The sequence below is a fragment of the Neoarius graeffei genome, chromosome 1 (genome assembly GCF_027579695.1).
Source record: "Neoarius graeffei isolate fNeoGra1 chromosome 1, fNeoGra1.pri, whole genome shotgun sequence".
Classification (NCBI taxonomy): Eukaryota; Metazoa; Chordata; class Actinopteri; order Siluriformes; family Ariidae; genus Neoarius; species Neoarius graeffei.
The window spans coordinates 21,098,942-21,171,030 of NC_083569.1; the positions used below are offsets into that span (position 1 = coordinate 21,098,942).

At 42.6% G+C, this 72,089-nt stretch overlaps 2 protein-coding genes across 2 annotated transcripts; one reads left to right on the plus strand and one right to left on the minus strand.

Annotated features, from left to right (window-relative positions):
- Positions 1–9,493: 9,493 nt before the first annotated feature.
- Positions 9,494–55,244, minus strand: LOC132886902 (ribonuclease inhibitor-like; the record flags this gene model as incomplete). Its single annotated transcript, XM_060922115.1, has 6 exons — positions 9,494–10,063; positions 13,971–14,144; positions 50,376–50,549; positions 51,017–51,190; positions 51,658–51,831; positions 55,123–55,244. Coding segments are annotated over 6 exons (828 nt in total), but the record flags the coding sequence as incomplete, so codon positions are not given.
- Positions 32,366–33,555, plus strand: LOC132886895 (uncharacterized; the record flags this gene model as incomplete). The annotated part of the gene is made up of 1 exon (XM_060922101.1): positions 32,366–33,555. A coding segment is annotated over exon 1 (888 nt), but the record flags the coding sequence as incomplete, so codon positions are not given.
- Positions 55,245–72,089: the final 16,845 nt, after the last annotated feature.

Here is a 72,089-nt window from a genome sequence, read left to right on the forward strand (position 1 = left end):
TTCAATTCTCAAAAAAACTTCCAATTCTGATTTTCAAGCCCTATGGGTTGAAATTATGATTACTAATCAAAAAAATATCATCTGTGGTATAATTTACAGACAACATAGTTCTCCAGTTAACTTTTTGAAGGATCTGGAAAACACTTTAGATCTATACACCCTTGTCAAAATGTTTTTTAGAATTCTATAGAAACTCTATAGAAAATCCTATAGAAACCCCTCTTTCTATACAATCTCTATAGAACTAATACTCTATAGAAAATAGTTTCTATAGAAGTTGTATAGAAATAGTATAAATTCTATAGAAGTTGTACTCTATAGAAAACAGCTTCTATAGAATCTCAACAGAATTATATATAAATAGTAGTCTATAGAAAACGATTTCTATAGAATTGATACAGAGTTCTATTGAAGCTCTACTTTATTAGGGCCAACAGAATTTTATAAATTTCATAATGGTTATTTCCATAAAAACACAACTTGGTGGATTTTAAAGACCCTACAGAAATTCCAGTCTGAGACAAAAGGCCTTGCATCCAAAGAACAACTTTAGTACTTATCTCCAATAAAAATGTTCTTTATTTCATTTACTTTATCTCACATAATAACACTTCTGATCAACAACTCAATTGATCCAAATGTAAATTACAGTTTAAGACATAATTTAATAAATGTACTTCCAAAATAAACACTGATATATGCTATACATTAATTTTCAGTCAATGCTCAATGGCATTTGGAAGAAGTGAAACAAACGTCTTTCTTTGTATTTTCATGTAAATATACTTATTTGCTATATCAGATAAATTACATGCTATCAATTCATTAGTGATTTCAACCTCTCTAATTTGATGCCCCTTAACTTTATATATACCTGTATTTAATTGAAACATTATTCGAGTAGATGTTAAACATCGAAATATACAGTACAATTCTTTTTTACAGTTACATATATCATCTTCACATTCATTTTTACGGGCGGCACGGTGGTGTAGTGGTTAGTGCTGTCGCCTCACAGCAAGAAGGTCCTGGGTTCGAGCCCCGGGGCCGGCGAGGGCCTTTCTGTGTGGAGTTTGCATGTTCTCCCTGTGTCCGGTGCCCCCCCACAGTCCAAAGACATGCAGGTTAGGTTAACTGGTGGCTCTAAATTGACCGTAGGTGTGAATGGTTGTCTATGTGTCAGCCCTGTGATGACCTGGCGACTTGTCCAGGGTGTACCCCACCGTTCGTCCGTAGTCAGCTGGGATAGGCTCCAGCTTGCCTGCGACCCTGTAGAAGGATAAAGCGGCTAGAGATAATGAGATGCGATTCATTTTTATACACTGCAACCACTAACTGCAGGGTCCCAATCTGACCATCTCTTAAGTGAAAGCAGGAATTATTTCTTTCTTGTTTCTTATGCTTTAAATGTTCAGATATGAAATATAAACCATTCTCAAGAACCAATCGTTCTGTTGACTTTCTATAGGAATTCTATAAGATTTCTATGTATAATCTCTAACATTTCTATTAAAACTCTATAAAATTTCTATTAAAACTATAAAGTTTCTATTAAAACTCTATAAAGTTTCTACAAAAAGTCTATAAAAATCTATAAAATTTCTAAATGAAATTTTATAGAATTTTTATAGATTTTTTTTCTATAGAAATCTATAGAAAATTTTACCAAGGGCAATAAGAAGGAAAGATCAATTTTCCTACTTGGAGATTTCAACATCGACCTATTAAAATTAGAAACTTGTAATCACAGTTATAACTTTCTGACTACGTTGCAGAGTAATTATCTGCTACCAACTGTTGTTAAGCCTACTAGGGTCTATAATACCTCCGCCACCCTTATCGATAATATCTTTATGAACATGACGGAAAAACTGACTTCGAGTGGAAATATAATTTCTGACATTTCTGACAATTCTGTATAATTTCATCAACCAAACTCAAAATACAAACTAGCAAACATAAAACACGATTTATTTCTAATAACATTATCAATAATTTCGTAAATGAACTTTCCAAATCTGAATTTACCAAATACCCCACAGCGTCATTTTTTGGTAATGGTTATACAGACTTCCTTTTCCGTATTTTATAAAAAGATAAACAATTTAGTGAATAAACATGCTCCAATGAAATTTCCTTCCAACCGGAGACTAAAACAAATGCAAAAACCATGGATAACGCAGGGTATACAAAGATCAATTAAAAGTAAAAAATCAGCTTTTTTGCTCTGGCGATACTGACAAATATAAATACTATAGAAATAAAATATCTAGCCTAATACATATCTCTAAAAAACTTTACTACAACTACTTTTTTGAACTTAATATAAAAAACATGAAACGAACATGGAAAGGTATTAATACGCTTATTAATAACAATAAAAAAAAAAGATCGAAAACCATTTCCCATCTTAAAGACCCGTTAAATAATGAAAAACTGGAATTCAATACTCGAAATTTGTCCAATATTATGAACATGCATTTTGCTTCGATCGGGCCTAAACTAGCTAGCAATATTCCTTTGACTAATAAACATTTTTCTGATTATTTAAAGAATTTGGATCTAAAAGAGTCTTTCTTCTTCTCACCAGTTTTAAGACAAGAAATTGAAAATGAAATCCTAGCCTTGCCCCAAAATAAGTCTTATGGTCTATACTCTTGTCCCGTTGACCTACTTAAAGCCTCATGTCACCTTATTCGTGATCACTTAGCCTATCTAATAAACTCTTTGATTAACACTGGATCATATCCCTCTAAACTAAAATTCTCTAAAATTATTCCTGTATTCAAATCAGAGGATGACTCTGATCCAAGTAACTATAGACCAATTGCATTACTTTCAGTCTTTAATAGAGTCTTTGAGAAATTGATTTATAATCGTTTAACTGCATTTATTGATAAAAATGACCATGGTTCATAACTCCCACTTTCTTCCATTTCCTCACACTCACTTCCTGAGACATCACTTCCCTTTGCAAACTCCTGACCATTTCCAGTCCAGTTGTCACCAACCGCCTTTATGACCCTTCCTCCACTCGTCTCAGCCAGCTCCAAGCTCCTTCACCAGCACCCTCTTTTTTCGTAGTCAAACGACAACACTTTCCTCGCGCACCAAGCCGCTCCCCGTTTCGCTCTTCCGCATCCATCTTTCCCTCCAGCGGATACCCCAACAAAACATTTCACAGGAAGTGACATACATAAATGCATCATGGGAGATTTCCCATGATGCATTTATCCCATGATGCATTTATGTATGTCACTGCCTGTGAAATGTTTTGTTGGGGTATCCGCTGGAGGGAAAGATGGATGCGGAAGAGCGAAACGGGGAGCGGCTTGGTGCGCGAGGAAAGTGTTGTCGTTTGACTACGAAACATGGTCACTGGTGTCATGGTGGCGGCCCGCGGGCCGGATCCGGCCCGAATGAACATCTAATCCGGCCCCCTTGCTGATGGCCCTCTAATCGTTCGGCCGGCAGAGAGCCATCAATGTCTGCCGCACCCCATCGAACAATTATTACAGAACAATTACCTGTCTTTCACTGCCGATCGCATTGACGTCAGAGGCGGAGATTTGCCTGATGGCCCTGCCATTTGCATCGGTCCAATTCGCGCCACAGACTGTTTAAATTTTAAATTATATTGCCACTGTCAATTTTATCAGAGCGAGAGGGCTCAACCACCGGCAATTCGATGCATTTTTATCTGAAAATGACATCCACCAGGGCCTTCCCTATCACACCGATATGCGTTGGTTGAGCCAAGGCGCAGTGCTCAAACGGTTCTACAAATTGCGCAAAGAGATAGCCGAGTTCATGCAGGCTAAAGGGAAGCCTGTGGAGGAATTGGACGACACCGAATGGACCAGGGACCTTGCCTTTTTAGTGGACATTACCGAACACCTGAACTTATTGAATGTTAATATTGCAAGGTCGCAACAAACTCGTTACCGAGTATTACGACGGTGTCCGTGCGTTTCAACGTAAACTTGCGTTATGGAAGGCACAGCTCTGTCAGCGCAATGCAGCCCACTTCCCCTGTTTGAAATCTCTGTCTGTCAGTCATCAGAGCATGGACAAGTATGCAAACTTGCTTTCCGGTCTCATGCACGAGTTTGCCAATCGATTCACGGTTTTCACTGAACTGGAAAAGGACTTTGCGTTTTTTGGCTCTCCATTCACCACGGATGCTTCCGAGGTCCCCGAGGCGATGCAAATGGAACTGATAGACTTGCAATGCTGCACGCGGTTGAAGGACATGTACAAATCTGTTGGTATTGAATCATTCTACCAATCGTTGCCACCTGAGTACCCGACTATCACTGCATTTGCAGGTAAAATATTCTGTATGTTTGGGACAACATATTTATGTGAGCAGGCATTTTCAGTTATGAATATTAATAAATCGAAAATGCGCAATCGTATGACACATGGACATCTCAATGATGTCATGAAAATAGCCACGGCCCAGAGCCTGTCCCCCAATGTGGACAAGCTGGTGAAAAATAAAAGGCTTCTGGCTTCGACATGTAAAATGTAGCTGGCTTGTCTGCCCATGTAACATAGTGCTGTGAAGTAATGATTGGGAGGGTATGTTTGTGGGAGTGGGAGTTTGTGGGAGTTGTTTAAGTTAATGTACCATCTGTTATTTATGTCTTTTTATTATTAAGTTCTAGTGAATATTTAGTCACTTGGCCTGTTGGTGGAGTACTTAACCTTGGCACATCTTTTGACTTCTTTAGGGCTACTTAGGGCCATCTTTTTTAATTGGCCTAATTAGGCCTGTGTATTGACATGGTTTTATGTGCAAGTTGTCAATAAATCTGATCAAAGTAATTTACAGTTTAGTTGTGTTTTTATGTGTCCTTGTCCATTTTGTTGTTTTTTTATTATTTAAAAAAACAAACATTTATAAATAATATTTATATTCATAAATGATATCAAATAGTATGTCTATTTGTTTAGTGTTTGGTCTTGTCACGCCGGTAATGCGGCCCCCTGAGGTCCCACTTGAAAACAATCTGGCCCCCTGACCAATTTCACCCTGGCACCCCTGCATTACAATGTTCATCTTTACAATGTTTCTCTTTTAAATAAAGTCCATTACATTTTTAATACAATCATAATTAATATCAAATATGTGCAATATTTTAATATGTAAAAACAAAAAGAAGAACATAAAGGGTAGCCATTACTTTCTATGGCTGCCTTCACACTTACAATAAATCAGAAATTACACAAATACTGAAAATGAAAGTTTCGCGATTTGATTTTGATGGAAATCCATTTTTCCGTCCGAGTACTAACACCCAAGCGTTGCGCATAAATTTATTTTCAATAACTGTTGGCTTTTTTTGCTAAAAAAAAAAGTTTAAATACAGAAACCAATTTTATACAACAGAAAATAAATCACGCGGTATTTATATACAGGGATGAGAATGAAAAATATTTTAGAAGTCTGAAAAAACCGGGGCGGGGCCCATGGGGCTAATTATTTTTTGGCTATTTTTTTTTTTTTTTACCACAAAACTATTAATTTTATCAGCAAAAATTTGCAATTTAGTTGGAAATAAATTCCCCTTCTTGGTGGACTCCCAGGTGAAAATGATTAATATGGTACAAGAGACTTTTTTTAATCAATTCACATTTGACGATTTCAAAAAAATCAATGCACCTTTTAATATAAACGAGCGACAGTATTATATTTCTGCATTTTTGTGATTCATCTTTGAATACTCCAATCCTTTAAAATGAAGTGCAAACCAGAAAACAGTTCTATCATATAATTCTCTTTAGCTTTCTTCTGATGTTATCGTGGTAGCAGGAGGTCTTGCATATTAAGCAGGCAACATTCAACATCACTCATCACTTCCCTTTCAACTGCTGTGTGGACTAACTAGGTTTTATCTGGACAGGATGTTGTGTAATGTAATACAGATACCATATGGTCAATTTGAAGATCGAGATGGTGATTTTGAATTAAAGAACAGGCATGTACAATGGGCATTACATATTGGAAAATTTTTTTAAATCAAAAACTATAAGTTCATCTCGGCCTAAAAAATGTGGGCAGACGCTCCCGCGCGGCACATGCCAGCAATTCCCCCTATGAAATGAGCAATAAGTAGGAGAGTTATACATGCTATCATACCTAAAATTTTATCAGAAATATAGATATGATACTATGATTCTCCCCAACATGCTACATTAGATAAGCTAACCTCATTTATAAAAGATACACACTTATATATGACGTGTAATTGATATATATTTTTTGGGGCGCGCGCGCTCTCTCTGCCATGCCGATCCTGTAGGCTGCACTGACTCAAACTCGGGTCCTCGAGAAAAGAGATAAAAGCCCGCCCACACTGAAAGCTCATTGGCTTATTTTGCTGAGTAACCCAATCAAGATGCTCTTTGTCTGGCATGCGCTACATGAACAGGCACACAGGCAGTGTTGCCAGATTGGGTGCTTTTAAGTGCATTTTGGCGGGGTTTTGAACATATTTTGAGCTGGAAAACGTCAGCAGTATCTGGCAACACTGCATAAAGTCTCCCTCGTGCACCCCCTCGCGCGCACACTCTAAGATGCGTGATGCAGACCTTAAATGTTGCGCGCGCACGCTCTTGCTCGCTTCTATCAATATGCAGGAGACTCCCGGAACTTCCGGGAGACTTGGGATGTCTGCGTTATAAGGTGACCACAGATCGTTAATCATACCCCCCCCCCCCAAAAAAAAAAAAAAAAAATTCTCAACGGATTTACATCGATCTCAAAAACGATCATTTTGGTCTGAAAAAGTCGGAAATCCGCCAATTGGCGGAAAATTCTCATCCCTGTATATAATTTCTTTAAAATCTAGAGGAAACAAGTTTAGAAGAGAACAAAAATGAACAGCTTTGGTCTGACCCTGTAACAAAAAGATCTAATCTACAGTCACAGAGCACATTATTAGGAACACTAATTCATGCTGTTGGTGCCAAATTCTGACGCCACCATCTGTGACCTCAGCAGAAATCGAGGTTCATCAGACCAGGCTACGTTTTTTCACTCTTCACCTGTCCAGTTGTGGTGATCCTGTGCCCACTGCAGCCTCAGCTTTCTGTTCTTGGCTGACAGAAGTGGAACCCAACGTGGTCATCCACCTCAGTGTTCAGTGTGTTGTGCATTTTGAGATGCTTTTCTGCTCACCACAATTGTCTGGCTCGTAGCCAGGGGGGATCGGAGGGTTCGTTCGATCCCCCCCCCCGCGACACACACGCCCCTCAAGATTACTCAAGATTTATTCATTTGTTCATGTCCGATGAATATACATTGATTCACATTTAAATTTACAATATCAAATCCAGACTAATCAAAAAAGAAAAGCAGACTAAGTGAGGACGAGTTAGAAAAACGGGTTCATTTCTCCTATGTTTATGTTTACACGTTTTGTTCAGACTGCTTTACACCCCAATCCAGTGGGTGGCGGTAATGCCCCCATTAGACCCCTTTCACTGACGTCACCCGAAACCGGAAGTAAACAAACCCTGCGCCATATTGGAAGACCAACAAACTCGTGATTAGGGGGAAATAACGGCAGCGCGTGGTATGTGAACCCACGAGGCACTTGGTTCATCAAAAACCTACAATGGTAAACTTTTGTGCTGTGTTAGGGTTCCAACAAAGCTGATGGGAAAGGTGAAAAGAAGTCTTTCTACAGAATACCAGCTGTGATTGAGACACAAGGGGAGCAAACCAAGGAGCTTTCTGCCGGGAGACAGAGAGAGGATTTAGCTGCTTTATGCAGAGCGGATCTGAATACTTCAAGTCTATTTTGTTACTGGTAAGTCACTAGGCTAGAGTGTTGTAGAACATTTTTTTAAATGTTTACTGAATAGAAACATCCTTAATTTTATCAAATATTCTCTACTCTATATTTCATTTCTTTTGTTTTAATTTTCCTCCCTCCATCCCTCTTTGGATTTTAAATATAGTTTTCCCCCCATGTCCAAATAATTCAAATATATATAAATAAAAACAGATAAGTAGTAAATTAAAAATAAATTATGAAATAAAAAAATCCACTCTCCCTTGCCCCGAGTCTTATCATATGGGTCAAACCCATCAATCACAGCCAGTTTCTCCACATACCGTGCCCTTTCTGCAGCTGGTAATGTACTCACATAACCAGAATTATCAGCCATCGTGTCACTTTACTCTCGCTCGTACTTTGTTTTATATTGAGAGTATGTATGTATGCATGTACTTGGTCTTCCAGTATGGCGCCCTAGCACAATCTCGCGGTACGGTGACGTCACGCGTCCTCTATAAAAGAAGATAAAGACAGAAAGCGCAAGAAATCTGCTGCTACTTTGTCCCAAAATATTGGCGCCATGTTCCAAAAAAGGGCCAAAATGGGTAAGGTGCTGAGTGCAGGACTTTGTTTTTCTTTTGTTTACAACAGTAGTGGTAGATCGATCTGTCAGAGTGATCAGTGGGGGTGGGGGGTAGCGTCAGCCCGTCCGTCAGTCTATGTGTGTCAGTGACACGCGCACACAGAGATGAGTTAGGTGGCTCGATGGCTAGGTACTAGTAGCGTCGGACCTGGGGCTGCTTTTTTTTTTTTTTTTTTCAGCTTGGGAAATCTGTGGTGTGGTGTGAAGACAGTAAAATGCGAGACTTTAAGAGCACGTGTTTTTCAGTAGTCATGGTAACATGGCATCATGGTAACATGACGCCCTGTCATAGTAACATGACGTCCTGTCAGTGGTTTGGCATTTGGATCAGAGTGAAAAGAAACGTGTACACTAGCTGAAAAATGAAAATTTTCAGACCAGTGTGTGTGAAAACACCCACTGTTGCTGCATTTGGGCATTTTTAAATCAATTGTCCTTATAGGGCTGTGCGATATTATTTCAATCTCAGGATTACTTGAAACATTTATCTCAATTAGAAATGATTGTTGTTTTTTATGCTAAAGCATGGGCAGATCAGGAGTGTTCTGATGCCATAAACAACAACTGAAGTGAGCAACAGAGACAGACAACAACAGACAGACAATGAAGGAGAGCAGCAACAGACAGACAATGAAGGAGAGCAACAACAGAGACAGACAATGAAGGAGAGCAACAACAGAGACAGACAATGAAGGAGAGCAACAACAGAGACAGACAATGAAGGAGAGCAACAACAGAGACAGACAATGAAGGAGAGCAACAACAGAGACAGACAATGAAGGAGAGCAACAACAGAGACAGACAATGAAGGAGAGCAACAACAGACAACTGAGGTGAGCAACAGAGACAGACAATGAAGTCACAGCACAGTTGTAGGAAGATAACAATAATAAGTTAGACAACAGAGAACTTATAACGAATAAAAAAATGTCTAAATTAGAAGATTTGAAGTGTGCTCGTGTATTTGGGGGGTACAGGAGTAGGGGGCCAGATGAAGTCCACTTTTGGGGAAAAAGATCCCCCCCCCTCCACAATGCTGGCTACGGGCCTGATTGTACAGAGTGGTTATCTGAGTTACTGTAGCCTTTCTGTCAGCTTAAACCAGTCTGGCCGTTCTCCGGTGAACCCTCTCATCAACAAGGCGGTTCCATCCAGGTGTTCCTAATAAAGTGCTCAGTGAGTATATTAAATACCAACCAAAGGACAAAGTGATAAATGTGCCTTGTAGTGAGTCTCCTCGGGGTTTCCTCAGATTAACTTCCCAAATGCCGATCCTGTCAGGTGAGAATCCCACCAATGTCCTGAAACTGTTCCTGTCCATTTCAGCTCCATCTTCCACTGACTGGGTTCAGCTCGAGTCCCTGTGCTTTTTCACCTGCTCTTTCAGGGTTTTTAAGGGACTGAGGTCCAGGCAGTTTCATGCAGATCACAAGTTGTTCCACATTCAGTGTAGAATTGTGTGCAGTCTGATTCACTGTGCACCATGAACACACACTGACCACGTCTCCAAGTCTCTTTCATTTGTTAGAACTAAACGACTGACGTGTTTATGAATGGTGTTGTCTGTTCCCCAACATGGAAATGCAGGAACACCAGAGTCTTCATCTCACACACAGATGTTCACCACACCCTGAAAATAAAATAAAAACATCTGGATTAATCCCCCCACACTGGACTGTGGTACTTCATGACCTCATCTCATCCATGACTTCATCTCTGCTCCAAGAGAAACATTATTCATCTCATCTCATTATCTCTAGCCGCTTTATCCTTCTACAGGGTCGCAGGCAAGCTGGAGCCTATCCCAGCTGACTACAGGCGAAAGGCGGGGTACACCCTGGACAAGTCGCCAGGTCATCACAGGGCTGACACATAGACACAGACAACCATTCACACTCACACCTACGGTCAATTTAGAGTCACCAGTTAACCTAACCTGCATGTCTTTGGACTGTGGGGGAAACCGGAGCACCCGGAGGAAACCCACGCGGACACGGGGAGAACATGCAAACTCCACACAGAAAGGCCCTCGCCGGCCCCGGGGCTCGAACCCAGGACCTTCTTGCTGTGAGGCGACAGCGCTAACCACTACACCACCATGCCGCCCCAGAAACATTATTATCTCCTGTTTATAATTTAATTCAACATTTATTCAGTCTGGGTGGCACGGTGGTGTAGTGGTTAGCGCTGTCGCCTCACAGCAAGCAGGTCTGGGTTCGAGCCCCGTGGCCGGCGAGGGCCTTTTTGTGTGGAGTTTGCATGTTCTCTCCGTGTCCGCATGGGTTTCCTCCAGGTGCTCCGGTTTCCCCCACAGTCCAAAGACATGCAGGTTAGGTTAACTGGTGACTCTAAATTGACCGTAGGTGTGAATGTGAGTGTGAATGGTTGTCTGTGTCTATGTGTCAGCCCTGTGATGACCTGGCAACTTGTCCAGGGTGTACCCCGCCTTTCGCCCGTAGTCAGCTAGGATAGGCTCCAGCTTGCCTGCGACCCTGTATAACAGGATAAAGTGGCTACAGATAATGAGAAATGAGATATTTAAACCACCCTGTGATGACCTGGCGACTTGTCCAGGGTGTACCCCGCCTTTCACCCGTAGTCAGCTGGGATAGGCTCCAGCTTGCCTGCCTGCGACCCTGTAGAACAGGATAAAGCGGCTAGAGATAATGACATGAGATTTATTCAGTCTTATATAACATCTGTGTTCTAACATTGAGCTCCAACAAATGAGAACTTCCACAAGATCTCACAGGAAAGTGAGCAGACGTTTCCCATCACATCACTGCTCTTATCCAATCACAGGCTTTGGAGCTTTTTAAACAGTAACTAACACTGCAGTGGGTTTGATCTTTTGTTCTACATGTAGATTTAAGTGCAGACTTTAAGAAGAAGCCGAGGTGAATTTTACAGGAAAGACAGAAGACACGGTGTGGAAGTGGAGAGAAGGAAGGAGCGTCAGAGTGAGTAAAGTGGCTCCTTAAATCACATATTTGTGGCAGTGTGGCATTAAAGATGATCATTTTACTGAGTTTTGAGGAGAGTTGAGAAGTGTGCTGCTGATCAGAAACAGGGAAAAGCCGAGATCATCTTATTCAGACAAAAGCAGCAGGATGGAGTCAGAGACAGCAGGGTGTCACAAGGAGACGAGGTGTTCATTTACAATCACTCTCATGCACTCAGACGGGACATTTTGGAGACTCTGACTGACTCCATCTTCTGCTTTCAGATGAATTTTAAATCAATTTTACTGAACAACAAACAGCATTAAAGACAACTGGGAGGAAAAAGTTGATTAAATAGAACACAGTGAAAATTTCTAAAACTGGTTTCATTTCATGGCCTGGTCATGTGACATTTACTGAAATTAAAGAAAAATTATAATTAAAGCCGCAAGCGGCCTCGACGGGCCCTCGCGCCAGCGGCCAAGGGGGGCGGGGGCATGCGTCCCCGCGAAAAACCTTCCACAGCTTCTTCGGCAAGAGACATTACCACAAGGTAGTGGAGTGAAGGAAAAGCATTATGGAATTATTTACCAAAAACCCATGTTGGAGCAATTGCGTCGGCCAAAAACAGTGCCCCCCATGGACGAAAATTCCCAAAATGTGGTATACATGACATGGGAGGTAGTAAGAGGGTGGCCGTGAAGTTTGACCAAATTTGAGGAAAGATTGGATTTTTTGCCCAAAAATAGCACCCCCAGTGGCGAAATATCACAGAAATTGGGTAACATGTCAGAAGCCCAATGAGTGATTTGCGTGAGACGTATGAGCAGTTTTGAGCAATTAGAAGATTTGTTATGAATTTTTAAGCATGTAAAATTTTGCAGTGAAAAATGATTGACGTATAACTTCTGAACGGTTTAAGCTACGTGAAACGTATTTAGAAACTTTTGTCAGCCATGTCTGTAGATCATGTGTATCAATTTTGGTGACATTCCTATGAACGGTCTAGGAGGAGTTGCGCCGTGTTCGTGGCCATGCATTTCGCACAAAAGTGAAATTACCTCACTTCCTGTTGGGCGTGGCTAATGCATTGGCATTACATTTTTGTCCGGCTTAGTGAGATACATATGCGTACCAAATGGCATGCCACTACTACAAACAACATGGCAAGCAGGCACCTTAATGCGGGAGGCCAAAATCACAACGAGTTAGGGGGCGCTATAGAGGCCCTGAGGCCCGCCTGGATCTGGGCTTCTGGTTCTCAGTAGCGGTGGGAGTCTAAGAAAAAGGAGCCAAATTTCGTGCGTTGTCGACCATGGCAAGCGCCCCAATAAGGGTCCTGTAAAGAGTTTGCTTGGCAAGTTTGACAGATCAGAAGCTGCAATATCATTTTTGCCATAACCAGCACCCCCAGGGGCAAAAGTGCACAAAATTTGGTGTAGATGTCAGGTGAGCTATGAAGAGTTTGCGTATGAAGTTTGATGACAATTGAGTAAATGGAAGATGAGATATAGATTTTTGAAGAATAAGTTTTTTGGTTTTTCCCATGTCAGGAGGTGGCGCTATGCTGTACATGAGCGATTATGAGTTGGAAAAATAAGTGTCTACAACAGCAACGTACTATCACAAGGTAGTGGTGTGAAGGAAAAGCATTATGGAATTATTTACCAAAAACCCGTTTTGGAGCAATTGCGTCGGCCAAAAACAGCGCCCCCCATGGACGAAAATTTCCAAAATGTGGTATACATGACATGGGAGGTAGTAAGAGGGTGGCCGTGAAGTTTGACCAAATTTGAGGAAAGATTGGAATTTTTGCCCAATAATAGCGCCCCCAGTGGCGAAATATCACAGAAATTGGGTAACATGTCAGAAGCCCAATGAGTGATTTGCGTGTGAAGTATGAGCAGTTTTGAGCAATCAGAAGATTTGTTATGAATTTTTAAGCATGTAAAATTTTGCATCGAAAATTGATTGACGTATAACTTCTGAACGGTTTATCCTACGTGAAACCTATTTAGTAACTTTTGTCAGCCATGTCTCTAGATGACGTGTATCAATTTTGGTGACATTCCTATGAACGGTCTAGGAGGAGTTGCGCCGTCTTCGTGGCCATGCATTTCGCACAAAAGTGAAATTACCTCACATCCTGTTGGGCGTGGCTAATGCATTGGCATTACATTTTTGTCCGGCTCAGTGAGATACATATGCGTACCAAATGGCATGCCACTCCTACAAACTACATGGCACCCAGGCACCTTAATGCGGGAGGCCAAAATCACAACGACTTAGGGGGCGCTATAGAGGCCCGGAGCCCCGGCCAAGTTTGGGCTTCTGGTTCTGAGTAGCGGTGGCAATTCTCGGAACTGGTGCCAAATTTCGTGCGTTTTCGCCCATGGCAAGCGCCCCGAAAATGGCCCAACAGCGGAGAAAAATAAAGAAGAAGAAGAAGACGGAAGAAGAAGAAGAAGAAGACGGAAGAATAATAATAATAGTGAACTCTTACAAGAACAATAGGGCCTTCGCCCATAGGGCTCGGGCCCTAATGAGATTAAATTCTTTTTTTTCCAACAGTCACCTAAAAATTTTATTACTTACCAGAGTGTCTGTAGTTTGTAATGTTTATCATCCTGAAGAGCAGAGAGCAGCTTCTTTCCTGAGTCTCCTATTTTATTCCCAATCAGATTCAGGTCTCTCAGGTGTGAGGGATTTGATCTCAGAGCTGAAGCGAGAGCAGCACAGCCTTCATCTGAGACACCACAACGCCACAACCTACAGAGACACAATGATACACACTTCACTGCCTCAGTTTATGAACATCAAGATTTGCTTTGACGTTTTTACTTTGCTTTCTTATTAGCTCTTGGAGAAGTTGTTCGCTCAGAGGTTCACACACTTTTTAAACCCCAGAGTGTGAATGTTTAAATGGTTTATTCAGGACTGACGAGAACAAGTGTGACTGTTTTCTTTAGACAATGTGTTTGTCTACGATTCTGACTCGGATGAAGATTAGACCATGTTTTATTATTAAAGAAAACCAGGAAATGTCAAAGTCTTCAAAAACTTTTTTACAAACACAAGGAGTGAAATATTTTTTTTAAAAATCCCCTGTTATTTATGAAGAAACATTTTGTGAATTTTTCCAAGTATTTGAAAGAATTTTAATTTCAGAAGAGAAAACGTCTATTCTTCATTACCGTTCTCTCTCTCATGCTGAGATGTTTTTTTTTTTCTTCTGTGTAAAACACGTTCGCCCACACTCCATTCCCTCCCAGTGAAGCCGTGTGTCTGGGCGGGGCTCAAAATGATGCGTTAAATCCTGTTGTCCAATGAGCTTTCGTCTTTCTGCCCATTAAAACACCTAACAGACACTAATAGATGCAGAGGCTTCAGTGGGGGTCTGTTAGCTCTGCGTCAGGGGCTTTTCACACAGGCCGCACTGTTCACCACTAAACAGGGTGAGTTTAATGAACAAACAGCGCGACATTGCAGTGAGATACTCCATCAATCTGATTCACTAAAATATTGAATGACACCAAGACTGATGAATAAAATAGACACTTTGGGAAACGTTTCATTGCTGCATTTTAATTTATTAATTTTTTTATTGACATTCAGAATCAGACATTCACATCTGGTACATCATATGTCATACATCTTACATCTGTTGTCTTCCCCAAATGCCAAAATAGCATTTTTGTTTTGTATCTGAAGAATGAAAAGAGAAAAACAAACAAGAAGAAGAAGAAAAAAAACAAAAACCTATGTACAAGTAGGGAGTGATCCTTTTTATCTAGTACGGTCACTGGTTTGTGAAAATAAAAATCAGGCCTATGGGGTGTGACATATTTGACCCAGTTTTCCCAGTGTGAAGCGAATTTCTCCAATTTGTGATTAACGAAAGCTGTTATCTTCTACATTTTATAAATGTCCATTGTAATGTCCATCCATATATTTAAAGTTGGGCTCTCCTGTGATAACCATTTCCTGGTAATACTCTTTTTACAGGCCACCAGCAAGATATTTATTAAATGTTTCTCTCTTTTCGGCCATTCCTCAGGTATGTGTCCGAAAAACATAGTCTTACTCTCGAGGGGTATTTCACATTTGAAGATATCCTGTAGGGCATTGTGTATCTCTCTCCAATCATCCTTCATGACCGGGCAGTCCCAGAAAACATGGTAATGGTTTGCACTTTGATTTCCGCAGTTCCTCCAACAGACAGGGGAGTTATTATCATAGTGAGACTTCTGAGAAGGCGTAATAAAGTACCTAATCAGGCTTTTCCAGCCAAATTCCCTCCACTTCTGTGAGCTGGTACACATCCATTGATACTTCCATATTGTTGTCCATTCTTCCTTCCTTCCTTCTGCCTCCTTCCTTCTCCCATTTTATTTTAATATATAAAGTTGAATGTGGTTTCAAATTCGACAGTCGCTTATACAAGCATGAAATAGTTCTATCAATAGTTTCTGAATTATATGCATATTATAGGCATATAACTTCTGCATCCCTCGCCTGTATACAACCCCGATTCCAAAAAAGTTGGGACAAAGTACAAATTGTAAATAAAAACGGAATGCAATGATGTGGAAAATTCCATATTTTATTCAGAATAGAACATAGATGACATATCAAAATGTTTAAACTGAGAAAATGTATCATTTAAAGAGAAAAATTAGGTGATTTTAAATTTCATGGCAACAACACATTTCAAAAAAGTTGGGACAAGGCCATGTTTACCACTGTGAGACATCCCCTTTTCTCTTTACAACAGTCTGTAAATGTCTGGAGACTGAGGAGACAAGTTGCTCAAGTTTAGGGATAGGAATGTTAACCCATTCTTGTCTAATGTAGGATTCTAGTTGCTCAACTGTCTTAGGTCTTTGTCGTATCTTCCGTTTTATGATGCGCCAAATGTTTTCTATGGGTGAAGGATCTGGACTGCAGGTTGGCCAGTTCAGTACCCGGACCCTTCTTCTACGCAGCCATGATGCTGTAATTGATGCAGTATGTGGTTTGGCATTGTCATGTTGGAAAATGCAAGGTCTTCCCTGAAAGAGACGTCGTCTGGATGGGAGCATATGTTGCTCTAGAACCTGGATATACCTTTCAGCATTGATGGTGTCTTTCCAGATGTGTAAGCTGTCCATGCCACATGCACTAATGCAACCCCATACCATCAGAGATGCAGGCTTCTGAACTGAGCACTGATAATAACTTGGGTCGTCCTTCTCCTCTTTAGTCCGAATGACACGGCGTCCCTGATTTCCATAAAGAACTTCAAATTTTGATTCATCTGACCACAGAACAGTTTTCCACTTTGCCACAGTCCATTTTAAATGAACCTTGGCCCAGAGAAGACGTCTGCGCTTCTGGATCATGTTTAGATACGGCTTCTTCTTTGAACTATAGAGTTTTAGCTGGCAACGGCGGATGGCACGGTGAATTGTGTTCACAGATAATGTTCTCTGGAAATATTCCTGAGCCTATTTTGTGATTTCCAATACAGAAGCATGCCTGTATGTGATGCAGTGCCGTCTAAGGGCCCGAAGATCACGGGCGCCCAGTATGGTTTTCTGGCCTTGACCCTTACGCACAGAGATTCTTCCAAATTCTCTGAATCTTTTGATGATATTATGCACTGTAGATGATGATATGTTCAAACTCTTTGCAATTTTACACTGTCGAACTCCTTTCTGATATTGCTCCACTATTTGTCGGTGCAGAATTAGGGGGATTGGTGATCCTCTTCCCATCTTTACTTCTGAGAGCCGCTGCCACTCCAAGATGCTCTTTTTATACCCAGTCATGTTAATGAGCTATTGCCAATTGACCTAATGAGTTGCAATTTGGTCCTCCAGCTGTTCCTTTTTTGTACCTTTAACTTTTCCAGCCTCTTATTGCCCCTGTCCCAACTTTTTTGAAATGTGTTGCTGTCACGAAATTTCAAATGAGCCAATATTTGGCATGAAATTTCAAAATGTCTCACTTTCGACATTTGCTATGTTGTCTATGTTCTATTGTGAATACAATATCAGTTTTTGAGATTTGTAAATTATTGCATTCCGTTTTTATTTACAGTTTGTACTTTGTCCCAACTTTTTTGGAATCGGGGTTGTATATTCTTACCTAACTGGGGTAAAGGTATAAATGTAAATATCTTGAAGTGAACACAACACCGCCTATTTTAAGTTCTGTTTAGCTCTCCGACACATTAAAAGTCAATCAGAACTTATAACTCCTCTTGAGAGGGTGAGGGCTGCCTTCTGAAGGCTCGCAGTCTCTCCTCGATACTTTCTCACTCCTCACCTGTCCCTTGCCAGCTTGGTCTTCCCATTGTTTCCCAGGCAGAGCGGGACAGCTGCTCAGCCAGACTCTCCCTCGGTGTAATCACGCTGACTGGCAGCCCTCTGTCCTTCATGTCTATGGTCGCTTCCTCCGCTGTCCGATACAGTTGCGTCCCATCCTCGGAAAACACTCGTAGTTTAGCTGGGAACAGAGTCTGGAAGCGGATATTTCTCTGCTTTAACACTCTCTTCGCCTCAGCATATTCCTTCCTCTTCTGCAGGACTGCTGGGGGGTAACCCTGGTCAAAGTATATTAGCCTCCCATTCAGAAAAACCTTCTTCTTTCCCCAAGCCTTGCGCAGAATCTCTTCTTTAATCCTGTAGCGGAGGAATTTGACTCTTATTGACCGCGGCTTATCTTCCCTGTCTCCGGCGGGTCTTGGCGCCAGCGCGCGGTGCGCCCTCTCGATGTCAAGCTCCTCGGTTGGGGGGGGGGGGGATCGCTAGCGTATCCCGTAATAGTTTTCCCACAAGCTCCACCATAGATGATCCCTCAGCTCCTTCGGGAACATTGTATATCCTTAAAGGAACAGTCCACCGTACTTCCATAATGAAATATGCTCTTATCTGAATTGAGACAAGCTGCTCCGTACCTGTCCGAGCATTGCGCGACCTCCCAGTCAGTCAGACGCAGTCAGACGTGCTGTCACTCCTGTTAGCAATGTAGCTAGGCTCAGGATGGCCAATGGTATTTTTTGGGGCTGTAGTTAGATGCGACCAAACTCTTCCGCGTTTTTCCTGTTTACATAGTTTTATATGACCAGTGATATGAAACAAGTTCAGTTACACAAATTGAAACGTAGCGATTTTCTATGCTATGGAAAGTCCACACTATAATGACAGGCGTACTAACACCTTCTGCACGCTTCGGCAGCGCATTGATATCTGAGCTCCGTATCAATGCGCTGCCGAAGCGCGCAGAAGGTGTTAGTACGCCTGTCATTATAGTGTGGACTTTCCATAGCATAGAAAATCGCTACGTTTCAATTTGTGTAACTGAACTTGTTTCATATCACTGGTCATATAAACCTATGTAAACAGGAAAAACGCAGAAGAGTTTGGTCACATCTAACTACAGCCCCAAAAAATACCATTGGCCATGCTGAGCCTAGCATGACTTTTATCATCTTGTTCAACACTTGCTCCACGTTTTGAACACGGTCTTCCACTTTTTCAATTCGCACCTCTGCCTCCGCTATTTTTTGGTTGACGTTAGTGATCTCGGATTTTATATCGTTTAGTTGTTCTTTTGTGTCTCTTCGGAAGTCCCGAATTTCCTCCAAAACTTTGGTCAGACTTGTGGCGTCATTTGAGTAAGGATTAGCATTAGCTCTGCCATCTTGTGCCTGTGTAGGGGAGCTGTTCTCCGGATTTTTTCATTTGCAAAGCACTGCATCGGTGTTTTCTTTGTTTGTTTGCTCAGGGCCGCTGACAGCTTTGGCTGGGCCCGGGACAAAATGCTCTGAATGGGCCCCCCCCCCCGGGCCAACCCACACACACACACCCACCTCTCTTATCCCAGTCTCTACTCACTCCAACCCTTAGCTAAATGACAGGTATTCAAAAACCATTCAACCGGTCAACAACCATTTCATTTTAGCATTTCAACATTTTTACAGTTTTAACATTTTAACATTTCCTTAGTCTGCAACTATTCAGGTGCGAAATGCAATGCACCGGACTTTTGTTGTGCGGGCGTGCGTACTGTCCAGTGTGAAAAGCAGAGAAGAACACACCGCTCGAGAAACGGCGGGATATGATTGCGGGCTAATGTGAATATTCTTAGCTTCAATCAGATATATGAAACACAATGTTATTAAGCCGTTGTGGTTATGAAATGATTCAATGCCCTGTGCGTTTGATATGGTGTTCAGTGTGACTTGCTCTCCCCTCGTTTGTAACATGAATTGCGTGCCGCGCGTGCCTTGGTTGGGGTTACTTTACGGGGCTGGAAAAAGTTGGCTGTGTCTTACCCAGTGATGGGAATAACGGCGTTACAAATAAACGGCGTTACTAACGGCGTTACTAACGGCGTTACTTTTTTTAGTAACGAGTAATCTAACTAATTACTTTTTACATCGTTATAACGCCGTTCCCGTTACTTACAATAATACTATGCGTTACTTTATTAAAGCTGTTCTCATCTGGCACGCTGCTCGTTCAGCCTTTCTTTACTCTGCTTTAGTGTGGGGCGGGGAGACACGAGACAACGGCACAGTAAGCCAATCAGAGTAGATTTGGACAACATGCGTAGGTACACAGCAAATTCCTCAGTGTTGAATTAACACTTTCGCAGTTAATTTGTGTCCAATTGGACATATATAAACACAGTAGGGTGTTAACACTGGGGATGTTGCTGTGTAGGCCACGCCTACTGCACTACTGCGCGCTCTTTCAATCGGAAGACACAGCGATGGCGAGCGGTCAGCCCAGCACTGCGCTTTCACATTGGAAATACAGCCATTATGCAGCTGGGCCATAGAAGGTTCACGCTGCACGCTGCATGCTGCACGCTACACGCTACACATTCACGTGAAGAACCGGACCCTGGGCCATTAAACTTCATGCTTGGATGTTCACGTGTTGCGTCTGTTCTACTTTGACCGAGTAACCAACAATATGGACTCTTCGGATGACGACGATTGCCTCATTCTGCTTTTACTGAGACAGAGGAAGAGAAAAAGGAACAGAATTTGGAGCCGAGAACACTTCCTTCTGAGAGAAACCCGTGGTGAATTTCACCGAACATTCTATAATCTGCTTGACAATCCCGATGAAGAACTATTTTTCAATTATACCATTCAATTATATTTTTTCTGAAGTTTTCCCCTGAAAGCATAGAGTTATCTCCCTAGACCCGTTCTGATTGGCTGGCGCGGCGGTGACCGCATGCATTGACTGGAATTTCCATCTTCACGCCTAGAAAAAAGTGTGCATGTTCATTTCTCGCTTCACGCGTGAAGTGTGCAGCGTGCAACGTGAACGCCGTTCTATGGCCCAGAGCAAGTCATGCTACGTTTGTCCACTTTTCTTTACACGCGTGTAGCGTGCAGCATGCAGCGTGCAGCGTGAACCTTCTATGGCCCAGCTGCCTTACTTTTCATTACTTGAAATAAAAGGCAAGAGTGTTTACGTGCAATGCACATTATGTCGAGGAACAAAGCGTTTGTCCTCGTCAGTGGCCAGTAATTAGTAACAATTTTAATAACTACAAAAATATATTACATTTGATAGATGTCTTATCTCACATTGTCCCACAAAAATATTAATATAGTGTAGATAATGTTACTAATTGGTTCTGTTAAGTGTCCATTTCAGTCATTAAACACATTTAACATTCACTTTTATTATGATTACACTAATTGAATTTGATTTTTTTTGAGGGGGAACAAAATGTAACGGAATAATTACTTTCCCTGGTAATTAGTTACTTTTATGACAAAGTAACTCCGTTACTAACTCAGTTACTTTTTGGGAAAAGTAACTAGTAACTATAACTAATTACTTTTTGAAAGTAACGTGCCCAACACTGGTCTTACCTGGCTCAGCTGCCCCACTGCCTTTGCTAGTACCTGCTGCATCATCCAATTCTTTTTTAAAATATTTATGCAGTGAGCCCCTGAGTCTCTTGGTTTCTTCCTCTCTTTTTCTCTTTTCTTTTCTGTGCTCCTGACTTGTGCATGTTGGCAAATGGCACGCACGCTGATTGTCGAAGCGCTATGATCGAACGATGTCGTTTTTTTCCCCTTAATCAAAGAGTCAGACCAAACCATTTTTGCATTAGGGGTGGTAGGGGGTTCTTGATGCCTTTTTCAAAGACAATAAAGGCAAAAGATCTAGAAATCATTTATTGAATGCAAATATAGCACATTTCTCCCCCAAATCAACACATTTTGAAATGAAATAAAATAATCGCAACTTCATGAGAGCCCAGTTCTGGGCCCCCCCCCATTCCTGGGCCCGGGACAACATACCCGTTTGTCCCCCCCTGTCGGCGGGCCTGTGTTTGCTACTTACCCATTCTCGCCCCTCTTGTCTGTTCAAGTAGTACCTGAAAACCTAACATTTGACAGTCTAACGGGGCGAAATAACTATTTTTGCGAGGGAGCTGCTACTTTAGGCTGCCATTCAGGATGATGACATCACCGGAACTTCATTTCTGCATTTTAATGAAATGTGAGGGGAAGCCGGGCTTCCAGTGTCGGCTTAAAGCAAATCACCACTGACAAAGATGGACTGGAAGATTATTTACATTTATCATCATCATCATTAATTCTTTTCATTAAAAAATTCAAAATAACAAAATGATTGTTGTCGTGGCTTTCAGTTTATTGGAAGTTCTTTTCTGCTCCTTTTTAATTTTTATTTAAAAGCCTTTTTTTATCTATTCATTTTTACTGCATCAGTTCTATGGCATTAACGTCTCATTTTAGTTTTTAAACTCTATATCCCGAGATCATTTCCACCATGTCACTGCTGCTTTTAAACCCTGCAGCTCACACAGAGGGCAGTTAGTTTGTGTCTCAGGTGCAGTTTGTGTGATTAGTTACAGTGTTGTAGTAAATTTCACAGTGATTTCAGACACATTGCAGTCGGATCAAGTCCCGTTTTGTGCTGCAGCTTCTCACATACGCATAGATTAAAGTTTTCCGTCGCTACGACGGATTTCCGTCAACTGGGAGCGCTAAAGGTCAATAATGAGATTGATGCAGATCCGAGGAAAAAAAAGGGGGGGGTAGGCCCATAGGTCTGACACCGATGTGATTTAGAACTTCACCAAGCTGCTGTGATTGCCTGTTGTTGAACCCTTTCTTGTGCTATGTTTGAGTATATGTAAAGGAATAAGTTGTTGCGCTAGATAGGCATAAATAAATAAATAAATAAATAAAGCCTACGCTACCGTCTAGTACCGGGGAGGCTCAGCGTAGGCCACTGATGAAACAATTTGGCTGTCCAACTACTTGCCTACTACTAATACTAGGCCTTTTGTAGTAGTAGTAATAATGATATTTGCCTATTGAAAGGTGATCAGGTGAAGAAGTTGAAGCCGCAGCAAGACCTTTGCTATTAAGCCTTTTATAGGTTAAACAGGCTTCGGCAGACAACGTCCTGGAAAGGCTGTGTTTTTCTTTGGTTTGATTAGCCTACAATTTAATCTTTAAACATTATGGTTTCAGCAGTTCGCTTAAACATTGGAAGCTGCAGAGTTGGGCTGCAAGATTTCCTGACACTTGTTTAAGATGCCAAACTTCATAGTAAGGAGAAAATAATTCCACAGTATTTAGTGCCTCGTCAGTCTCAGAAATTAATAGTGAAGGAGCAATGCGAATTAAGTCCCAAAAAAACATCTCATAGGCCTATATTTTACATTTTCAAAAAAGTCCGGAATTGGAAGTCGGTCAGTGGAGTGTAATGAAGTGTCTCATTCACTAAGCACAAAAGGTCGGAAAACAGTGGAGAAAACAGCGATTGCTTAAATAGGCTACTAATGTTTTACATTAGTAATTTAATGTATGTGACAAATAAATTCATTGATTAAATAGATAAAGAAGCGAATACTCCGAAGCTCAAAATTCAGGAAAGTGGCTCCGGTGTCGCAAGTGCACAACAAGGCCGGATTAACTATATGGGCCTGCAGCACAGTGCCCAGGGGCACTAACCACTCACAGCCAGTGGGGGGGCACCACATGACAGAAACTTTAAAAATATTTTTCGTGAATGTTTGTACACTTAAAATGGTTAAACACTTGACATTGTTAAATAGTCATATATAATTCATTATGAACACTAATTTCATAAGAACAACAACAATAATCATAATTCTGAGCAAGAGTGGCCTATGTGACCATTAATCCCCCTTTCCTTACCTGTCAGTTGAGCCAGTCCACCTACGGTGAAATGTATCAATTTTTTAAAAACCGCGGTAGAAATGAAAAATGGACAGACATCAATTGAGTGGTTGTGCGAAGAGAAAATTAAAAAAAGAGAAAGACTCCAGGCGTGTAGCTGCAATTAAAAATGTTCCAGTGTTAGATTAGCCTGGCAAGCCAGACTAAATGTGAATGTTTAGTCTGGTCTCGGTCGTAGACATTTCCGAAGGGTGTGGGTAGGAACAACCCGCTGTCTTTCAAACGGTCTCTGTGCGTATAGGCCAACGCTCTGACCAATCAACGCAACAGTGACTGTGACATAGTCAGAGCGACAGAAAGCAGTGGGGGAGGCCTTGAAATAAATAATTTTTCAAAATGCGTATTAATTAATAAACAGGTTCTAGATATTAAGAAGTTTGGAGATAATGACCACAAGTTTGGAGTCTGTACCACATACTTAACATACACTCATTTTTTTTCAAGTGTTTTTCAAGGGTTTGCTTAAACTGTTTTTGAGAGTTTTTATTTAGTGGTGTTTGGTGAAATAATTTCCCTTAAATTTAAAATAACGGGAAAATAAGAAACAATCAAAAAGTAATGTTTCAAAGATGTTTATTAATTCTTCGTACTGCACAAACTAGCCCCATCCTTTTGGCTACGAGCGGAGCCAGCTGGTAGATCAGACTTTTGCCATAGCCGGTCAGCAAAACAGCGAAAACGTCCTTCTTGAAAAGGAATGAGCGGAGAGCCTCTTCCTGCTCATGTTTCAACAAAAACTCCAAGTCTAATTCTTCTAAAACTGATTCCAAAGCGGAGTCAAACGTGTGCTGTTCACTAGCCGTAGCCATCTTTCCTGTTGTGCTTTCTCCAGCATCGCGCAGCCTTGTCGTCACTCCTTCAAAAGCCCGCCCAAAGAATCCAAACAAAAACCTTGCGTTGTGATTGGCGGGCACGATTTGATGCCCGGGGTGTTTTGTTGATATGGTGCGAGGCTAGACCCACACGTAGGCAAAAATATTTTTGGCCGCTAGGCGGGTGGGTCTAGTTTACTAGGCTAGCCTCCCCCCACATCCCCCCTCAACTCGAGTACTGTGTATAAGGCCATATTTCACCTGACATAGGCCCTTCGATTTCCATCACTAGAGCGTGCCAAATTACTTTCGGTTTTGCCAGCATGGACGTGCTTCTTTTAAATGCAGGCACAGATGTGTCAGACATCGACAAAACGGTAAAGAATAAGTGAAGATGGGCTTGGCGAAATGAAATGGGCGATAATGGCAAGCCATTTAGTTCATGTTGCAAAAAGATGAAAATGGCAGGTGTGTGCTTTTGTGTAGTTTGCCATAAAAAAAAGTCTATGGAAGCAATGGCAAAAAACTAGATGCCTTTGGCTTCACTGTGAAGAAGCAGAAAAAGTGAACTTTCACTTTACTTTTCTTGTTTCCTGGTTTTATGTCAACAGATTTTCTTATTTTTCTTTCTGTTCCACTCTTTTGAAAGCATGGTTCAAGTTCGACTGCACTTGCAATTTTCTCTTAACCACTGTTGTGCATTACTAAAGTATTGTTGAAATAAATTTGCACTTTGCGCTGAAAACTTGATGTTTCATCATTTATAGCCAGTAATGACAATGGTAAAGTCTTGCCTTAGCTTTAGTCATTGTTAAAATTATGTAAATGTACTATAAGTAGGGGCCGAGGGGATAATGGACAACACGGCGTTTAAAATTTGACGCATCGCTGACGTGGTAGGGGCCAACGACATGGAGCTTTTTTTTTTCAGTCAGATGATTTTTTTTTTTTTGCTTTAATCCATGCATACATCCATCTGACCCAAAGACTCTGTGACAAGTCATCAGTGTGCAGTGAAAAGAAACAATCTTCCTCCTCAGGACACTGATGATGAACTAAAACCTCTGCTTCAGTCTCACTATTAGAGAATGTGTCTAACTGAGGAGCAGGTCATGTGACTCTCAGAGAGATGCTCTTACCTCAGTGTCTCCAGTTTACAGTGAGGATTCTCCAGTACAGTACAGAGATGCTTCACTCCTGAGTCTCCCAGATTATTAAAGGACAGATCCAGTTCTCTCAGGTGAGAGGGGTTTGATCTCAGAGCTGATCTCAGAGCAGCACAGCCTTCATGTGATACACCACAACCCCGCAACCTGCAGAGACACAATGACACACACTTCATCAACAGATTTTCATCTTGGTGTAATAGTGGTTGTGAAGATGATGTCTCTCATGTTGGACTGTCTCTATTCTCTTCACCAATCACAAGCTATTATTAATAATGACTCAAACATTACCACTGTTACTGACATTAAGTTTACTCGAGGTGCAAATGATTCAGCAAAAAGTCAATAATTTAAAGGTTTAAGTGAAGAGTCAGGTTTTGTAGAGTTTATCCCTGCGTGACTGGATTTTTAATGCGAACATATTTAATTGTAAAGACATTTTAATTATTTCTTTAAAGTAACAGTGATTCTGAGGAGAAATGATCACTTCATGACTAATATATTTGTTCTGCATGTTTTACATCCATCCATCAATCCATCCATCCATTATCTGTAGCTGCTTATCCTGTACAGGGTCACACGCAAGCTGGAGCCTATCCCAGCTGACTATGGGTGAGAGGTGGGGTTCACCCTGGACAAGTCACCAGATCATTGCAGGGCTGACACACAGTGACAAACAACCATTCACACTCACATTCAAACCTACGGTCAATTTAGAGACACCAATTATCCAAAGCTGCATGTCTTTGGACTGTGGGGGAAACCGGAGCACCCGGAGGAAACCCACACAGACACAGGGGAGAACATGCAAACTCCACACAGAAAGGCCCTCGTCAGCCGCTGCGTTCGAACCCAGAACCTTCTTATATGTAGTGAAAATTCATTATGTCTGATTATTATAACTATTCTTTAAGTTCGTTTCTTAAGACACGTATTTTTTAGTATGTTACCTCGTTTGTTGATAGTTTCGGCGAACACTTCCGCCTTCTTCAAAACAGTCACCAGATGTCGAGTGGTGACGTGCCTTATCAGCTGATGTACTCTATGGAGGCGTGAACGTCCCGCCCAATTTGACAGGTAGTCCACGCCTCCTGCTGTCAGGTCGCTGCCCCAGGACTGGGCGGGACGTTCACGCCTCCATAGAGTACATCAGCTGATAAGGCACGTCACCACTCGACATCTGGTGACTGTTTTGAAGAAGGCGGAAGTGTTCGCCGAAACTGTCAACAAACGAGGTAACATACTAAAAAACACGTGTCTTAAGAAACGAACTTAAAGAATAGTTATAATAATCAGACATAATGAATTTTCACTACATATTAAAAATAAGTTATGGAGAAGATTGTGCCAAAGAGGTACGCTGCCTGGAAAAACTAAAGAAAAAACTGGCGCGACAAAGAAACCATCTCCGCTTCAATCTCCGCTGCCAGGACGAAGGCGTCTGTGGCAGCGGGGGCGTGGTCAAGCACCGGTCTGTGACAGGAGGGCGGAGTTGGGGAAGGTAAGTGGCAGAATCGCTTCACCTGAGTGTCATTAACCTGTGTTTTGTGTGTTCTCCCCAGTAAACCGCCCTATTTAAGGAGGGAGAGCGAGAGCAGAGGAGCTCTTCCCCGGACGAGACGCTGTGTGTGTGTGTGTGTGTGTGTCTCTCTCGCTATTTGAGCATTATTGTAAACCTGAAAAGTGTGGCAATAAAGCCGATAGCTAAACCTGATCTCTGTCCTGCCGTCCTCTGTGCTCCACCCACACGCGATCTTCGCTACAGTGGTGCCGAAACCCGGGATCGTGGAGCACCTGTCCTGCAGCCCCATGGAATCCTCCCCGTTCGCGGACTTGGTCCACGCCCTCGCCACGGCTCAGCAGAGCCAGCACCAGGCGCTCGTCACGCTCCGGAAGGAGCAGGAGCGCCGCTTCGAAGCCCTGGTGCTGGCTCAACAGGAAGACCGTGAGGCGTTCCGGCGCCTCCTCGCGTCGGCGGGGTCCACCAGCGCCCCGGCCGCGGGCCCATCTCCCATCACCTTGACTAAGATGGGCCCGCAGGACGACCCCGAGGCGTTCATCGCGTTGTTCGAACAGGTCGCCGAAGCCTCGGGGTGGCCGATGGAACAGCGCGCGGCGCGCCTCCTCCCCCTCCTGACGGGAGAGGCGCAGTTAGCCGCACTACAGCTCCCCGCCGACCACCGGCTGGCCTACGCCGACCTTCACCGGGCTGTCCTCCAGCGTGTGGGGCACACGCCGGAGCAGCAGCGCCAGCGCTTCCGCGCGCTGCGAATGGAGGAAGTCGGCAGCCCGTTCGCGTTCGGCCAGCAGCTCCGGGACGCCTGCTGGCGGTGGCTGAGGGCCGAAGATCGCGACGCCGAGGGGATCATCGACCAGGTGGCGCTGGAGCAGTTCATCGCCCGCCTACCAGCCGGAAACGCGGAGTGGGTCCAGTGCCACCGCCCGGCGTTGCTGGATCAGGCCGTAGGACTGGCGGAGGATCATCTGGCGGCTGTCCCGGCGGCAGGACAATGGATGTCATCTCTCTCCTCTTCTCTCTCTCTCTCTCTTCCCCCTCCTCCCGTGTCCCGTCCTCGCCCCATTCCCCCACCACGGAGGCGGGGGCCGGCCCCACCCCAGCCGGCCCGCCGCACCCGTGGTGCCCTCCCGTTTCTCCCTTCTGTGTCTGTCTCTCCCCCCCCTCAGGTGAGTGACCCTCAATCCACAGCTGCAGAGGGGAGGCCCAGGCCGGTTTGCTGGCGCTGCGGGGAACCGGGCCACCTGCAGCAACAGTGTGCCGCGATGGAGGTGGGGGCGGTGGTGCGGATCCCCGACGCGCCAGAGGCTGCCCTCGATCAGGCCGGAGCATATCGCATACCGGTAAGTGTACAAGGGGCGACCTATCAGGCGTTGGTGGATTCGGGTTGCAACCAGACCTCGATCCGCCAAAGCCTGGTGCAAGACGAGGCATTGGGGGGAGCACAAGGGGTGAAGGTGTTGTGTGTGCACGGGGATGTTCACTGCTACCCGTTGGTGTCGGTCCACATACATTTCAGAGGGGACAAATCTATAGTAAAGGCGGCGGTTAATCCTCGCCTTACCCACTCTTTAATCTTGGGGACTGATTGGCCGGGATTCCGGGGGCTGATGGCACACCTAGTAAAGAGTGGGTCCTGCCGGTTAGCCGGGGGGGGGTCCCGGTGTCGTTTTGGCTGGAGCTGTGGTCGCAGAGCCGTCTACGTCATCTCCGCGACAGAGTGAGGAGGCCCCGGCCCCTCCTCTTTCTATTGGGGAATCCCTCGCGGATTTCCCACTGGAACAATCGCGAGACGAAACTCTGCGACACGCGTTTGACCAAGTGAGAGTAATCGATGGTCAAACGCTCCAGCCGAACGCCACCCCGACCTTCCCCTATTTTTCCATTTTAAAGGATAGGTTATACCGAGTGACGCAGGACACTCAGACGAAGGAGCGTGTCACCCAGTTGTTAATTCCAAAGAGCCGCCGGGAATTGGTATTCCAGGCGGCTCACTTTAATCCCATGGCGGGACACCTCGGGCAGGATAAAACACTCGCCCGGATAATGGCCCGATTCTATTGGCCGGGGATTCGCGGCGACGTCCGTAAGTGGTGTACGGCGTGCCGCGAATGCCAGTTAGTAAATCCAGCGGGCATTCCAAAAGCGCCCTTGCGCCCCCTACCATTAATCGAGACCCCATTTGAACGAATTGGGATGGATCTCGTCGGGCCATTAGATCGGTCAACACGAGGGTACCGCTTTATATTGGTTCTGGTGGACTATGCAACGCGATACCCGGAAGCGGTGCCGCTTCGCAATATCTCCGCACGTAGTATTGCAGAGGCCCTCTTCCACGTCATCTCCCGGGTCGGAATCCCGAAAGAGATTCTGACTGATCAAGGCACCTCGTTTATGTCACGAACACTGGCCGAACTGTATGGGCTACTGGGTATTAAGCCGATCCGCACCAGCGTGTATCACCCACAAACGGACGGTTTAGTCGAACGGTTCAACCGCACCCTCAAGAATATCATCAAAAAATTCGTAAGTGAGGACGCACGTAACTGGGATAAGTGGCTCGAACCCTTGTTGTTTGCAGTGCGAGAGGTCCCCCAAGCCTCCATGGGGTTCTCCCCATTTGAATTACTGTATGGGCGTAAGCCGCGCGGCATCTTAGATGTACTGCGGGAAAATTGGGAGGAGGGACCTTCGCAGAGCAAAAATGAAATTCAATACGTTATGGATCTGCGCGCAAAACTCCACACGCTCACCCACTTAACTCAGGAGAATTTGCGGCAGGCCCAGGAACGGCAAACCCGCCTGTACAACAAGGGCACGCGCCTTAGAAAGTTCACTCCGGGAGATAAGGTACTCGTCCTATTGCCCACGTCAAGCTCCAAATTAATCGCCAAGTGGCAAGGGCCCTTCGAGGTCACACGGCGAGTCGGGGACGTCGACTATGAGGTTAGGCGAACGGACAGGGAGGGGGCGCTACAGATCTACCACCTCAATCTGCTGAAGCTCTGGAATGAGGAGGTCCCCGTGGCGTTGGTGTCGGTAGTTCCGGAGAAGGCGGAGCTGGGGCCGGAGATCCAAAAAGGGTCATTGGCATCTCGCACCTCTCCGGTCCCCTGTGGAGACCACCTCTCCCCGACCCAACTCACGGAGGTCGCCCAGTTGCAGGCCGAGTTTTCGGATGTGTTCTCGCCCCGGCCCGGACGCACCAACCTCATAGAACACCACATAGAGACGCCCCCGGGGGTGGTAGTGCGTAGCCGTCCTTATAGATTACCCGAACACAAAAAAAAGGTGGTTCGGGAAGAACTTCAGGCCATGCTCGAAATGGGCATCGTCGAGGAGTCCCACAGTGACTGGAGCAGCCCGGTGGTCTTGGTTCCCAAGGCCGACGGCTCGGTCCGGTTCTGTGTGGACTATAGAAAAGTCAATGCGGTGTCTAAATTCGACGCGTACCCAATGCCTCGTATTGATGAGCTGCTCGATCGACTAGGCACGGCTCGCTTTTACTCGACACTGGATTTGACGAAGGGATATTGGCAGATCCCCTTGACTCCATTATCCCGGGAAAAAACGGCCTTTTCCACACCGTTCGGCTTACACCAGTTCGTCACACTTCCGTTTGGGCTGTTTGGGGCGCCCGCTACGTTTCAGCGGCTGATGGACCGGATCCTCCGGCCCCACGCCACCTATGCGGCTGCTTACTTAGACGACATCATCATTTATAGTAATGACTGGCAGCGGCACCTGCAACACCTGAGGGCCGTCCTTAGGTTGCTGAGGCGGGCGGGGCTCACTGCCAACCCGAAGAAGTGTGCGATTGGGCGGGTGGAAGTACGGTATCTGGGCTTCCACTTGGGTAACGGGCAGGTGCGTCCCCAAATTAATAAGACAGCAGCGATTGCGGCCTGCCCGAGACCCAAGACCAAAAAGGGGGTGAGACAGTTCCTGGGGCTGGCTGGCTATTATCGTAGGTTTATACCTAATTATTCGGACGTCACCAGCCCGCTGACTGACCTCACTAAAAAGGGGGCGCCAGATCCGGTCCAGTGGACGGAGCAGTGCCAGCGGGCTTTCTCTGAGGTAAAGGCTGCACTGTGTGGGGGGCCACTTTTGCACTCCCCTGACTTCTCTCTCCCTTTTTTGTTGCAGACGGATGCGTCGGACAGAGGGCTGGGGGCCGTTTTGTCCCAGCAGGTGGGGGGAGAGGACCGCCCAGTGTTGTACATCAGCCGGAAGCTGTCAGTGCGTGAGGGGCGCTACAGCACTATCGAGAAGGAGTGCCTGGCCATCAAGTGGGCGGTCCTCGCCCTCCGTTACTACCTTCTGGGGCGCCCTTTCACCCTCTGTTCGGACCACGCGCCCCTCCAGTGGCTCCACCGCATGAAGGATGCCAACGCACGGATCACCCGTTGGTATCTGGCGCTCCAACCTTTCAACTTCAAGGTGGTCCACAGGCCGGGGGCGCAGATGGTCGTGGCGGACTTCCTCTCCCGTCAAGGGGGGGGGGGGGGAGTCGGCTGCGGGCCGGACGGGCGCCCGGCCTGAGTCGGGCGGTGGGGGTATGTGGCAGCGGGGGCGTGGTCAAGCACCGGTCTGTGACAGGAGGGCGGAGTTCGGGAAGGTAAGTGGCAGAATCGCTTCACCTGAGTGTCATTAACCTGTGTTTTGTGTGTTCTCCCCAGTAAACCGCCCTATTTAAGGAGGGAGAGCGAGAGCAGAGGAGCTCTTCCCCGGACGAGACGCTGTGTGTGTGTGTGTGTGTGTGTGTCTCTCTCGCTATTTGAGCATTATTGTAAACCTGAAAAGTGTGGCAATAAAGCCGATAGCTAAACCTGATCTCTGTCCTGCCGTCCTCTGTGCTCCACCCACACGCGATCTTCGCTACAGCGTCATTCCAGCAAGCCTCTACATAAAAAATCCAATTCCAACAAGAAACGCGGAAAGGACCATCGAAAGAGCGCGAATGACTCTGGTAAGAGAAAGAATTAGATGCACGACAAACAAAATCAACAATTTAAATACAGAAATAACACAAAGAACACAAGATTTCAAACGCCGGTTCAAACTCAGAAGTGACATGGAAAAAAGTATGGAAGAACATCTAAATGCAATACAAGAACAAGAATTCTCAAAAACAAAAACACGCCATATTAAAAAACTAAATAGGCTTATCAAAAAGAAACAAAATAAATGCAAGGACAAGCAAATAAATGAAAAATGGATATGTCCTGTTTCCTGAGTTGTTCGCGCCGAGTCTTTTTTCCCGCGAGTGCCGGCGTTAATTACTAATCCTTTTTTAACTTTTTTTCTATAAATAAATTTCCAGTATCGTCTTCATTTTTATCATACTGTCGCTTTCATTTTTGTACTTTTCACTTTCGCTTTCCTTTTTCCGGTTTTTTTTTTTCCGGTTTTTTCTCTTTCTTTTTTCGGAAGAACCCCGAGACCGGAAGCTTTCTTTTTTTCTCCTCCACAAGCGGAGGCCATCTGATCTGCTTTAATATCAACAGATCTTCATTTAAGGTACGTGAATCTTTTCATCATGGCACACCTTCAGCCTGTTCAGTGTGCTGAGTGCAGGATGTTTAGTCATTCTTCCTCCGTCACTAGCAATAGCTCTATTAGCTTTACTTGTGATAAGTGCAGATTAGTTAGCTCTCTGACGGAGAAGATTTCAGTGCTAGAAGCGCGTGTCCAGGCTTTAGAGCAGGTTAGTGAGCGTGAGAACAGTGTAGTTTCTGTTAGGGAAAGTCTGGACGCCCTAGGTGGAGTTAGCAATCCCCCAACTCCGGCATTAGAGCCCTTACAGCGGGGCGAATGGGTGACGGCTCGGCGGCATAAGCGTAGAGCCAAAGCTACCGCTGAGGCTCGCCCACGGGAGCACCACTCCTCTCCGCGTCACGTGCCGAACAGGTTTGCTCTCCTTAGTGATGCACCCACTGAGAAACCTGAAAGAGCTCTGGTTATAGGGGACTCTATCATACGGCACGTGAAATTAGCTCAGCCTTTAGGGGCACCAGCAGCTTTAGTCAGGTGTATACCGGGAGCCAGGGCGCCGGACATAGCAGGTAATCTTAGGGTCCTAGGCAAGCATAGGTTCTCAAAGATAGTTATCCATGCAGGAGCTAATGATATACGCCTTCGTCAGTCTGAGGTTACTAAGAGTAACTTTGTAGAGGTGTTTAAATTAGCGAAGGCGATGTCCGATGCTGTAGTATGCTCTGGCCCCATCCCAATGCGGTGTGGCGATGTAGCTTACAGCAGGTTATGGTCGCTGAACTGCTGGCTGTCCAGGTGGTGCTCTGAAAACAGTGTGGGCTTTATAGATAATTGGGCTAATTTTGAGGGCACTGCTGGCCTGTTAGGGCGGGACGGTATCCATCCCACTCGGGAAGGTGCTGCTCTCATTTCCTGCAGCATAGGTCATAGTCTCAGAACAGGCCTAGTTAATTTCTGACAATCCAGAGCCAAGGCCAGGGAGCAGACGAACAGGCTAAACCGACTGTCTGCTAGCTGCACAGAGTCGTCACTCAGGGCCCACTACATCGAGACTGTGTCTATTCCCCGAGCTCAACAAAAAGGTAGAAATTTTCAGAGAGTTTGTTCCAGTAACCTAATCAATATAAAATTAGATCAGACTGACTGTACAGCTGCTGCCAGCACCTTTGATCTAAAGGTGGGGCTATTAAATATTAGATCTCTTACATCTAAAGCGCTAATGGTTAATGAACTCATTACTGATCAGGAGTTTAATGTACTGTGTTTAACAGAAACATGGATTAAGCCAAATGAATATATAGCATTAAATGAAGCGAGTCCTCCTGGATACAGTTATATACACCAGCCTCGTCTAACTGGCAGAGGAGGAGGCGTCGCGGTAATTTATAACGATTATCTAGGTGTAACACACAAACCTGGTTATAAATTTAATACATTTGAAGTTCTTCATACTCATATAATGTATGTAGCCTCAAAAAATAAGTCTACCCAGTTAATTCCATTGCTTATTATTTACAGGCCCCCGGGGCCATATTCTGAGTTTCTTTCTGAATTTGCAGATTTTATCTCAGATTTGGTTATTTCCTTAGACAAAGCTTTAGTTGTCGGAGATTTTAATATTCACTTTGATAACCCAGAAGACCCTTTAAAAACAGCGTTTGTGTCCATCTTAGATTCAGTCGGGATTAAGCAGAATGTCATAGGACCGACCCATAATGGTGGTCACACCCTTGATCTAATACTAACATTCAGATTAAACGTAGACAATATAGTCATACTTCCACAGTCTGAAGTTATCTCAGATCATTGTCTCATCTCATTCAAAATATGTCTGAGTAATAATATATGCACCTCACCACGCTACTGTATTAAACGTACTTTCACGTCAACTACTGCACAGAGCTTTATAAATGATCTCCCAGAGCTGTCAACTTTGATTGGGTCACTGTCAGCCCCTGCAGAACTCGATCAGGCAACTGAATGCTTAGAGTCAACATTCCGCCATACTTTAGATAATGTAGCTCCTCTAAAAAGGAAAATGGTCAGAGACAAAAAATTAGCACCCTGGTATAATGATGACACTCGCACATTAAAACAGACCACTCGAAAATTGGAACGTAAATGGCGTCAAACAAAATTGGTAGTGTTCAAATTGGCATGGAAGGAGAGCTTCCTGAAGTATAAAAAAGCTCTTAGTGCTGCGAGATCAACATATCTCTCCTCCCTAATAGAAGATAACAAAAATAATCCTAGATTCCTATTTAATACTGTAGCAAAATTAACCAGGAATAAGTCCACTATCAACACATGCACACCTGCAGTATGTAGTAGCAACGACTTCATGAATTTTTTTAATGACAAAATTGAGAATATCCGACAAAAAATTCAAACTACTAATTTAAGGTTAGACAATGAAAGTGACCTTGTAGTTAACAATATAACTGTATCAGATCATCAGTTAGAATGTTTTACTCCCCTAAAAGAAACTGAATTACTCTCATTAATCTCTACATCAAAAGCCTCAACTTGCGTACTAGATCCCTTACCGACACATCTATTCAAACAGATAATGCCTGGAGTAATTGAACCGCTTCTAAAAATAATAAATTCTTCTCTTATGATTGGCTATGTACCCAAATCCTTTAAACTAGCAGTTATCAAACCCCTGATTAAAAAACCTGACCTTGATCCCTGTCAGCTGTCCAATTATCGGCCAATATCAAACCTCCCCTTTATCTCCAAGATCCTTGAAAAAGCTGTGGCACAGCAGTTATGCTCATATTTACATAGGAATAACATCCATGAAATGTATCAGTCAGGATTTAGACCTCATCATAGCACAGAGACAGCACTGGTTAAAGTAGTAAACGACCTACTGTTGGCGTCTGATCAGGGCTGTGTCTCGCTACTTGTGTTGCTTGACCTTAGTGCAGCATTTGATACCATTGATCATTCCATTCTTCTGGATAGACTAGAAAATGTTGTGGGAGTTAAGGGAATGGCCCTCTCCTGGCTCAGGTCTTATCTAACTGATCGTTATCAGTATGTCGATATAAATGGTGATATTTCTAGACGTACCGAGGTAAAGTTTGGTGTTCCACAAGGTTCTGTCTTGGGTCCACTGCTTTTTTCTCTATATATGTTACCTCTGGGCGATATTATTCGTAAACATTGTATTAGTTTCCACTGTTATGCTGATGACACACAGTTGTATGTCTCTGCAAAACCTGATGAGAGACACCAGCTTAATAGAATTGAGGAATGTGTTAAGGACATTAGACACTGGATGCTCGTTAATTTCCTTCTGCTTAACTCTGACAAGACTGAAGTACTTGTGCTAGGACCACATACAGCTAGAAGTAAGTTTTCTGATTACACAGTAACTCTGGATGGCCTTTCTGTTTCTTCACGTGCAGCAGTAAAAGACCTCGGAGTGATTATTGACCCCAGTCTTTCATTCGAAACTCACATTGATAACATCACCCGGATAGCTTTCTTTCATCTCAGAAATATTGCAAAGATAAGAAATTTAATGTCATTGCATGATGCAGAAAAACTAGTTCATGCTTTCGTTACCTCCAGGTTGGATTATTGTAATGCCTTACTGTCTGGATGTTCCAATAAGTGCATAAACAAGCTCCAGTTAGTTCAAAATGCCGCAGCAAGAGTCCTTACTAGAACTAGAAAATATGACCACATCACGCCTGTCTTATCCACACTGCATTGGCTCCCAATCAAATTTCGTATTGATTATAAAATACTACTATTGACCTTTAAAGCACTAAATGGTCTCGCACCACAGTACCTGAGTGAACTTCTGCTCCTCTATGACCCGCCACGCCTACTTAGATCAAAAGGTGCAGGCTATCTGCTGGTACCTCGTATATTGAAGGCTACATCAGGGGGCAGAGCCTTTTCTTACAAAGCCCCACTGTTATGGAACAGCCTTCCAAGTAATGTTCGGGAATCAGACACAGTCTCAGCATTTAAGTCTAGGCTGAAAACATATCTGTTTAGTCAAGCCTTTTGTTAATGGTGTTTATGAGGTAAAGGAGTAGATCTGGAGGGTCCTCAGACATAGAGTGTTTTGGTAAACTGGGATGTATGGATGCTGTCAGTCCCCACTCGCTTGCTCACTCGAGTTTGTTGACGGTGCAGTGGCTGGCTGCTTTATGTCCCGGGGCTCCCTCATGCCTGTGTTACCTTCTGGCTCTCTCCTTTTAGTTATGCTGTCATAGTTAGTTGCCGGAGTCCCTGCTTGTACTCGGTGCAATATGTATACTGTTCCTACTTATTCAGGTGACATTGGGCATACCTAACCACCTGTGTTTTCTTTCTCTCTCCTCCCCCCCCCCCACCCCCCCACCCCCCCACCCCCCACCCCAAATCTGTCCCTCTGAGTTACATGGAGTCAACAGGAAATCTTTTGGTGGAGACGGTGGGGACCTCGACTGGCTATCGTAGCCTGCAGGGAATCGGCCGTCAGACATTCTGTCGCATGTCCCAGACCCGGTGAAATGTAACTGAATTGTCTTGGCCAGGCCTAAGAGTCCCATCTGCATCTCATCATTGCTGAGGAGTGTGCTCCCATCACCCAATCAAGCATCCAGCCAGAGCAGGTCATGATATATTTTTTACCATATTAACATGCCATTGTGCGTCATGCCTGATGTAAAGACTCTCGTCTCTGCGAGCCTACCACACAGATTTAATACTTGTCATTTTTAGGGCATACCTAACAACGTGTTTTCTTCCCCCCCCCCCATCTGTCCCTCTGAGTTACATGTTGATCCTGGGATTGAGATGCTGGCCTCTTCTGCCCCTCGGACCTTCTTGATCCATCCTGGTGCCCTGTGTCTGGTCGGAGTTTTATCGCCCCACTCCTGTGAAGGACAGCCCCATGAGGACAGTTGAGGGTTATACCTGTTAAAACTGTTAATATTATAGTCAGGCTGTCTGTTGTTGCCCAAATGAGGATGGGTTCCCTTTTGAGTCTGGTTCCTCTCGAGGTTTCTTCCTCATGTCGTCTGAGGGAGTTTTTCCTTGCCACCGTCGCCACAGGCTTGCTCATTGGGGATAGATTAGGGATAAAATTAGCTCATGTTTTAAGTCGTTCAAATTCTGTAAAGCTGCTTTGCGACAATGTTTATTGTTAAAAGCGCTGTACAAATAAACTTGATTTGATTTTGAAACTTGATATGCAACCTGTCTAAACACACACTAACAACAGCAGAACGCGCTATACTCTCATGGGGACTAAACTATGCCATCACACCAAATAAAATCCCGAATGAAGAATTCATACTGGCTACGGAACTAGCATGCAACATGATACAGGACCAAGGACAGAAAGCCGCATTAAGAAACGAAATAGCAGGCATCCTCACCTCAGCTAAACCGCCACCCAGAAACACAACTAAACAGGAAATGGAAGCCATCAGAACACTCACAAAGAACAAGAAAATAACAATACTACCGGCGGATAAAGGGAGGACCACGGTTATCATGGACACTAATCAATATGAAAAACAAATGAATGAAATGCTCACGGACCCATACACATGAAATACTCAAAAAAGACCCGAGAGAGGAAAAGAAAAAAGACTAAAACTATTACTCAAACCGTTAATGGACGACAACAAAATCGATAAACAAACATACAACCACTTCATCCCCACAGCAGACATCACCCCCCGGATATACGGCACACCGAAAATTCATAAACCCGGAGCACCACTAAGACCCATAGTAGACAGCATAGGGTCAGTTACTTACAACCTTTCCAAGACACTGGCACACATAATTAAACCACTCCTCGGACTTACGGAATACCACTGCAAAAACTCAAACCAACTGGCGAAAGAACTAAAGGAAATCAAGATAAAAAAAGGATGAAATCTTTGCATCACATGACGTCATATCCCTCTTTACAAAAACACCGGTCACAAACACTCTCAACATAGTAGAAAACCGGTTAAAAGCAGACAGAACCCTGAAAAAACGTACAAAACTTACAGCACAGGACATAACAAAACTATTACATTTCATTTCCACGTCCACATATTTCCAATTCAGAGGTACAATTTACAGACAAAAAGAGGGATTTGCAATGGGGGACCTGCTATCTGCCACTCTATGCAACTTTTTTATGGAGGATCTGGAAACCCGAGCGATAGAAACAGCACCGGATGACTGCAAACCTATCTTCTGGAAAAGATACATTGATGACATTCTTGAAATAACCAAAACAGGTCACACACAACAACTCACGGATCATTTAAACTCCATAGACAAGACAGGCAACATCAAATTCACACACGAAGACGAAACGGACAAGACAATAGCATTTCTGGACCTAAAAATACACCACACAGAAGAAGGGAACGTTAAAATCACAACATACAGAAAACCTACACACACCGACCAATATCTTCTCTGGACATCTGAACATCCCATCGCACACAAAATGTCAGTAATCAGAACACTATACGACCGAACACAGAACATCACGGAGGAGAAAGACAGACAGGAGGAGGAACAACACATCCAACAGGCATTAAAAAACTGCCAATATCCACCGTGGGCGATTCAAAAAGGAAAATTACAGACACAAAAAAAGGAAAAAAAACAAACAAACAAGAAAAAACACAGAAAAAACAAACCGGGGCTTTGTCACATTACCATTACATAAAAGGAGTTACAGAATGCATCCAACGATCCATGAGGAAATACCACATCAACACCCCGGTCAAACCATACAAGAACCTCCGACAGCTGCTAGTTCACCCCAAAGACAAAATACAACTGGACAATAAATGCAATGTCATATATGAAATCCCTTGCCGTTCATGTAATAAAGTCTATATTGGTGAAACGGGCAGATGCTTCCACACTCGCAGGAAAGAACACCAATTAGAATGTGAAAAAGAAACAACAAAAAGACTCTCAAGATCCGAAAAAGAAAAAGCAAACCAAGAAAACTTAAAATCAGCCATTTCAGACCACTGCAAACGACAAAATCATAGAATGAATTGGGAAGAGGCCAGAGTCATTCGCGCTGAAGAGAATAGATATCAGCGTTGGATTTTGGAGGCAGTGGAGATACGCAAGCGGGCGCAGAGGATGATGAACCGGGATGAGGGAGCGTACGCGCTGTCACACACCTGGAGCGCAGTCCTGGGGCAGCGACCTGACAGCAGGAGGCATGGACTACCTGTCAAATTGGGCGGGACGTTCACGCCTCCATAGAGTACATCAGCTGATAAGGCACATCACCACTCAACATCTGGTGACTGTTTTGAAGAAGGCGGAAGTGTTCGCCGAAACTGTCAACAAACGAGGTAACATACTAAAAAATACGTGTCTTAAGAAACGAACTTAAAGAATAGCCAGAACCTTCTTGCTGTGAGGCCTGCATGTTTATTTTTACAGAAAATTTTAACTGATAAATAACACAACTATTACAACTATTACAACTACAACTATTAACTCTTAACTATTAACTCTTAATAGTTAATAGTTAATTCTTAACTATTAATTCTTACTTGAAAGATGGTGAGTGTAAAATTAATTTTATTATTCAGAATGTCATGAGGATTTAATATCACCTGTTTATTCTCATTAACAGTGTAATTAATAATGATAATACTGAGTGTTATATTTAGTTTCTCTCCTCTGTTGTGTGTGATATTAAACCATCAGCAGCTGAAGCTGAACAGAGAACAGCAGAGAGACCATGAACTTTAATCAGAGAGAGAGAGAGAGAGAGACTGAATCTCCGATGGTTCTGTACTAGACTTATAGTGCACTACACCGGGGCAATAAACTTGTTTCTCCAGAGTCTACAGAGTGCATTTATATTTCATTATAGATTTATATTATTGTAGAATCAGAGAAGTAAACAATGATTATTCCATATAAATCCTACAAACATTCAGCCACTCGTTCTTGAGACAGCGTGCGAACAAGAATTTCAGAAAAAAATGAAAAGAAAACCTGAAAACATACTGGTTTCACCTCTCAGTGTCAGAGGAATAAAAATGTCAGTGTAATTTATGATGATGTTCATTTGTCTAATTAGTTTTTCATCCCTCAAAAAAGAAGGACCACATATAAACAGTGCTGTAATTACATGCTGTAATTTCAACACCAGTCATCCAATCTGGATGCAAGTTTCCTCAAAATAAAACTGAAGGTCTGCACTTTGAGCTCATCTTCATTATTTAATTTCTTCAGCAGTATACTGTGGAGGACAACAACAGTTATAATAAAAATTAAAAAAAAAAAACACAGCAATTATCTGTAGCCACGTCAGGGCTGGATTTAGGGAGATCCTGGGATGAAGTTGAAAAAAAAATAATAATAATAATGTTGAAACTCTACATTCCACACTATTCTTAATTTCCCTGAGGGAACCCTCCCAAAAGGGATCAATAAAGTTTTATCTAATCTAATCCCTCAAAATTTCATGCAACCAGAAAGAAAAGTTAAAAATAATAATGAATTGATCTTTGTAATGTTTTTCTGTTGCACTTTTTTTTTTACAGTAAAATTCAAGCCACGCTGCCTGTTAAAAGCCTCGATATCTCAGAAACTAATGCAGATACAAGCCTGGAACTTAACACACTATTTATTGGGAACAGTAACTTGACTCTAAAATTATGAAGCAAATCTGAGACGATCAGTTGGGAACATATTTTTTTTCCATCTGATGATTACTCATTTTAATTCATTTCTAAAAAAAAAAAAAAATCAGAAACATTGCAGTCGGATCAAGTCCCGTTTTGTGCTGCAGCTTCTCACATACGTCCATCTGACCCAAAGACTCTGTGACAAATCATCAGTGTGCAGTGAAAAGAAACAATCTTCCTCCTCAGGACATTGATGATGAACCTAAAACCTCTGCTTCAGTCTCACTATTAGAGAATGTGTCTAACTGAGGAGCAGGTCATGTGACTCTCAGAGAGATGATCTTACCTCAGTGTCTCCAGTTTACAGTGAGGATTCTCCAGTACAGCACAGAGACGCTTCACTCCTGAGTCTTCTAGTTTATTCCCAGACAGATCCAGTGTCTTCACAGTCAGACGCAGTTCTCTCAGACTGGAGGTTTCGGAGTTGAGCACTGAGACCAGAGCTTCAGCGCTTCTCCCTTTGATCGTATCACAACTGATCCTGAAGGAAATAAAATAATACATAATAAACTCACACAAATGATCAAACAGGTCCTCAAATCTTTCACTGCACCATTTCATTTTCATAAATGACAAAAGTACAAACTCCGAGTCGACAATACACTGAAATGCTGTAACAGTAATTCACAGTTCGAGCTGTTCAGATTTGAGTTTTCTGCTGCACACGTCATCACTGACACATGGGATAAACACGCAACATCAAATCTGATCACCAAATCGGGAAATAAGAGTCTGATCTAAAATATTTACAAGAGGAGAAAGGAAAAGAGTTTCAAAAGTCAGGTTTAGATGAAGCAGGCAGAGTTCGAGGCAGAGTCATATTTATCTGAACAGATCAGACATTTGATTTGTTCTCTAATTAGTGAGCGACTGAAATGATCACAGCCCAGTGCTGAAGCAGTTTTATGGAGATACTCATGATGAGCTACTTGGCTAACACACACACAGAGAGAGAGAGAGAGAGAGAGAGAGTGTGTGTGTGTGTTGCCAGGTGCTCCTTATTTGTTCCTGGTGCCAGTGATTTACTCACTGGACATGTTCTTCCCCTTACACTCTGTGTGTTGTCTCTCCCTGTCTGACCTGAAATCAATAAATCCCAGAGCTACAGCAGGGAAAAGAACAAAAGCTGTGAAGGACAAAAAAGTTAAAATTTATAAAAGATGTCAGGATATTAGAAGAACAAAAGAATAATTAGCATGTAATAAATTGATATTATGATGTAATAAAAGTAAATAAGAATGGTGTTTCTAATGAGTTCTCTGTGAAAGTCTGTTTTTCCACTTGAATAAAACCTTTTATCAGCTCATAATAACAGTAAAGATTTTAATTATAATTCTGTATTCCTGCAAACTCCACATGGTTCTATCAGCCCAGTGTCTGCGTCATTACATTTCACTAATAATACAAATTTAATGTGGAGAAATATGAAGAAAAAAACCTCAACACATCCCAAAACATGGGTGGACAGGAACGAAGTCCATTTACTGGAGTTCTGAATTTAAGGAAGTTTTTCGTATCTATACTTTACTCGAGTGTTAACTTTTTTGGAAAATTATGACTTTTACTCCACTACATTTGAAGGACAAATATTGGACTCTTGACTCCAGGACATTTCTCTGAAGGTTCCTGTTACCTGTTACTCTGAAACATAGCTTTCATATCAGCAGATGAATTTTCATTTCTTTTCTAAAATGCGAGGCCATACGCTGTGTTCGTGACAGGAGAAAACCAATCACAGTAAACTCCGCCTCTGATCAAGTTCAAAGTGCTTGCTGCATTTTTTGAACAGGGGTGGGTTTCCTGAAAGCCTCTTTTGGCCAAGAGTGTCTTTAATTACCTCCTAAGATCCACCGTCAAGCTAACGTGGTTTTCCTAAACAACATCATTGCACAAGTAGTCCTTTAGTTTGCTCGGAATTTACGAGAGACCCGGACCACTCGCTCAAAACAAAGAGCGTCTCACTCACAGCTGAATCCACAGACTGCGCTGCGCCTCTGAGGGACTCTCACAGTCAACGGGGGAAACTGGTGTTGAATCTGCTGCTGGTGTTCAATTATTTTTCTTGTAATTTGCACGTACATCGAGTTAATTATTAAATAAATATATGAAAAACATTCAGAATATATTTCAGTATGTTATGGAATGATGTACGGATATCGTAATGTCACATTGATATCGGCACATTTTAATCAGATTTAACTCCATTAGGCGAGTGATTATCTCATTTAGTGTCATGAATGAGACACATTTCTGCACCTCTAAATCTGTGTGTGTGTGAGAGTGAGTGAGAGAGGGGGTATTTGATCTGTCTCTACCTCAGGAAGTATTTCTAAAGAGGTCAATTCATCATCCTTAGGTAGAGACAGATCAAACCCCACCCCTGCAAACACATGCGAGAGCATTGCTAACTTGGCATTGTGGGGAACAGTTGAAATAATCCTGACTGTATGTTTGAGTAATAGCGAAATGAGCCGGCACGGGGAACACATTTACTTAATTATTTAGTTTATTGTTTGCTCATTCTTTCGTGTGAACATTTATTCATTTAATTAAAAACACACTTGTAATAAAAAATATTGCCCAAAAATGTAAAATAGTTTCAATTATTAATTACCACATTATATATGGTAAAAAATGAACATCATGTGACCTCATCAACTGGACTAAGCAACTACTAATGCCTATATCGGGGACTCGCACCGCAAAGAAGCTCTTCGTAATGTTGCTCTTATCACTTCTTCTTACGAGTGAGTTCGGGAAAACCACGTACAGAGACAACGTTCGTTGCTTCAGAGAGTCTTAACTTGCTCTTTAGCCCTAAAGGGCAACGTTATCGGGAAACCTGCCCCTGTTCAGTTTGAACTTGGTGGTGGTGATGATGGTAATGATGACTACAGCAGATAAAAATGATGGTTCCTCACCAGAGCATCCAGGGCCAGATCTGAAGTCCATGTTTGAGATTTTTGAAATGAAGAAAGATTTGTATTGTTTTTGCTCTGTAGGTGGTTTCCAAGTCATTAGATTCTGTAAATGCATCGTGTCAACAATCCAACAACACCTTGACATTAACAAGGTAACAAGAAAATCATGAATCTTTAAAAAGTACTTTTGAAGACTTATGGGCCTTTTCCACTACCCTTTTTCAGCTCACTTCAGCCCAACACGGCTCACGTTTCGACTACCTCAGAGCAGCACGACCGAGCTCACTTCAGCCTTAAGGCCTCTGCATGCTCTTGCGACAAGGCTTTCGCAGATAGTTTTTCGCAGACAATTGTAATTTATCGGTGAGCGGGGAGTAATAGGTGTGCGCGATGTTATTCACCGGCACAACACAAGGGGGCACGAAGTCGCTAGGAGTAGTTGGTGGGTGTGGTTAGTGGAGTGTTTATCCTCCGGTTACTTATAATGACTAGAACTTTTTTTTTTATAATGACTAGAACTGGAGTCGTATAGATGTACGTGCTTCCTCACTTCCTCAATCAACTGCTCTTCGTGCTGCTCCATCTTCGCTCGTGTTTTTAAAAATGCCGGTCGTGAAAACAAACCAAACCGGGAAAGTAGGGAAGCGGAAGTGCGTGTACAGCAGATGTAGAGTGGACCAATCAGAGCCCTCTTGTCTGCGACGCTGTCTGCGAGGCTTCTGCGGTGGTCACAATTTTTGGGAGGTGCGCGCAGAGCGTCTGCGAAGGTGGGAGGGCTACGCAGACACTGTCTGCGACGCTATCTGCGAGGACTGGGTTGTCAGCATAAATTGGCCTTTACTCAGCACCCAAAACTCGCACGGTTTTGCAGTGGGGCTGAAGTGAGCTCATCCGAGGCCAGTGGGGCTAGGGGCATGAGGAGACAATCCCCTGTGCACTGATTGGTGAGGAGGAGTGTCCTCACATGCCCACACATGCCCCGCGAGCACACTGGGATCTTTAAATAACCACCATCTGTAAACACCGTAAACCAGGAAGAAGAAGAATTAGAAGACGACAAACAAGCCACAGCACCAAGACCAGCAACACTAACGACTCCATGTCCTCCATGTTTATTGTTTACTATCCGGGTCGTGAGACTACCGCTTAAAAGGTCACTGATGTCACTGTTTGTGCCACCTAACGACATCACGTGACGTCCACCCACTTTCGTTATCTCCACCCAATGTGTCCACCCACTTCCAGCCAGCACGCTTCAGCGCGGTTGTAGTCGAAATGCAACCCCAACAGCCCCACTCAGCTCCACTCAGCCCAACTCAGCCCCACACGGCTCAGCCCAACTCAGCCACGTTGGTAGTGGAAAAGCCCCATAAAACTGCACATGAAGCAATTTTTTTGGACGCATTTCAATAAACATGCCCTGGTGAAAATCTTTCAAAGATCTTCAAGGATCTGTAAAGTTCTTTGTGAGGGTCTTTGAGGATCCTGCTGAGGAGATCAACAAAGATTCTCAAAAACTTTTCAAGTATCTTTCAAATTCTTGCCAAGATCATCAAGGATCTTCAATTTTCTAAGATCTTTGTAAGATCCTTGTTGAATCCTTGAGGATCTTGCAGGATCCTTGCAAAGATCTTTGCAGGGATCATTATGAGGATCTTTGTAGGATCCTTAAAAGATCTTTGTCAAATCCCTGAGGATCTTTTCAAATGATTTTGCAAATGAAGATCTTTGAAGATCTTTCTAAGATCCTTATCTTTCAGGATCTTTGACAGGTCTTTGACAATCCTCATGGATCCTGAAAGATCCTGTGAGTTTTTTCACCAGGGTACTGTTGAAACACACAACTGCAAAGTTTGAGATGACAGGATCTGTAAAATATCAATATATGATAATGAAAAAGGGGTGGGAAGGTCATGTAGTGGTTAGTGCTGTCGCCTCACAGCAAGAAGATTCTCGGATCGAGCCCAGTGGCCGACAGGGGCCTTCCTCTGTGGAGTTTGCATGTTCTCCCTGTGTCTCCAGGTTTCCTCCAGGTGTTCCGGTTTCCCCCACAGTCCAAAGACATGCAGGTTAGGTTAATTGGTGGCTCTAAATTGACCGTAGGTGTGAATGTGAGTGTGAATGGTTGTTTGTCTCTGTGTCAGCCCTGCAATGATCTGGCGACTTGTCCAGGGTGTACCCCGCCTGTCGCCCATAGTCAGCTGGGATAGGCTCCAGCTTGCCTGCGACCCTGTAGAACAGGATAAGCGGCTACCGATAATGGATGGATGGATAATGGAAAAGGCAAACCTCCCAACCTCGAGTGCAAAGATTATGTTAAATATCTTGGAACCTTAATCGAGAGTAATCTTACCTTTAAATACCATATTGAACATATAACTGTTAAGATAAGTAAAACTGTAGGAATGACTGCTAAACTCAGGCACTTTGTACCTTTTAAGACACTACAGTACGTCAAATTTATCAGTTTCTGATCTTTCCATACATATCTTATGCTGTTACAGTGCGGGGCCTTGCCAGTAAATGTAACTTAAATTAGATTTTGATCCTACAAAAACATGCCCTGTGCTTCATGTCTTTTGCAAAAAGAAATGAGCACGCGGTGCCACTTTTTGTTGATGCTGATATTTTGCCTGTAAAATTCCTATACTGTGAATTCGGATGCTGCCAAACGCATGACATTCGAAATGGGTTGCCCCAACCAACATATTAAATCTTTTTATTGATACCAGCAGCATCCATTCATACAGTACTCGGGCTTCGACTTCCAAGAACTTTAACAAAAAAAATCTAGACCAGAAGTGCAACATAATGCATTTTCTAGAGCAGAAGTAAGGGTGTGGAATGACTTACCAGGGTTATTAAGAGAGCTTCCAAAACAACAAAACTGCATACTGCCCTGATCGATAATCTTCTTAAATATGACAATTATACTCAAGGGCATCAGAAGCATTTTTAATGTCGGGGGGACACACTGGTGGGGGGTCTGGGGGTCGTCCCCCAGAAAATTTTTAATTAATTAGATGCCATTTCCTGCGTTCTGGTGTATTTTTAACAGGTTGTTAAAGACCTAATTTTACCTACAAGTCACTTAATTCAATGACTCTTTTAGAGACTCAACAATAAGTCCTCATTCAACTAGTCCATATATTCATCAGCCTGTTTTTAAACCCACCGCTCTGCCTAAGATAATGAGATGAATGTGACACAATTTATCACCAACAATGACTTTATGGGTGCATTTTACTTTTTATTTTGTTTTTCCTTTTTTATTTAGTTTTAGATGTAACACAACATGCCACTGTGCCAAGCAATAGTGACACTCAACTGTATGTTTAAAAATAAGAATATTCATAATTTCACACAATGAACAGGCATGACATGGCATCATGCAAACTTCATAACACAAAATCACACTGTGTCAAGCAACGGTGACACATAAAAGAGAACTTCACACAATGAACAGGTGCAATTTTGTCAACCTACATGCAATGGTGGTACTACAGTAACATTTACAGATTAATATAACAAACAGATTTATAGATATAACTCCTTCTTACATTGGTGCCACCACAATTTCTACCACTTCATAACTTTTATCCCCCTTTCCTTCACAATCCACCTGGAATAACATCCATCTCTCTCCATCGCTTTCCTCTCTACTATTCCTTCCCCATACACTGATTTCCCATCTTACTTTCCAGACAACTGGCAAAGACCAGACAAAACAGGGAATCAATAAATATCATCAGAGCAGACTTGACCTCATTCTTGGCATTACAATAAGGTCGCCCTACTGGGTTTGAATTAAATGATAGCTAACATTAAGCTAGCTGATACATCTCCTAACATTGACTAGCCAGCTAACTGCACTAACATTTCCACTGGGACAAAAAAACCCTGTCCTGTGGGGAAATTTCGACTGACTTTCTGCTTCTTTGTAATGTCCTTATGTCCATTGTGTCTGGGGAGGAGCAAATACTGCAAACAATTCATCATCAACCAAGAATACCCCATTAGGCTAAGCTTATTTCATTGTTTAGTTGAACATTAATTTAACGTGGCCTAGGGTTGATTTTGAGGGCATAGAACAAAAGAATAAGGTTTTGGCAAAAGCTAATCATTGTGAGGTGGCAATGGGGATGACGTCACCGCCTCCACAACGGTGAGCTGTTGTAAGAAACGCCCGGAAAACCTGGAGTGGATTTTCAGTGGTCTGTGTTTTCTCTTATCGATCAAGTGGAATGGATTCTTTCACGAAGCAATAGAAACGGTGCTGGGTGAACTCATATTTTATGTAAATGTGGGGGGTCCAAACGAAGAATTATGAAATTTGAAGGGGACATGCCCCCTTCACATTCAATGGTGGCGACGCGCATGATACTGATATCTCTCAAATCAGTGCAGCTCTAAAGAATCACAGATTTAGATTTTTTCTCTTTCTACCTTGATAAATGGTGCTTTTATAGTTATGTTTATCTTTTCGACGAATTAATTACTTTTTCTTCCTGTCCAGCTGTAACAATTTATTTCCAAGTTCTTTAAATTATTATTATTATTATTATTATTATTATTATTATTATTATTATTATTATTATTATTATCATCAGTTTCTTTTCTCTTTGTATTCTTTTTTTCCCTTTCCTGATTTATGATAATTTATTTCATATTTAATATGACTGATCCACCTCGATTAGCATGACGACTTGCGGATCAGTCCAATATTGCAACACAAACAGCTCTGCAGACGACACACAATTTATAGTTTTGCTTTTCCTTTCTTTCAAGGAATCATTTTATTCAAATAACGGAATTGAAAGCTTCAATTTTTTGAAGAGGGCAGTTAGTTTGTGTCTCAGGTGCAGTTTGTGTGATTAGTTACAGTGTTGTAGTAAATTTCACAGTGATTTCAGACACATTGCAGTCGGATCAAGTCCCGTTTTGTGCTGCAGCTTCTCACATACGTCCATCTGACCCAAAGACTCTGTGACAAGTCATCAGTGTGCAGTGAAAAGAAACAATCTTCCTCCTCAGGACATTGATGATGAACCTAAAACCTCTGCTTCAGTCTCACTATTAGAGAATGTGTCTAACTGAGGAGCAGGTCATGTGACTCTCAGAGAGATGATCTTACCTCAGTGTCTCCAGTTTACAGTGAGGATTCTCCAGTACAGCACAGAGACGCTTCACTCCTGAGTCTCCCAGATTATTCTTAGACAGATCCAGTTCTCTCAGGTGTGAGGGGTTTGATCTCAGAGCTGATCTCAGAGCAGCACAGCCTTCATGTGATACACCACAACCCCGCAACCTGCAGAGACACAATGACACACACTTCATCAACAGATTTTCATCTTGGTGTAATAGTGGTTGTGAAGATGATGTCTCTCATGTTGGACTGTCTCTATTCTCTTCACCAATCACAAGCTATTATTAATAATGACTCAAACATTACCACTGTTACTGACATTAAGTTTACTCGAGGTGCAAATGATTCAGCAAAAAGTCAATAATTTAAAGGTTTAAGTGAAGAGTCAGGTTTTGTAGAGTTTATCTCTGCTTGACTGGATTTTTAATGCGAACATATTTAATTGTAAATGGATTTAATTATTTCTTTAAAGTAACAGTGATTCTGAGGAGAAATGATCACTTCATGACTAATATATTTGTTCTGCATGTTTTACATCCATCCATCAATCCATCCATCCATTATCTGTAGCTGCTTATCCTGTACAGGGTCACACGCAAGCTGGAGCCTATCCCAGCTGACTATGGGTGAGAGGTGGGGTTCACCCTGGACAAGTCACCAGATCATTGCAGGGCTGACACACAGTGACAAACAACCATTCACACTCACATTCAAACCTACGGTCAATTTAGAAACACCAATTATCCAAAGCTGCATGTCTTTGGACTGTGGGGGAAACTGGAGCACCTGGAGGAAACCCACAAGACACAGGGGAGAACATGCAAACTCCACACAGAAAGGCCCTCGTCAGCCGCTGCGTTCGAACCCAGAACCTTCTTGCTGTGAGGCCTGCATGTTTATTTTTACAGAAAATTTTAATTGATAAACAACACTGTATACAACTATTAACTGCTGCTTTAGTGAGTTATTGTGACTGTCAGAGAGATGATCTTACCCCAGTGTCTCCAGTTTACAGTGAGGATTCTCCAGTACAGCACAGAGACGCTTCACTCCTGAGTCTTCCAGATTATTATTAGTCAGATCCAGTTGTCTCAGGTGTGAGGGGTTTGATCTCAGAGCTGATCTCAGAGCAGCACAGCCTTCATGTGATACACCACAACCCCGCAACCTGCAGAGACACAATGACACACACTTCATCAACAGATTTTCATCTTGGTGTAATAGTGGTTGTGAAGATGATGTCTCTCATGTTGGACTGTCTCTATTCTCTTCACCAATCACAAGCTATTATTAATAATGACTCAAACATTACCACTGTTACTGACATTAAGTTTACTCGAGGTGCAAATGATTCAGCAAAAAGTCAATAATTTAAAGGTTTAAGTGAAGAGTCAGGTTTTGTAGAGTTTATCTCTGCTTGACTGGATTTTTAATGCGAACATATTTAATTGTAAATAGATTTAATTATTTATTTAAAGTAAAAGTGATTCTGACGAGAAATGATCACTTCATGACAAATATATTTGTTCTGCATGTTTTACTTTTACAGAAAAATTTAATTGATAAACAACACTGTATACAACTATTAACTGCTGCTTTAGTGAGTTATTGTGACTCTCAGAGAGATGATCTTACCCCAGTGTCTCCAGTTTACAGTGAGGATTCTCCAGTACAGCACAGAGACGCTTCACTCCTGAGTCTTCCAGATTATTATTAGTCAGATCCAGTTGTCTCAGGTGTGAGGGGTTTGATCTCAGAGCTGATCTCAGAGCAGCACAGCCTTCATGTGATACACCACAACCCCGCAACCTGCAGAGACACAATGACACACACTTCATCAACAGATTTTCATCTTGGTGTAATAGTGGTTGTGAAGATGATGTCTCTCATGTTGGACTGTCTCTATTCTCTTCACCAATCACAAGCTATTATTAATAATGACTCAAACATTACCACTGTTACTGACATTAAGTTTACTCGAGGTGCAAATGATTCAGCAAAAAGTCAATAATTTAAAGGTTTAAGTGAAGAGTCAGGTTTTGTAGAGTTTATCTCTGCTTGACTGGATTTTTAATGCGAACATATTTAATTGTAAATAGATTTAATTATTTATTTAAAGTAAAAGTGATTCTGAGGAGAAATGATCACTTCATGACTAATATATTTGTTCTGCATGTTTTACTTTTACAGAAAATTTTAATTGATAAACAACACTGTATACAACTATTAACTGCTGCTTTAGTGAGTTATTGTGACTCTCAGAGAGATGATCTTACCCCAGTGTCTCCACTTTACAGTGAGGATTCTCCAGTACAGCACAGAGACGCTTCACTCCTGAGTCTTCCAGATTATTCTTAGTCAGATTCAGTTCTCTCAGGTGTGAAGGGTTTGATCTCAGAGCTGAACTCAGAGCAGCACAGCCTTCATCTGAGACACCACAACCCCGCAACCTGCAGAGACACAATGACACACACTTCATCAACAGATTTTCATCTTGGTGTAATAGTGGTTGTGAAGATGATGTCTCTCATGTTGGACTGTCTCTATTCTCTTCACCAATCACAAGCTATTATTAATAATTGTTAGGACTTGGACTGTTTTGGCCTCTAGAGGCCGCTGTTATTTCCTTTTCGTGTCATATTTATTTTGGCCTCTAGAGGCCGCCACTGTTCCTGTGTTTTGTGTTTTTTTTTGTTAATTGCCTGTTAGTCCTATTTATCTTCACCTGTGTTCAAATTAGTTTGTGTATTTATACCCCTGAGCTCAGTCCTCTTGTCACGGAGTCTTTGTTCTGTTATGTTTATCTCCAGTTTCCTCTGTACTGTGTTCTTTGTTTTTGCACTTTGCTTTTCTTTTGGATTTAGTAGTGACTGTCCAGAACCCATGCAAGTGGGTCATACTCGCCTCTCCGCATCTGAGAGGGAGCGCAGAAGGAGGGACAAGTGCTGCATCTACTGTGGCAAGCCTGGTCACTTCCGAGCATCATGTCCCTTAAGACGTCGTTGATTAGGGCCTGAAAAACAGCTGGTGCGTTGGTGAGTCCGAAGGGCATGACCTGGTATTCGTAGTGCCCAGACGGGGTGTTAAAGGCAGTCTTCCACTCGTCTCCCTGTCGGATACGGATGAGGTGGTATGCGTTCCGTAGGTCCAACTTGGTGAAGACGGTGGCGCCTTGGAGCAGGTTGAAAGCAGTGGACATCAGCGGAAGGGGATATCGGTTGCGCACAGTGATCTTGTTCAGGCCCCTGTAGTCAATACATGGTCGGAGCCCCCCATCCTTCTTGCCGACAAAGAAGAAGCCAGCACCAGCAGGTGAGGTGGAGGGTCGAATGAACCCAGAGACCAGGGCGTCTTTGAGGTATTCCTCCATAGCCTTGCGTTCTGGCTGAGAGAGGGAAAACAGTCTGCCACGAGGAGGGGTAGTCCCTGGGAGCAAGTTGATGGCACAGTCGTAGGCCCGGTGCGGAGGAAGAACGGCGGCCCTGCTCTTGCTGAATACCTCCTTGAGATCCCAGTACTCTGTGGGAACTTGAGATAACTCGGTGAGATCAGGGGGCTCGGCAGGAGACACAGGAGAGCTAGAGAACAGACAAGAGGCATGGCATGCAGGGCCCCATTCCACAACCTGGCTTGTTACCCAGTCTATGCGAGGGTTGTGGCGAGTAAGCCAAGGAAGGCCTAGAATAACTGGGAACTCAGGTGAAGGAATTAGGTGCAGGGATATTTCTTCCTTGTGACCTTGAGATTGGAGGAAGACTGGAGAAGTAACTTGAGTGACTCTTCCATCACCTAACGCTTGGCCATCGAGGGCAGACACAGACAGAGGGACTTCAAGAGGTGCAGTAGGTATATCGATGCTTTGGGCGAAGTGAATATCCATAAAGTTCCCAGCCGCCCCTGAGTCTATCAAAGCTTGACAAGAGTGGACAGACTCACCCCAGGAGATGGAGACCGGGATGTAGATTCCTTGGCCAGGGAGTCCGGGAGAGAGGGTAGGCCCCGTCACAACCCTCCCTCGGCTGGACGGGGCGGTCCTTTTCCCAAGAGTTCGGGACATGATGCAGCAGTAAGTGGATGGAATGAGACTGCCCTGGTGTCAGCCTTCCACCATGGTCTGTCTGACCCCATCAAGGACGGTCTGGCCTCTATTGGATGCTCGGAAGTGACCAGGCTTGCCACAGTAGATGCAGCACTTGTCCCTCCTTCTGCGCTCCCTCTCAGATGCGGAGAGGCGAGTACGACCCACTTGCATGGGTTCTGGACAGTCACTACTAAATCCAAAAGAAAAGCAAAGTGCAAAAACAAAGAACACAGTACAGAGGAAACTGGAGATAAACATAACAGCACAAAGACTCCGTGACAAGAGGACTGAGCTCAGGGGTATAAATACACAAACTAATTTGAACACAGGTGAAGATAATTAGGACTAACAGGCAATTAACAAAAAAAACACAAAACACAGGAACAGTGGCGGCCTCTAGAGGCCAAAATAAATATGACACGAAAAGGAAATAACAGCGGCCTCTAGAGGCCAAAACAGTCCAAGTCTTAGGACCTGGACTGTTTTGGCCTCTAGAGGCTGCTGTTATTTCCTTTTCGTGTCATATTTATTTTGGCCTCTAGAGGCCGCCACTGTTCCTGTGTTTTGTGTTTTTTTTGTTAATTGCCTGTTAGTCCTAATTATCTTCACCTGTGTTCAAATTAGTTTGTGTATTTATACCCCTGAGCTCAGTCCTCTTGTCACGGAGTCTTTGTGCTGTTATGTTTATCTCCAGTTTCCTTTGTACTGTGTTTTGTGGATCTTCTGAGCTTTTGCATTTTTGCCTTTTTCTTTTTGAATTATACTCTTTGTTTTTGTTTTTTTGTTTTGCCCTGGATTGTATATAGTGTACATAGTATAAATAAACCTTTTGTTACTTTTTCTACTTCCGCCTCACGCCTTAGCATTTGAGTCATTCCCCTGGTGGCCTAGTGGCGGTTTGCTGGATCATCACACCAACGAACCAGGTTCGAATCCCAGCAAAACCCTAACAATAATGACTCAAACATTACCACTGTTACTGACATTAAGTTTACTCGAGGTGCAAATGATTCAGCAAAAAGTCAATAATTTAAAGGTTTAAGTGAAGAGTCAGGTTTTGTAGAGTTTATCTCTGCTTGACTGGATTTTTAATGCGAACATATTTAATTGTAAATAGATTTAATTATTTCTTTAAAGTAACAGTGATTCTGAGGAGAAATGATCACTTCATGACTAATATATTTGTTCTGCATGTTTTACGTCCATCCATCAATCCATCCATCCATTATCTGTAGCTGCTTATCCTGTACAGGGTCACATGCAAGCTGGAGCCTATCCCAGCTGACTATGGGTGAGAGGTGGGGTTCACCCTGGACAAGTCACCAGATCATTGCAGGGCTGACACACAGTGACAAACAACCATTCACACTCACATTCAAACCTACGGTCAATTTAGAGACACCAATTATCCAAAGCTGCATGTCTTTGGACTGTGGGGGAAACTGGAGCACCTGGAGGAAACCCACACAGACACAGGGGAGAACATGCAAACTCCGCACAAAAAGGCCCTCGTCAGCCGCTGCGTTCAAACCCAGAACCTTCTTGCTGTGAGGCCTGCATGTTTATTTTTACAGAAAATTTTAATTGATAAACAACACTGTATACAACTATTAACTGCTGCTTTAGTGAGTTATTGTGACTGTCAGAGAGATGATCTTACCCCAGTGTCTCCAGTTTACAGTGAGGATTCTCCAGTACAGCACAGAGACGCTTCACTCCTGAGTCTTCCAGATTATTATTAGTCAGATCCAGTTGTCTCAGGTGTGAGGGGTTTGATCTCAGAGCTGATCTCAGAGCAGCACAGCCTTCATGTGATACACCACAACCCCGCAACCTGCAGAGACACAATGACACACACTTCATCAACAGATTTTCATCTTGGTGTAATAGTGGTTGTGAAGATGATGTCTCTCATGTTGGACTGTCTCTATTCTCTTCACCAATCACAAGCTATTATTAATAATGACTCAAACATTACCACTGGTACTGACATTAAGTTTACTCGAGGTGCAAATGATTCAGCAAAAAGTCAATAATTTAAAGGTTTAAGTCACTGGTGCCATGGTGGCGGCCCGCGGGCCGGATCCGGCCCGAATGAACATCTAATCCGGCCCCCTTGCTGATGGCCCTCTAATCGTTCGGCCGGCAGAGAGCCATCAATGTCTGCCGCACCCCATCGAACAATTATTACAGAACAATTACCTGTCTTTCACTGCCGATCGCATTGACGTCAGAGGCGGAGATTTGCCTGATGGCCCTGCCATTTGCATCGGTCCAATTCGCGCCACAGACTGTTTAAATTTTAAATTATATTGCCACTGTCAATTTTATCAGAGCGAGAGGGCTCAACCACCGGCAATTCGATGCATTTTTATCTGAAAATGACATCCACCAGGGCCTTCCCTATCACACCGATGTGCGTTGGTTGAGCCGAGGCGCAGTGCTCAAACGGTTCTACAAATTGCGCAAAGAGATAGCCGAGTTCATGCAGGCTAAAGGGAAGCCTGTGGAGGAATTGGACGACATCGAATGGACCAGGGACCTTGCCTTTTTAGTGGACATTACCGAACAACTGAACTTATTGAATGTTAATATTGCAAGGTCGCAACAAACTCGTTACCGAGTATTACGACGGTGTCTGTGCGTTTCAACGTAAACTTGCGTTATGGAAGGCACAGCTCTGTCAGCGCAATGCAGCCCACTTCCCCTGTTTGAAATCTCTGTCTGTCAGTCATCAGAGCATGGACAAGTATGCAAACTTGCTTTCCGGTCTCATGCACGAGTTTGCCAATCGATTCACGGTTTTCACTGAACTGGAAAAGGACTTTGCGTTTTTTGGCTCTCCATTCACCACGGATGCTTCCGAGGTCCCCGAGGCGATGCAAATGGAACTGATAGACTTGCAATGCTGCACGCGGTTGAAGGACATGTACAAATCTGTTGGTATTGAATCATTCTACCAATCGTTGCCACCTGAGTACCCGACTATCACTGCATTTGCAGGTAAAATATTCTGTATGTTTGGGACAACATATTTATGTGAGCAGGCATTTTCAGTTATGAATATTAATAAATCGAAAATGCGCAATCGTATGACACATGGACATCTCAATGATGTCATGAAAATAGCCACGGCCCAGAGCCTGTCCCCCAATGTGGACAAGCTGGTGAAAAATAAAAGGCTTCTGGCTTCGACATGTAAAATGTAGCTGGCTTGTCTGCCCATGTAACATAGTGCTGTGAAGTAATGATTGGGAGGGTATGTTTGTGGGAGTGGGAGTTTGTGGGAGTTGTTTAAGTTAATGTACCATCTGTTATTTATGTCTTTTTATTATTAAGTTCTAGTGAATATTTAGTCACTTGGCCTGTTGGTGGAGTACTTAACCTTGGCACATCTTTTGACTTCTTTAGGGCTACTTAGGGCCATCTTTTTTAATTGGCCTAATTAGGCCTGTGTATTGACATGGTTTTATGTGCAAGTTGTCAATAAATCTGATCAAAGTAATTTACAGTTTAGTTGTGTTTTTATGTGTCCTTGTCCATTTTGTTGTTTTTTTATTATTTAAAAAAAGAAACATTTATAAATAATATTTATATTCATAAATGATATCAAATAGTATGTCTATTTGTTTAGTGTTTGGTCTTGTCACACCGGTAATGCGGCCCCCTGAGGTCCCACTTGAAAACAATCTGGCCCCCTGACCAATTTCACCCTGGCACCCCTGGTTTAAGTGAAGAGTCAGGTTTTGTAGAATTTATCTCTGCTTGACTGGATTTTTAATGCGACATATTTAATTGTAAATAGATTTAATTATTTCTTTAAAGTAAAAGTGATTCTGAGGAGAAATGATCACTTCATGACAAATATATTTGTTCTGCATGTTTTACTTTTACAGAAAAATTTAATTGATAAACAACACTGTATACAACTATTAACTGCTGCTTTAGTGAGTTATTGTGACTCTCAGAGAGATGATCTTACCCCAGTGTCTCCAGTTTACAGTGAGGATTCTCCAGTACAGCACAGAGACGCTTCACTCCTGAGTCTTCTAGTTTATTCCCAGACAGATCCAGTGTCTTCACTGTCAGACGCAGTTCTCTCAGACTGGAGGTTTCGGAGTTGAGCACTGAGACCAGAGCTTCAGCGCTTCTCCCTTTAATTGTATCACAACTGATCCTGAAGGAAATAAAATAATACATAATAAACTCACACAAATGATCAAACAGGTCCTCAAATCTTTCACTGCACCATTTCATTTTCATAAATAACAAAAGTACAAACTCCGAGTCGACAATACACTGAAATGCTGTAACAGTAATTCACAGTTCGAGCTGTTCGGATGTGAGTTTTCTGCTGCACACGTCATCACTGACACATGGGATAAACACGCAACATCAAATCTGATCACCAAATCGGGAAATAAGAGTCTGATCTAAAATATTTATAAGAGGAGAAAGGAAAAGAGTTTCAAAAGTCAGGTTTAGATGAAGCAGGCAGAGTTCGAGGCAGAGTCATATTTATCTGAACAGATCAGACATTTGATTTGTTCTCTAATTAGTGAGCGACTGAAATGATCACAGCCCAGTGCTGAAGCAGTTTTATGGAGATACTCATGATGAGCTACTTGGCTAACTGTGTATGTGTGTGTTGCCAGGTGCTCCTTGCAGACATCCCAACCTGCAGAAACTCATTTCAGGGAGGTGTCGTGACGCATGACTTTTTTCCGCATCGAGAGGGGGGTCACCATAGACATCCTATTACGTAGACGGAGCATCCAATGTAAATTCTAAAAGCGCTGACGAGACGCCGGGCTGCCATCTTGGAGTGGTGATACGCTGCACTCAGTCTAATGCACTGGCAGCGCTGGCTCGCATTTTTTTGTCATACACAGCAGCGCACACACACACACACACACACACACACACACACACACACACACACACACATCATTAACCTTATCATTTTAATGGCTAAATATCACATAGGTAAATTCCTGGGCAGCAAGCCATCATTCTGTGCCTTTTAGAATGAAATGAGCCAATATGTGTATTCTATACTGTGTTCCCCCAATTTGAAAGCTAATAGGACTATCAATGCTTGCGCTGAACTCTGTATATATTTTTAACTTGCCTGTAAATCTGTAACTCCCTGATAGCAATAGCAATTACAATTTTATTAATATGCTTATTTGTAATTACTAGTAATGACATTGACATTGATCTTTTTTGTTACTGTGTAATGTACTGCCAATTGATTTTTCTTTAATAATAATAATAATAATAATAATAATAATAATAATAATAATAATAAAAATTTTGTCATACATGTAGCTATGATAAAGGATAGCGGCGGGGTTATTATTCATAGTTGGCTTCACATTAATAGAATATCCTGATATTAAGTGAACAGACGTTGGAGATTGTTGAAGTTGAGGAAACGGTGATTAATATTCTACAAAAAATGTGTGAATACTAAATACATTAGATATAAACAGCTTCACGTTTTTCTATCGGCTATAACCACCAATCTGTTGCAATGGATAGGGTAAATTCACGTAAAGTGGGAGACTTAAAATGCGGTTTTAACAATCTAAAGCCATTATAATGATTCAAATGTGTGTATGTTTTCTTTAAATAGATTGTTAAGAACATATCAAAGGGGAAATTAATCTAGTCAGTGAATTTATAAGAGCCTTTTACATCCTTCAACACAATCTGACCCCCCCCTTCAGCAAAGCTGATGTATTCAGGTTGAGTGGGGCACTTTGTTTGGTATGTAGGACAATGTGTGATGACCATATATTGACCACAAACATTTTTTTTTGTTTTAAAGCATATCAAAACATTTATTTATAACAAATTAATGTCAAACATAAAAAATATAACAATGTAGTAAATGAATAAACTAGTAAATAAATAAAAAAAGGGAGTATATGAATAAACATTTAATAACAATATATATAATATTAGCATACAACATTAAAACATGACTCGTGAAACCACTTATCACACTTACAGCAGGCCACCCATTCCTTCATTGCCTTTCGGTCACTTGCATCCCCCATACACCCCCTTGCAGACAGTATAATAATAACAGGATGTCTATGATCTCACGCTTATCTCACCACTCCAAGATGGTGACCGTATTTCTCGCGTCAGAACAGCCAACTCTCTGTCTACGTAATAATAGGATGTCTATGGGGATCACGACACCTCCCTGAAATGAGTTTGGATGTCTGTAGGCCAATCAGGATGCTCTTTATCGAGCATGCGCTACATGAACAGGCACATGCGCAGTCTCCCTCGCGCACTCCGTCATATGTGCGATGCAGACATTAATGTTTCGCGTGCACGCTCTTGCTCGCTTGCTCTAGATTCCGGGAGATATTCTCCAATTTGCGGGCATCAGGAAGCCGCTGTCAATATGCGGGAGACTCCCAGAACTTCCGGGACACTTGAGATGTCTGTCCTTATTTGTTCCTGGTGCCAGCGATTTACTGACTGGACATGTTCTTCCCCTTACACTCTGTGTGTTGTCTCTCCCTGTCTGACCTGAAATCAATAAATCACAGAGCTACAGCCAGGGATGAGAATTTTCCGCCGATCGGCGGATTTCCGACTTTTTCAGACCAAAATGATCGTTTTTGAGCGTGCGCGCGCAACATTAAGGTCTGCATCGCGCATCTTAGAATGTGCGCGCGCGAGGGAGACTGTGCAGTGTTGCCAGATACTGCTAACGTTTTCCATCCCAAAATATGTTCCAAACCTGCCAAAATGCACTTAAAACCGCCCAATGTGGCAACACTGCCTGTGTGCTTGTTCATGCAGCGCATGCCAGACAAAGAGCATCCTGATTGGGTTACTCAGCAAAATAAGCCAATCAGCTTTCAGTGTGGGCGGGCTTTTATCTCTTTTCTCGAGGACCGGAGTTTTCAGCTGAGTCAGTGCAGCCTACAGGATCGGCATGGCAGAGAGAGCGCGCGTGCGCCCCAAAAAAACCAAAGCACGAAACCCACTTCAGCTCAGATTACACACAAGAATCTCCCTGTCTAATAATAATCTCCCTGCCTAATAATCTCCCTGTCTAATAATAATATCCCTGTCTAATAATAATCTCCCTGTCTAATAATAATCTCCCTGTCTAATAATCTCCCTGTCTAATAATAATCTCCCTGTCTAATAATCTCCCTGTCTAATAATAATCTCCCTGTCTAATAATAATATCCCTGTCTAATAATCTCCCTGTCTAATAATAATCTCCCTGTCTAATAATAATCTCCCTGTCTAATAATAAAGAAAATAAATTAAAAAATAGCCAAAAATCATTAGCCCCTGGAACCCCTGGGCCCCGCCCCCCTGGGTCATGGGCCCCGCCCTGGTTTTTTCAGACTTTTTAAATATTTTTCATTCTCATCCCTGTACCGCAGGGAAAAGAACAAAAGCTGTGAAGGACCAAAAAGTTACAATTTATAAAAGATGTCAGGATATTAGAAGAACAAAAGAATAATTACCATGTAATAAATTGATATTATGATGTAATAAAAGTAAATAAGAATGGTGTTTCTAATGAGTTCTCTGTGAAAGTCTGTTTTTCCACTTGAATAAAACCTTTTATCAGGTCATAATAACAGTAAAGATTTTAATTATAATTCTTTATTACTGCAAACTTAATAATAATAATAATAATAATAATAATAATAATAATAATAATACATTTTATTTATATTGCCCTTTACATCCAAAGATCTCAAAGGGCAACAGGTTAAAAAGATAAATTAGAGTCTAAAAAGAGAAACTACTAAAAAGTGGGACTAAAAGTTTTATTAAAAAGAAATGTCTTTAAATGTCTTTTAAAACAGTCAGTGGACTGTGGTGCCCTCAGGGTGTCAGGGAGGGCATTCCACAGCCTAGGTGCAACAGTGCAGAAGGCCCTGTCTCCCATTGTCCTCAGCCTGGTTCTAGGGATCTGGAGAGAGTTTGAGTGAGTGGAGCGGAGGGAGCGTGATGCGTTATGTGGGAGAAGAAGTTCTTTGAGGTAGGGGGGAGCATGTCCATGGATACATTGATGTGTGAGGAGGGAAACTTTGTATTGGATGCAGGCAGAGACAGGAAGCCAATGGAGTGAATGGAGGATAGGGGTGATGTGCTCGTATTTGCGCACTCTCATCAGGATCCTAGCTGCAGAGTTTTGGATGTATTGCAGCCTCTGCAGACTCTTGCTAGGGATCCCAATGAGAAGTGCATTGCAGTAGTCCAGTCTGGAAGAGATAAAGGCATGGACTAGCTTTTCGGCATCTGAGAAGGAAAGAATGGGGCGGAGTTTGGAGATATTTCTGAGGTGGTAGAAGGAGGTCTTACAGAGGTGGTTTATGTGGGATTCAAAGGTAAGTTGGGGGTCCATTTTCACACCAAGATTGGTGACTACAGATGAGAGGGGAATGTTGGAGCCAGAGAAGTCAATGCTGAGTATAGGTGATGATTGAATCTGGTAAGGAGTGCCAACCAGGATGGCTTCAGTTTTGGCGCTATTGAGTTGGAGGAAATTTTGCCCCATCCATGCCTTAATCTCCTCCAGACAGATGGTGAGTTGGGACGGGGCTAGTTGTGATGAGGAGGGTGGAGTTGCATGTTTGACATTGACATAGAGCTGTATGTCATCAGCGTAGCAGTGGAATGAAAAACCATGATGACTGATGACCTGACCAAGGGGAATGAGGTAAAGGATGAAGAGAATAGGGCCCAAGACTGACCCTTGGGGAACACCACAGGTGACTGTGTGAGGGTTTGAGATGGAGTGGCCCATGGAGATGTACTCTGTCCGGTTAGTGAGGTATGACTGAAACCAACTGAGCACAGTTCCAGAGATTCCGATGGTAAGGTTGAGTCTGTTTAGTAGGATGTTGTGATCAACTGTGTCAAATGCGGCGGATAGGTCCAGGAGGACGAGGAGAGATGGAGAACCAGCGTCAGATGACATCAGGAGATCATTTGTGACTCTTACAAGGGCAGTTTCTGTGCTATGGGCGGAGCGAAAACCGGATTGGAATTTTTCGTAGAGGTTGTTGAGTTTTAGATGGTTTTGAAGATAGGTGGCCACTGCTTTCTCAAGCACTTTAGATATGAAAGGGAGATTGGAAATAGGCCTATAATTTGAAAGGACCTCTGGGTCAAAAGTGGGCTTTTTAAGGAGTGGTTTGATAATGGCTCTTTTTAAAGCGGAGGGGACGAAACCAGCCTGGAGAGAGTGATTGATAACAGAAGTAATCAGTGGCTTGAGGGCAGTACTATGGGTTTTTACCAGGGAGGATGGGAGAGGGTCCAGAGCACAGGTGGAGGGTTTCATCTTCATGATGATGTGCTGCACTTCTTCTGACGTGACCAGGGGAAAACAATGGAGGGGTTGGGTGATGGCACATATTAGGGGTGTAGTATCTGTAGAGGGACCAGGAAGGGAAGAACGAATACGTGCAATTTTGGAGGTGAAAAAGTCCATGAGGAGATTGCACTGTTCTTCTGTTGCACCGGTAGATGATGAAGATTTAGGCTTGAGAAGGTGGTTAACAGTGGAGAAGAGCCGTTTTGAGTTTCCAGGGCTATTTCTGATGACATCGGAGTAAAAAAATGACCTTGCCTCTTTGAGAGAAGTTGAATATTGCTGTTTGTGCTTCCGATATTCCTGCTTGTGTACAGTGAGGCCAGAGGCCTTGCAGCGCCGCTCAAGGACGCGCCCTGCTGCCTTCATTTTCCGAAGCTCGTCCGTAAACCAAGGAGCTGAGCGTGAGAAGGTAACTGTTCTGGTTTTGACAGGGGCATGCTGGTCCAGCAGGTTGCTCAGGTGGCTGTTATAATAGTCAACTGCTTCGTCAGCAGATGAAAAATGTGAGAAGAGGTGCTGAAAGTCTGCTGCCAAGTGTTCGTGATTAATGTTTTTAAGATTTCTGAAGCGGATATTTCGTTTGGGATTTGAAAAACCAAATGAGGACTGCAAATCCAAAGAAATAACTTTGTGATCAGAGATGCCTAGGTCATACACCAGCAGATTGTCAAGAGGGGCAGAGTTTGTAATGACCAGGTCCAAGGTGTGCCCCCTGCTGTGCGTGGGGGCATCAACAAGTTGCTTTAAATTAAAGCAGTCCAGTAATTGCAGAAATTCAGCAGCAAAACGACAGGAGGGAGTGTCAACATGAATGTTCATGTCACCAAGGATGACAACATCAGCAGCAGAGGTGCAAAAAGTAGTGAGGAGATTGGACATCTCAGGGATGAAGGAGGGGTTAGGTTTAGGTGGTCTGTAGACAAGGAGGAACAGCACAGGGGAAGGGGGCTTACATTTAAAAGCAAGACATTCAAATGAGGTAAGTGCAGGTAGTGGTTGTAGGGATAACTCCAGATCACTGCGATGGAAGACTGCCAGGCCACCACCGCGACCTGAGCTACGGGCTTTCTGGAGGTAGCTATATCCCAGGGGACAGCTCTCATTTAAAGTGAAAAAATTGTCAGGTTGGTGCCAGGTCTCAGTAATGCACATCAAATCAAGACAATTTTCCAGTATGTGGTCGTAGATGAGGCAAGATTTGTTTGTTATTGATTGGGCATTTAAAAGTTCAATTTTAATGCAAGATGGGACAGCAAGTCTTTGTAGTGGCCGTAGTAGACTGAAATCCACTCCACGTTTTTGATCTGTGTCCCGGAGAGGTGTTGCCATGGCGACGCCTACACTACTTGTCCAGTAGGAGAGATCGTTCTGATGACGTGTCTGAGGAGCGACAGTTCGCGTGGCTGACCAGAGAGCCGGGACAGCAGAGTTTGTCTGTGAGTAGAGGAACTTTCTACGGGAACTTCTGTGGATATAACGCGGGCGGCGAAGAAGACCAAGTTCTTTTATCACAGATAAGCATGATGGAATAGAAAAACTTCTGAGATTCACCAACTGCTCGAAGGAATAACTCAGCATAGTAGCAACTGCGGCGTGGCAGACGGTGCACTGCAAACTTCACACGGTTCTATTGGCCCAGTGTCTGCGTCATTACATTTCACTAATAACACAAATTTAATGTGGAGAAATATGAAGAAAAAAAGATTTTCAAACTAAATACAGTGAAGGTTTTACACAGAAAAAAAATCTGCATGTTTATTGGACACTGGAGCCTGTAATAGAGGTGTAATTTGTAAATATTGAAAATAAACTACAAGTAAAAGTTGTGTTTGATTATTTGCATTAATTTTTGGAAATGTGTTGTTTGTAAGTCTAGTTAGTTGGCTGTCGCTTCCACCTTCAGCTCACAGCTTCAATACTTCTTGGGACAAAATGACATCCTTCAACACATAAATGTTTTTCTCCTTCAATGACATCAACTGGTTTCCACATGTTTAATCGCTGCCCTTCAGTATTATTCAATTCTACATGCAACTGTTATCCCCTAATTTATCTACTGATCTATTTGTATCAGTGGCGGCTGGTAGTCTTTCAAACAGGGGTGGCTGGTCGGTTACGATATTTCCAGATTTTAAAAGAAAAAAGAAAAAACACATCAATTTTGCCCATACTCTTGCCTCTGATCTAGCTGATTGTTGGCAGGGTCACAAACTGTGAAATAACAGGTTCTTTTGGCCCATTAGCCTACTGTCCAATATACATGATGGTGGTGTTGGGGGGGTATATTTTAACATTTTATATTTTAAAATTGTGGCATGTTGTTTAAAAATTGATCATTATCGAAAGTAGGGCTGGGCGATATGGAGAAAAAAAATCTCAATATATTTTTGCTATATCTCGATATACGATATATATCTTAATATCTATGCAGGAAAAACAACCCCCAAAAAACAGACACACCAAATTCAGCAAGGTGTTTTTTTTAATTGAAGTGCAAACAGGTAGGCAGCCAAGTGCCTAGAGGTAGACAGGTACTAGTAACAAAGTGCTTGTGCACCATTTTTAACATGAATTATCAAACCAAGGAAGTAGTATATTGCCTTATTTTAATTACAAACATAAAACCTGAGGGTAGGCAGTTCTTATAAAGTGCGTCTTAAACATTTAAGATAACAAAAAAAAAAACCTCATTTCATAAATAATAATTTGACTTATAGAAATAATACATATTGCCTTCCTTTTCCTTAAAAACAAAACTCAAACTCATCTCACTGCATTAACTCTTTTGTAGGAGTCAGTAACAAATACATAGCCAAAAACTGTACCTGTTGTGTAACATTTTTACATTTGAAGATTTTGAGCAAGGAATACCAATCTGTCTACTGTGTCAGGCTTAAGTGCAGCCCTCTGACAAGTAACTATATTTCCACTGCAGCTGAAGATCCTTTCAGAAGGACTGCTAGTGGCAGGCACACAGAGGTACTTTTTTGCTAGGCTGCTCAGTGCTGGATAAGCAACCTCATGTTCCCACCACCATTGTAGTGGATCTGCCTCACTGTCCATGTCCTTTGCTATGTGAAATGCAACCGACTCCATTATGCTGGCCCACCTTGCGCTCGTTTTTTCGTATGGTACACCCCGGGGTAAAGCAGTGTGGAGTGTTGTCTGCTGTGGAGTCTTGGTAGAGGTGGTGGGTTTGGGCGCGACCCGCAGCCTGGCACACTCCTCGTACAAAAATTTATGGCGTACCTGTAAATGGTTGAACAGGTTCGTGGTGCTCGACGCTTTGGTTGCCACCAATTTCTTGCATTCCCGGCAGTAGACCTCTTTCTGTTGTTCGTCCGACGGTTTAAAATCAAAATATCTCCATATAATGGAGCCATTTGTCCTTTTTTTTGGTACGAGTTCTGCCACCTCCGGGCTTTCTGTGGGCGCCGCCATGTTGAATGAGTTAACACGCCGCCTATACGTGAGGGGAGGGGGTACAAACGCAAGAAGGAGGCGGGGCGGGCAGCACCATAGCACAGTGAAGGAAATTAAGCACAGTGGCGAAATCATATTAATTTAGAGCATTATCTCGATATATACGATATGCCAAAATCTTTTTCGTGTTCATAAAACATATCGATATATCGCAAATCTCGAAATATCGCCCACCCCTAATTGAAAGCAGCTCTTTGTCAGGAACCTCAGCAGTAACAGCAGAGTGTTCTGGAATAGGCACAAGCACTGACCTTGGGGAGCCAAACATAGAGCTGGGTACCACACATTTCATTCAATGACACTTTCCCTATATTTTACTTATTTTGACTGAGAAATGTTTTATTGACAATTTTGATAACCCTTAACTTTTAATCCAGGTCTGTAGTGTGAAATGTTCTCGGCTGTGTTTTTGTTTAAAAATGTTTTCCAAATTGTAGCGGTGTTTAATTCATATCCAGAAAAATATATATTACAATATAATATACTCAGCATAAACATTTTAAATAGATTCTATATTTTTGGTCCATCCATGACATATTACTAAAGTAGCCTATTTACTGTTGTTGATGTGGGTCACTTGCTGTTAGCCAATTCACTTTCTCGTACCAGGAGAGCTGAAAGGAACGAGTATTATTACCTACCTTTTTCACCAAGTCAATCTGAGGCGTTGGTCTACCCTGCTCTTTAATTTTAATTTTTTCCTCAAAAGGAAGACTGGCAAATGGCTTCGCCAAAATTAAATCAGCAATGCTTGGCATCCGTGCGCAGCTTTCTTGCTAGCTGACTAGCCCCCTCAAGTTCAAGTTCAGTCACTCAAATAAATGAAATTTCTGGAACTAAGATAGCAAACTTGACAACACTATATTTACAATGAAAATATATACAAACTAAAAAAGCTGGTAGAAACCGTATGTAATGAATGAAATTGAAATGTAAGCTGATCTCTTACAATACACCACACCACTTGGGAATCCGCATGGGACTGAACTGAAATTCACCACTGCCTGTCTATAGTTGAAATGAGCTGTCAATCAAAGAAAATATCCGGCCACTTTCACCAATCACCAGTCTCCTCGCGGAAAGCTTTGCCATGTCCCTCCCACTGTGAGGCTGGGAGTCAGTGGGCGGGCATTTTCGCAGTATTTGTCCAATAACCGTCTTGCATTTTGAGATTGAAAAGCGCATAGCTCCCAAATGCTATTGAAGTCCACTGAGGCTGGGAGTCCGTGGGCGGGCGTTTTCGCAGTATTTGTCCAATAATCATCTTGCATTTTGATATTGAAAAGCGCATAGCTCCCAAATGCCATTGAAGTCCACTGAGGCTGGGCTGCATCGCGTTGTCACGAGGGGGAAAAGCTCACGCACACATTAGGCGAACTGGGGAAAGTTATAACGGAATGATTTCGCACTGTAGTTGGGTTGAGCACATATATTTCTATGATTCTGGATCTGAAATAGCAATGTTATAAGGTCGGCTATAACATAAGCCTAGCGCAATTCATCCTACACGATGTTCGTCATTTTTAGATGAGGCTGAGCCTCCCTCATTGTCTTAGAGCAATCGCCCATAATTTGTATGAACACACTCTGGATCACCTGAAACTCAAAACATCCCAAAACAGGGGTGGACAGGAACGAAATCCATTTACTGGAGTTCTGAATTTAAGGAAGTTTTTCGTATCTATACTTTACTCGAGTGTTAATTTTTTAGAAAATTATGACTTTTACTCCACTCCATTTGAAGGACAAATATTGGACTCTTGACTCCAGGACATTTCTCTGAAGGTTCCTGTTACTCATTACTCTGAAACATAGCTTTCATATCAGCAGATGAATTTTCATTTCTTTTCTAAAATGCGAGGCACAGGAGAAAACCAGGAGAAAACCCATCACAGTAAACTCCGCCTACGATCAAGTTCAAAGTGCTTGCTGCAGTTTTTTGAACAGGGGTGGGTTTCCTGAAAGCCTCTTTCAGCCAAGAGTGTCTTTAATTACCTCCTAAGATCCACCGTCAAGCTAACGTGGTTTTCCTGAACAACATCGTCGCACAAGTAGTCCTTTAGTTTGCTCGGAATTTACGAGAGACCCGGACCACTCGCTCAAAACAAAGAGCGTCTCACTCACAGCTGAATCCACAGACTGCGCTGCGCCTCTGAGGGACTCTCACAGTCAACGGGGGAAACTGGTGTTGAATCTGCTGCTGGTGTTCAATTATTTTTCTTGTAATTTGCAAGTACATCGAGTTAATTATTAAATAAATATATGAAAAACATTCTGAATATATATTTCAATGTGTTATGGAATGACGTATGGATATCATAATGTCACGCTGATATCTGTGAAGATTCTCAGTCATCCAGGTCATAGTAAACTGTGGGTGTTAAAAGAGAGCAACTGGACTTGCTTAAAGATTCTTGAAGATGTTTCACCTCTCATCCGAAAGGCTTCTTCAGTTCTGTCTGACTAGTAGGGAGTATCAGGTATTTATCCTCTCATGGATGAAAAGCTCATCTAAGGTGTCGTTGAGTCATTCTGTTGGTGTGGGGCACTGAGGGCTGGTTGTGAACGGCCTCGTGAGTCATTAGGGTGATCAATGGATTGCCCGTTAGGGTGATCAATGGAATGCTGATTGTTAGGTTTTATTATTATGTAAGGATAAATAATTGTAAGTATTTATTCTTGACCAAGAAGGCAGTAATTTATTTGTGACAAAATTGTAAGGATTTAGTCTGTTCAGTTAAAAATGACCTTCTGGTCAGCTAGACATTGTTCCATTTCTGTCGTAAGGCTGTGGTCTATCTTAGGAACAGGCTGTGCGTAAGCAATGGCCTTTGATATCATAAGAACATTGCTATCATATCATATCATCAGAACATTTTGTTTATTTTGATATGAAATTTGTATTATTGATCAGAAATGTGTCTGAACAGACCAAGGTTTCACTACAGTCTGAAACACACATAGCTGATGTCATAGTATCCTTTATTATTTTGGACTATTGCATATACTATGGCAGTGATTTAGATTTAATTGTTAGATCTAAGATGCATTTAGTGATTTAAGTTAGTTTTATAGTTTTAAGTGAGTTTTATAATTACAGAATATAATTTAGGATGGTTAAGACTTTATGAGTTTATTCTTTTTTGTTTACTTCCTTATAACATATCTTTGTTTACTACATATTGCTGAATCAAGATGTAATTTGCTGACTTAGCACAAGACACACATTCATGTGTTAAGAATTATGATTTTAATATTTTAGCTTTTAGCTTTTAGATTCTTTAAAACTATTCCTGTTTAAATTAATTTCTGATGTATTTGACCTTTTTTGACTAAGACTATATTATCTGTGTTTAAAAATTCCATCACCATCTTAAGTACATAGTGCCCTGACCTGAAGGGGTGTACGTAAGCAATGACCTTTAAAATCTGTTTGTACCTTGCTATCATGTCATATCATCAGAAACATGTCATTATGTTATGATTTACACACACACAAATAGACACAGATATCAAAATGATGTCATTTATACACAGATAACACTCACATATAATAACCCTCTGTATTCTTGTCTAATTGGGGAACTTGTGAATAAAGATGTGAACTACATTGGGGTTCCTGTCTTTCTTTGCGACTAACCCCCAGACGTCTGGGTGGTACGAGGGCGGTGGTCCCGAGAAGTAATTTGATCGTTCGGACTGGGTGTGAACCTAACAATTTGGGGGCTCGTCCGGGATACTTCCAAATCAGGTAAGGGGTCTCTTTTAATTGATTAGTTGGGGGGGACTTCCGCCTGGTTGGTAGTATCAGAAAAAAACCCAGTCGTTTATTATTTTGGTAATCCTCGTGTATAGGCACGAGACGTTTTTATTGGTGATCCTCGTAGACTTTTGTTTACGGGATGTTTTTATTTTGGTAATCCTCGTAGAATTTGTTTACGAGATGTTTTTTGGTGATCCTCGTGGAAGAGCCACGGGAAGATTGGTTATCCTCGTAATTTGTTTAAGAGATGGTGATCCTCGTAATTTGTCTACGAGAAGAGCGCACTTTATGAGTTAAACCCATAATCATTAATTAATCTCGGGACTGATTCCTTCGTGCCACCATGGGGGGAAAATTGTATTGTATTAAGGTACCCAGACCCCGAGAAAAAACCCACGGGATTGGATGAATTGCTGTGGTTTAGCATTCTACATAAATTCTAGACAATTTGGCCAGCTCAGTTTTGATTTATCCTCATTCAAGTATTTGCAATCTCTAGGAGCTTTGTAATGTATATTTTAATTGTTAGAGCATTTATATAAGGCATTACTGGATATGCACAAAATAATGAAACAAGAAATCAGTACTCTGGACATGAACAGTCAGAAATGTCAAACCTTTGGTCAATCAAACCTGTGTGGCCAGCTTCCAAGGTCCTTATTTCCCTGATAAAATCCTTGGAAGATGCAAGTTAAAATGATTTACCTAAAATTTGAATGATAATTAACAATGATATATCCCAGTTACTTTTTATTCAATATTAATAACAGTAAACTTTAAGAATGAATACAAAGCTTCAATGGTTGACAAAAAACACAAAGTGTAAATGTTATGTGCTCTTTTATTATCGTGGGAATTGATTATAGCTCTAAATAAATATTGAAGTTTTTTGTTTGTTTTTTGTTAAAAAGAATCCGTATAACTTTACTTGTACGCCCGTATACTATGTTTACTGAATCAAATCCGTATAAAATACGGACATTCTGTATATTCATTATAATCTCAACGAAAGCTTCACTGAATCGATTCTTTAGAACAAACTCGCATGCATGTGAATCAATTTACTTGATTCTTGACTCAGAAACTACGGAAACCTTATTTGTATTACTGTTTTCAAATTGTAAACAATAATCACACTTTTATGCTGCATGAAATTAAAGTAGGAACTTTCCTCAAACCACTACGTGTGCATGAACTCAAACGAATGCAGTCCATGCGTCTGTATCGATTCGCTTGATCGAGTCATTTTTATGTTTCGTCTCGAAAAGATCCGAATCGTTTGAGAATCTCATCACTGTTACGGGAGGAGAGAAGAGATCCTCTTCCCTCAACACAGAATGGTTGCTTCTTAATCAATTAGTTTCAGCGTTTGGTGAGTAGATCATCTGTATTTTATATTCATTGTGTGTCGATAGTCTGAAACTTGTAACTGGAAATTCACGAGTGGTCCGCGAGCAGTCTACAAGACTATAGATTGCTTCGAGATCAGCACGAACCCGGCGGCGGCCATATTGGAAGTCAAACGTCACTGTGTCAGTGCATTGTTGTTGCTCAGCGAAGCAAAATGCGGAATACGTGTGTCATTGCTGGCTGTAGTAGCCGGGGGGAAAAGGGTGGCAAAAGCTTCCACAGACTCCCTAAAGTCGTGACAAACCTGGGAATTGCAGCACAGGAGAAAAGCGAGCAGAGGAGACGACAGTGGCTGGCTGCCATTAACCGATCAAATTTAGGACTAGACTGTATCCGGATTTGTTCTGATCACTTTGTGACAGGTAGGTTAAATTGTCTTGAATTTCATAGTTACTAAAATAAATGTGATACAAACTATTATCTTTTCTATGTACTTTCAGCAATGATTAATGGATATATTTGTCACATTAGGTAGCTTATGTCTACTGCAGTGCATTGTTGCATCAAATGGCATTTAAGATCTAGGCCTAGTAATGTTTATGTACACATGCTGTTAGTACAAGTTACATACTAGGCCTATATTTTATTCACTGAC